We start from the raw sequence: 60,264 nt of genomic DNA on the forward strand, positions 1-60,264 counted from the left end.
TACAAAAAGATTATAACAGTGGCTTAACACATGTTATACATTCCAAAATGTGCAAAACAAATGACCCGTTTCATATTATACCGGTACATGTGTTACCATAAATGGCTCGTTTCATATTACACGTTACATACTAACTTGTACATTTATTACTTGTACAAGTTTTACGCCCAGTATCCACATTATCGGATATTTTAAACATCAACAAAAATAAAATAGATATTACTTGTTTTGTTAATTAACAAAAGGTTAATACATGTTATATATCATTCTAACAGGGGCTTAACACATGTTATACATGAACACATGTCAGGTTTACATCATGGTGTTCTGTTACAGCATGAACCACTAACACATGTTATAAATGAACGAAGACTTCTTTCCCAAAGGATGTGACTTATTCAATGTCCTCGCATTAACGTCGCCTACATCCATCCAGCTTGTCAATTGAATATCTTTTATGGATTTGTTTCTGTAAATCAACACACGTTATATATCATTCTAACAGGTGCTTAACACATGTTACAGGTCTGTCTCTGTAAATCAAGCAACCCAACAAAAAAAATATTGTTAAGATCAAAAGCCCCAAACAAGCAACCAAACCAACAAAAAAAAAAAAAAAACCCGTTCAAAATCTCATCCTAAAGTTTTGGATTTATTTAAAATACATTAACATTAACCATTACTAGAACACACATTAACTTCTCTTACATCCATCCAGCTTCTCAATTGAATATCTTTATGGGTTTGTTTCTGTAAATCAACACACGTTATATAACATTATAACAGGGGGGCTTAACACGTGTTATGGGCCTGAGTCTGTGAATCAAGTAACCAAACAAAAAAAACACTTACTGTTCAGATCAAAAACCCAAACAAGCAACTCAAACCAACAAAAAAAAACAGCTACTGTTAAGATCAAAAGCCCCTAACAAGCAACTAAACCAACAAAAAAACCCGTTCAAAATCTCATCCTAAAGTTTTTGATTTATTTAAAATACATTAACATTAACCATGGATACCCCATTAATCAATACTAAAACACTTTCAGCACACAAAAACATATTAACAACCATTTCAACAAAAAATCAAGTGTGAAATGATATTTCAAGAACACTTACCGGATCTATACCCGTCCGATGAACACGAAGAAGATCTTCAAACCTTCTTCTCTCACACACACTCGTGCGTGTGTCTTTGTGATAAAGATTGTTGTTTCTCTATCTAAAACATCAACTTTCTCTCTCTAAAAACATTCATCTTGTCATCGCTCTTCACACACACACACACTCGTGCGTGTGTCTTTGTGATTTTTTCAGACCACATGATGCTGAAATTATCTTCAAATGAAGATCACCATTGAAGGATCACCATTGAAGACCATGAAGCTTTCTTCTTTTCAATGATGAAGAAAGACGAGAGAGATAATAGTTAATTGAAAGATTTGACTAGAAGAAAGAGGAGAGAGATTATGACACAAGTGGGTTTTGTCATTTTCAATGCCAAAAGGTGGGTTTTGTTCTACCGAAAATGCCCTCCCAGACTTTCAAATGTGCATTATTCTATTTCTTTTAATTATAATTGTTACTAAAATGATGAGAGCCATTGATCAAGTTGGATGAAAGAGAATCAATGGATGAGGTTGGGTTTCCAAGGTTTTTTAAAAAAGATGAGGTTTCTTATAGAGCCCAGCCCTATATATATATATATATATATATATATATATATATATATATATATATATATATATATATATATATATATATATATATATATATATATATATATATATATAGGGTAAGGTTCGGCTACAAAGTCCATTTTTCCTACAAAGTGTAAAAAGTCATAAAACACTACAATTTCAAGCATAAAACACAGTCAAAACCCACAAATAACATAATGAAAATCACTAAAACACAATATCCAAACCCTAACAGTTCTTAAAAACTTCAAACACATCATTGTACAACTATAAATGTAAAACACAACATGATAATCAACATAAAACACACTAATGTTAGTCATTTGATAATCAAAGCCTTATCATCCAAAACACAACACAAAACCCACAAATATGGTGTTTTAGTAATCTTCACTATGTTATTTGTGAGTTTTGAGTGTGTTTTATGGTTGACATTATGGGGTTTTATGATTTTTTACACTTTGTAGGAAAAATAGACCTTGTAGCCAACTCCTACCCATATAATATCTATATAATAAAAGAACCAATGTTAGGGACAAGTGGCGTTCTATGAGACAGTCTTAATTATTTCTCTAAATATTTATTATGGAAAGTCAATTATTGATAATATTAAATTTAAAATTTGTTGAAGAGATTTTAATGATAAATTATTAAATTATATATTAATTATTAAAATCTAAAAAATATATTAGCGTTTTAAATATTTATAAAGATAATGATTTTATTTAATTGGTAGTTTTAATTATTTTTATATTTTGATGATAAGGACAAGGATAACTGATAATCAAATATTAAAATAAAAATATTTATTTTAATCAATTGTTTCGTTAAAAGGATTTATTCAATACATGTAGAACATATATATTTTTTATACATTTCTAGCGGTGGTCGAGTAGTCGGCCTTTGGACATAGCTCCGAAAGGGTGGATTTACATGTGGAAAGCAGTTAGCCGTTCAAAAAAAAAAAAAAGAATCATATTTCTAATAAAGGATCTCATTATCCTGTTTTACACTCCAATGAAATAATAATATTAAATCATAATATCCAGCTTATCTCTTGTATATTTAGTATTTTTACTAAAATATTTCTTTTCTTTTTTTCTACTGATTATCCAACATTAGGTAATACGTAAGTTTCTAATCTAATAATAAATAAAAATAAAAACAAAGTAAAATGTTATAAACCATGTAATATGCAACTCTCTAACCTAATAAAGTGAGATGTTACAATAAGTAAATAGTACCTCAAAGTTCATTTTGTTAGAAAACACATATTGATGACTAAATGTTTTAACGGATTATATTATTCGTGTAAGACATGTGTTTATTCAAATCGTGCAATACACGAGTTTTTAAAAGATGTAACTATTTTATTACTTAGTATATAAAGTTATATTTATTCAACCCGTGTAATACACGAGGTTCTAACCTAGTTAGTATATATATACATATACATATACAAACATGTATACACACATGTATACACAAATATAAGTATACATATATACACACACCTATATACAAACACATACATATATACTTAAGAGTAAACTGCAATTTTACCCCTTGTGGTTTGGGATGATTGGCACCCTTACCCCCCCCCCCCCCCCCCAACGAAATAATTGCAATTTTACTCCCTAATGTTTGCTGTTATGTCGCAAGCTTACCCCCCGACCTCAAATTTGTTGACTAATCTGTTGACTATAACTTGAAATGGCTATAATGCCCTTTCATATTACCCCTTGTGTTTTGTGCACTCTGTGATATTACCCCCTGCCACCACTGCCACGGCCATTCACCACCACTGCCATCTCCAACCACCACCCTCAACCATTTTTCAGTGTTTTGTCACTAATTAAGAAATCTTGCACATGTTTATCGTAATAAATTAAGCAATCTTAACATCCTCCGTAGCAACTTCCATCAACACCGGTCATCTTCTTCGACCACTCATCTCCGGTGTTGATGGCGAATCGGAAGGCGTTGTGGTGAAATCTTTTCTTAGTGTGGTACAATACACACAGTACCTTCCTTTTGACCGGTCAGCTACTGATTCGAATTCACTGTCATCTGAGTTTTCATCGCTGGATACCGTCTCCTTTTCATCGTCTTCTTCTTCGTCTTCTTCAAATAAACGACACGGTGCATAACGGATACCTAGGACCAGACAAATCGTTATGACAATTTTGTTTGTGTAGTCGTTCCAAAGGTATCTCCCTGTCTTAGTCAACGTAATAGGTGCTGTGACAATGGCTGCACCTGACCCTAATCCCACCCCAGTGAATATGAACTGCCAATCGTATTTGTTCTTTGATTCTCGAAATGTTTTTTAATATTCTGTTTTGGGAGTGTTTGAACTAGGGCAGCCCATGTTTAACGGAAGCCCACACAGTTCCTTGTTTCCAAAATATGAATCATTATGAAAGGTCTCAAATTGGTTTCCTGTAGGGATTCTTCCTTTCAACTGATTGTTTGATACGTTAAACGAAGAAAGAAATGTAAGGCGCCTGAGTGCAGATGGGATCTCCCCGGTTAATTTGTTTGAAGACATGTCTAATGATTCCAGCTGACTCAAATCCCCCATAGATGGCGGGATAGAGCCTGTGAAGTCATTATGCGACACATTGAGAACATACAGGGCTTTGAGCTGCCCGATTGTGTGTCGTATTTCCCCTGAAAATTGATTGTTTGAGATATCAATGGATGTGAAAACCTTCAAGATTTTAACTAACTCCAACTCGAGTCCTTTGGCTGTGACTGTGACTGTATCTTGATAGTAGTAATTACTAAGTTGTAATACAGTGAAGCTGAGGTGCTTCTTTCTTGGTGAATCTCCGTTATCATCATTCATCATAGCAGCCATTGTCTGAAACAGTTTTTCGGGATTTCACCGTTTAAATAATTGGAAGATATGTCTACGATCTGAAGCTTTGACCAATTATTATGCTAGATTTGACCACATGCCACTGATCCATGTAACCTGTTGGATCGCAACACAAGAACACGCAAGTTGGTCGGAGATGAGTGGTCGGAGAAGATGACCGGTGTTGATGGAAGTTGCTACGGAGGATGTTAAGATTGCTTAATTTATTATGATAAACATGTACAAGATTGCTTAATTAGTGACAAAACACTGAAAAATGGTTGAGGGTGGTGGCTAGAGGTGGCAGTGGTGGTGAATGGCGGTGGCAGGGGGTAATATCACAGAGTGCACAAAACACAGGAGATAATATGAAAGGGCATTATAGTCATTTCAAGTTATAGTCAACAGATTAGTCAACAAATTTGAGGCCGGGGGGTAAGGTTCCGACATAACAGCAAACGTTGGGGGGTAAAATTACAATTATTTCGTTGGGGGGGGGGGTAAGGGTGCCAATCACCCCAAACCACAGGGGGTAAAATTGCAGTTTACTCTATACTTAAATATAAATTATATTTGTAATTTTATATATACCCTTCTATTAGATTTTGTTCCACTATATACAAATTTACAACTATATCTATACGATTATACGTATTAGCCCAATCGCTCCAATAAAAATAATAATATCAAATCTAAAAGTTAAACCCAAAACCGATAAACGACAGTCTACTCAACGCCTGAATGTTTCATGTCGTTACCCTAAGTCGATCGCCTCCTGCTCTCAACGTTATTGTTTGTGCAAAATGATCATTTTCTCGTCGGCTACAACATTGTTATTCATAAGGAAAAATATTATGCCATGAAGCGTGTTTGTTTTTAAAGACATAAAAATTTGAGACCGAACATTGTCACTATTTCTCTCAGCAAATTTAAATCGGGTGACACGTAGTGGTGAAGCTTGAGATCTCCGACAGGGGGGGGGGAGGTCGAAAACGTATATACCAAAAAATTTCTATAGAACCAGAGGGTCGAAAACGTACATACCCAAAAATTTCTATACGAAAACCACATATATTACACTACTGAGCGAAAAGTTTGGGGGGTTGAGCGCCCCCTCCCCCCCTCCCGGCCCCTTAATAGTTGCGCCCCTGACGACACGGTTGTCCGAATCGCTCGACGCTCGCTCAGAATATTTACTGCTCGGAAAATGTTCGCTTGACTTGGGACTCAGTTTTAAATGAGCTGCTCCGCTCGGCTCGGTTTGTAAACGAACCAAAGCACAAGCAAAGGTCCGCTCGGTTTGGCTCGACTCGTAAACAACCCTACTTATAACCCCCATAACCCCCTTTACCCCAACATAACCTCCCATAACATATGTGTAGTGGATAACCATCTTTAATTATATATATAGGGTGGAGATACAATAGGAAGTTTATTTGGCTAAGAAGGCTAGGAAGTGATCTTGACCATCCATTTAGTTAATCAAGGGCTAAGATTAAACGATGGAAATTGAAGGGAAGAAAAGAGGCGCGTGAGTTTGTTTAGGGGCATTCTAGTCAATCCAAGGCAATAGTTTCTCTCTCCTCCAATTCCCCCCCCATTTTTTAAACGTTAATAACTCTTTCATACGACATTATTTTTTTATAAAAATTGCACCAAAAAAACGAGTGTTTTTTATCTTTAAAACGAGTATACTATTGCTATATTTTTGAATTTTTTTTTGAAAACCCAGTTGCGTAAAACGCAATGGAAAAAACCCAGTTGCGTAAAACGCAATGGAAAAAAAACCTAAAAAATGACATTTTTCTAAAACGCAATGCACCAAAAACACAAAGAAATGTCTTATTTCTAAAACGCAACGGGTGAAAAACACAAAAGAATGATTTTTTTTCTAAAACGCAATGGACTGAAAACACAAAAGAAAGTGTTTTTTCTAAAATGCAATGGTCTAAAAACACATATAAATGTGTTTTACCTAAAACGCAATGGACTAAAATCACTTCAAAATGTATTTTTCTAAAACGCAGTGGACCAAAAAACACATAAAAATGTGTTTTTCTTAAAACGCAATAGATAAAAAAACATAAAAGAAAGTATTTTTTCTAAAACGTAATGGAATAAAACACATAAAAATGTATTTTTTATTGTGTTATAAAACGTAATGGACCAAAACACAATTTTAATATTGTATTTTATAAAACACAATTTATAGTTCAGTTGTGTTTTATAAAAAAAAAATACAATACTGTACAAAAGCTTATAGAAGTTATTGAAAAACATAAAACGCAATTAATTGTTTATCCATTTTCGAATGGAGCCGCAACTTACAAGGAAGTCAACTATGCCTACTTTTCAACTTCTAATTTATTTCATAAAATAAAAATCACACTTTCATTTTAAAACGCAACAAAACAATATTAAACGCAATTGGAATTATCTTTCATGTATTGTTGCAAGTTCATAAAAGACAACAACTCACAAGGAAGTCAACTATGCCTTTTTCAACTTCTTTATTTCATAAAATAAAAATCACAGTTTTCTTTTAAGCGGAGGATAAATTACAATTTTACCCATCATGTGAGAGGCACATGGGTGCATTTAACTGGGTTGTTGGATAGGGTTTGGAGCAAAGGACAAGGAGTGTGCAAATTTGTTATTTAAAGGACATGGCCTGCACAAATTAAAGTGAAAGGGCAGAGACTGCAATTTAGGGTATAATTAAAGGACAATCTGTGTAATTTACTCAAAAATTATTTACCAAATTGGGTACTTTTAAAACTATTTACCAAAATGGGTGTTTTTTTGAAACACTTGTTTCTCTCTCTAAATTTAATTGGATAAATCTAATTCAATAATACCTAAATAAAAGTTCATACTATATTTTGATAATAGTTATTATTACTTCATACTATATTTTAATAATAGTTATTATTAGTTATTATAATTCATTAATACCTAAATAAAAGTTCATACTAGGTTTTATTTTTATTCTTTTGAGTTGATAAAATAATACTGTAAATTAACCTATATGAATTAAAGCTCAACTTACTTTCATACATACAAAATTATTAATAAAATGTTGTATAGAATGTGATACCGAACTACCATTTAATTTACTACCATGTTGGCATTGGTTTAATGCATAAAGGCATCAAACAAAACTGACCTTCTGATAAGAAAAAAAAAACACTCTATTCTAAATACAACTCCGCTTTCAAAAATATAAATACCAAAATGTCGAGAAAATAACACGTTCATAGAGTTAATATTTAGAGTAGAGGGTTAATTAGTTTTTTAATGTTACTAAAATAAAAGGCAAATTAAATAAATCAGATTTTACTTTTTGTATATTCATTACAATAGAAAGAAAAATAAAAAAAAACATATACGAGCATAAAACATCACTGAAAAAACAAAAGGAAAAAAAACTAACAACAATTATTATTTTATAATTAATCAATGAAAAGAAAAAAATTAAGAACAATTTTTATTTTAAGATTAGTTATTGAATTATAATTGGAGAGAGAAACAAGTTTTTCAAAAAATCACTCATTTTAGTAAATAGTTTTAAAAGTACCTATTTTGATAAATAATTTTTCCAACTACACCTATTAAGGAAAAGACTCTTTTTTATCTATTGCTGCAAGTTCATAAAAGACAAAAACCATTATTTTTAAAGCATCAAATAATTGTGCACACCTTGTAAAACACAAATATGGTAAGTATTGCCTAATATCGTAAAACGCAATATATTATTTTGAAGTGCTGCAGATTAGTTTTAAAAGCCAAAAACCTTTTAATCTTAAAACACCAAATAATTTTACACACATCATGTAAAACACCAATATATTAATTATTTCCTAATATTGTAAAACGCAATCCATTGTTTTGAGTAATTAGAAAAAGCAATATATTATTTTGAGTTGGGGATGAACGAGAGAACATAAAAACATCACTTTTAAGACACAAAAAATCATCTTGTATAACGCAAATGTAAAACGTAAAACCTGCACATTCATTTTTAAAACAAAAAATAATGGTTCAGTACATTATCATGTAATACTTTTGAGTAGCGGATGAACAAGAGAATGAGGAGACAGAGGTCTGGATCAGAGATGAATGTGTCGTAGAGCCACTTGCAGAGAGGATCGTCGCTGGAGCCGGAGGTGATGGTTGCTAATCGGATTGTGGAAGTCGGGTTCGAGTAAGAGTGTGGATAAGAGGTAGTTGCGAGATCGGTGGTGGCGGTGGTGGTTGGGTGGCGGCGGATGTCGTCGTGGTTATGATAATGGTGGTTGGGATGGTGGTGACGGTGGGTGATAGTGTGCTGGAGTGGTGGTGGTGGTGGTGGTGTAGGGTTGAGTTAAAGAGAAATGAAATAGGTTTTTTTAGATCTGGGTGAATTTGAGATTGTTTGGACTAAAATGCCCTTCCTTGTGATTTTGTTATTTGCCACATGTCCTTCTATTATTGCTCCATACCCTTCCTAGCCAAAATAAACTTCCTATTTGATCCTTACCTTATATATATATATAGTAGGTATGTATGTATGAGTGAGAAATCAAAACAAAATCCCACTATCACCATCTCGCGCAACCCATAACCCTTTATAACGTCCAGGAGAGAGTGTTTTGGGTGTTATAGGTTGTTTTATAAAGGGTCCTAATAAATCCACATGGTATCATCTTATTCTAACATGGTTGATACGGGCCGTATAAGGTTATACGGCCCGTATAGAATAAAGTGAACTGACAAAGGCTGTGCCGGCGAGTACAAATCAACAGCCACGGTCAGACGCAGCGGGACCAGGAAAACCGGTTGGAAGTTCCAACTGATCAGGGCATACAAAAAGAGGTTAGATTATTGGGATCTAAGGGTTGATGAAGCTAAACATAACCACGAACCATTTCTGTATCCCGAGGGTCATCTGTCCCTAATGAGGTTGACTCCATCAGAAGAGAGGACGGTGGAGCAAATGACGCATCAGAACATAAAACCACGAGACATCAGCTGTGGGGCCTTCGTCGAGTACGCTTTTAAGCGACCCTTTTCCCACATCAGCTGTGGGGCCTTCGTCACCCGTCTGGCGAAGGGTTTCTTTCGCCTCCTGTCCCCGCAGGTGGCAAGTGATATGACCCTGACACGCCAGCTTGACAGGGTTGGGAGGGACACAACCCTATCGATGGGTTTAGCTCGCGAGGTCGAGGGAGGGCAGCTGGTTTGGGCTTATGGTGTGGGTGAGGGACCCCGTGGAGAGGGTGGTGATGAGGAGGGAGACGAGGGAGAGGGAGGCGAGGGCGAGGGAGAGGGAGGCGACGGAGAGGGGGTCGCTCATATTGTCGATCGATCACAGGTAGCTGCGGAGGAGTTACGGGGTGATCGCCCGTACGTTCGACGCAGCGTGAGACAGCGTGTGATGCCTCCACCGGGGGTGGAGGAAAGACTCGTTCAGGTCGAGTCGGATGTAGCTGCAGTCAGAGGGGATTTAACTGCAGTGAGAGAGGATGTACAGTGGATGGTCGAGGCGATTGTGACTATGCATTCTGCCGCGCCCCTACCTCCACGAGTTGGCGCTGCACCACCACCACCACCACCACCGTAGCTGCTTATTGTATTATTATTATTATTTTTTTGCTATTTTACGTTTGAAACTTTTTAAAAGTTTATCTTTTTTTTTTTTTAGATGTAAAACATTATAAATATTAATCTTATGTTTAGATGTTAACTTGTTTGTTTAATAATTGTTGTCGTAGTTTATCATAATCATATCACATATTTATCGTTTTACATAGTGGAAACTTACTAAACATTATAAATACGTTTAACTAGAAACTCGTAATATAATCCGATATATACAATACTATTTTAAAATTTACAAAACTTATTAAACGGTTTCCCGATTGCAACAAAAAATTAACTATTCTATACATATTTATCGTTTTACAAAGTGGAAACCCATGAAACATAATAAATACGTTTAACTACAAACTCGTAACATAATGCGATATATAGAACACTACTTTAAAATTTTCAAAATTTATTAAACGGTTTCCCGATTGCAACAAAAAATTAACTTTTCTATACATATTTATCGTTTTACAAAGAGGAAACTTATTAAACATAATAAATACGTTTAACTACAAACTCGTAATATAATCCGATATATACAACACTATTTTAAAATTTACAAAACTTATTAAACGGTTTTCCGATTTCAACAAAAAATTAACCTTTCTATACGGGCTATACGGGCCGTATAACATTATACAGATTTCAAAACTAAAAACCCTTATCCAACCTTCGAAACAATATGCAAGTATGTATACGACCCGTATATAACATACGTCCCGTATACATATAAAAACAAAAAAAAAAACATTCCACTTATTAAATTCTGTGCATAAACATTCTATACGGCCCGTATAAGTATATACGGTCCGTATACAAATAGGAATATGAAAATAAGATTATAGAAGTGTGAAAATAAGATTATAGGAGTGTGGAAATAGAAGAAGCCTTTATAAATTGATGATGTTGTATATACCTGATAAACTTTTTTAAAATAGATCAATAAAAAAAGGTAAAAAAATTAGGGTGTTAAAATTACTTTCACAAAAATGGAAAGAGAAAACAATCCATGATTTCGTTTTGTTCGTCAGAGAGACCCAACCCAATACCTAAAGCAAGGCGTTTTGATTTCTATCATCAAAGGAGCAAACAGGCAACAGTAAGGGTGTAAGGGGTGCTCACCTAATAGGTGAGTCCCCCATCTTACACCTAACCAATCACATGGTGCCACGTCAACTCACCTAATACACTCCCCTAATTCCCCTTTTTGATGGCGGCACTCACCTATTAGGTGAGTTCAAAATTATTTTTTTTTTTTTTTGTTGATGTTTAAAAATTTATATAAAAGACATTTCATTAAATTTAAAAAAAAAATACAATCAAACTAGAAAAAAAAACACATTCAAACTAGAAAAAAAAAAGACATTCAAACTAGAAAAAAAAAATACATTCAAACTAGAAAAAAAAATTACATTGAAACTAGAAATCGCATGGCCACCCGTACTTGTTAGCGATTTCTCGCTTTCGGGCGAGGATGATCGGCAACATACTTGGCGGAACATCGTCGTGCGGCTTAAGGAAGGTTTTCATATCTCGATCGTAATTGTAGTTTTTCATCGTCTCGATTTGTACCGATATGAGCTCGCGAGCCTCCGACTCTCTTTTTTTCCTCAATTCGATCGCCTCCAATTCTACCGCTTGCTTCGCTTCTTTCATGGCGGTGTACACTTTGAATTGTGCCGCCAACTCGGCCGAGCTTCCCTCGGACGATGTAGCTTGACGCTTGTCTCGCCGTTGTGGTCTTTGTGGCGAGGGATCTTCGTTCATATCCGGGATTGAAAAGTCTACGTCAAAGGGCTTTCTTTTATGTGCCGAACCTTCACATAAAACGGGGGGTGTGGAGGTTGTTGGAAATAAAACGGGGGTTGTGAAGTGTATCCGTAAGGGGGTTGTGGTTGAGCATTTGCACCGCTCGAACCATCTCGAGACGGTTTCGATACCCGCCCCTTATTTTTTTTCTTGGCCTCGCGGGGTCGGTTCTCCATTGCTCGGTGTATAAAAAATAAAAAGTGGATGGGGTTTGGTTGGATAGTATAAAAAATAATGGTTGTGGTTGGAGAGTTTAAAAAAATATAGAGAATGAGATGGGTTGTGTATAAAAAAGGGTGAGAATGAGATGGGTTGTGTATAAAAAAAGGGTGAGAATGAGATGGGTTGTGTATAAAAAAAGGGTGAAAATGAGTTGGGTATTTATATTAGTTTAAAAAAAGTGATTTTTTTTTTTTTTATAAAGAATTCGACCGTTCAACGGTCATATCCCTCGAACGATGTGCACATTCAAGCGGTAACCCCCCACCCAAATTGAACCCCGATTCGGGACCCCGCGGGGATGGCGGCGGTGTTCCCGATCGGGGAAATCGTTCACCGCACCACTCCCCGATTGCGCCCCGTACACCCTAACACCGTCATCATGACAGCAATTTCAGTGGCCATGCCATAGGGTGTTCAACTGACTTTGAGCTTTAACATTTATATATAGATATAATAATAATAATAAAATAACATTTGTAATACTCTTTTATACAAGGGGAATTGACCTCAAATAATCTCACCTAACCTAGATTTTATTAGCCACTAATAAGCACATCTCAGAATATTCCCCCCACCAGTCCCACAAGTCCCACCTTTTATCTATTTTTCCTACAATGGTCCCCCGTTAAAAAACTTAACAGAGTTAAGCTTTTTTTTTCAAATTACAAACAGAATTTTTAAGGCTTTTTGATTAGAAGGACGATACGAGTTCTTCAGTGGCCATGCCATAGGGTGTTCAACTGACTTTGAGCTTCAACATTTATATAATAATAAAATAACATTTGTATATACTCTTTTATATAAAGCTATAGTTTTGTATCTCACTACCGACGTTATAAATTATCGTAGTCTTCACATAGATCCAATCCCACTAACATATCAGCCACCATCACTGTTGTTGCAAACTCGGTTGTCACTACCATATCCACCATTGATTCCGCCACCTTCGCTGACACCTCCACAACATGTATTCCGCCACTAGCGAACCGGGTTCACTAGTGGCGGAATATACCAGTGGAACGCTAGAGAGATTTTGTAATGGGTTTACAACAAAAAAAAAAGAACAAAAACAAATAAAACGCAGGAGGCGAGGATCAAACTTGGGATCTTACGATCGAAAGGCGCAGATTATACTAGTGGAACACTAGAGAGATTTTGCAATGGGTTCCCTATATATTTTACTTATGGGTTCCTTTTCAGTTTGTTATATATATTTGCACTAAAAAAATAAAAACTGAATGGGTTCCTGGGAACCCGATGTTTGTTAATAGGTCCGCCCCTGGCGAATCCTAACTTCTTCCCTTTTTTTTACTAAAACAGGATCCATTTTCAAGGCTAGACCAATGTTTAAGTAGTGGTAGTTCGGGATTTACCAAAGGAATATAGAGTTAAAAACGTTTGATCACCTTAAGTTGTGGCTCCTAATAACTTTCATTATGGTACATTTTTAAGCTCATAAGGATGTTATTGGACTTTCCTTTTGGGCATTAATTATATCAAAAGGAGTTCACCATTTTATCCCTATGGTTTGTTTATTTTTGTTATTTCAGGCCAATTATAAAAAATGCACGAGTTTCCTCCCTGACATACTGGAAACGTGCCACTTCAGTCCAAAAATTAAAACTCAGTTAAGTCAGACAGGTTAAATAAAGGGTATTATTGTCAATTCATATATCTTTTATTTTCACTTTATTTTATTAATTGACAATACCCTTCATTTAACCTGTCTAACTTAACTGAATTTTAATTTTTGGATTGAAGTGACACGTTTCCAGTATCTCAAGGAGGAAACTGGTGCATTTTTGAATATTGGTCTGAAATGGCAAAAATGAACAAACTACATAGACGAAAATGGCAGTTAACTCTATCAAAAGTGAACCGAATCGACTGAGGAGAGACCGGTAGCCAACCGGCTATCAGGCTATTTTTTAGTTTAGTTATAATATAACTTTTATATTAATAATCACTAAATTAATTATGATTTTCAAAATCATCTAGTTTTTGAGCCCTTGATCTACTGGTGAACTGGTAGAGCAATCGATTTGATATACAATTTAAACTTTCAAAACAAAGGTGTTACATGCAAATAACTTTCTATCTATATCAAAATTAACAACCCATTTATACGGAAGAGATTAGCACCTAATTAGGAGAGGTTATGGCCTTTACAAAATATAGGTTACAAATTGGTCACATGTTTTTGAATTTTGAATTGATGTTTTAGCGCCTATTATTAGGCCATGTGTAGTCATAAAGCCCCCAAAGGGGCGTTATGCGCCATGTGGCATGCCACGTCACCCCGGGGCTTTATGGGGCTTGAGGCCGTAGTCATAAAACCCTACCTCATCATAACCAAAGTGTAAAATGCAGGGACCAAAGTGTAAAATGCAGGGACCAAAGTGTTTTAATGCAGGGACCAAATTGTAAAATGCAGGGACCAAAGTGGAAAATGCCCACCTTCTCGCGCCGCGAATTTTTTCACGCCGGTTTTCTTTTTTCTGATCATGGCGCCCCTGGGGGCGGTGTGGGGGGCTCCATACCGGCGCTATGGCCTTCACCGCGCCCCAGTACATGTAGTCTTAGGGTTGTTCATGAACCCTTGAAATGAACTGAAATGTGCAAACCATAACAAGTCGTCTAGTTTGGCCGTTTTGAGATCCAAGCGGTTGGTTTTGAGGTTTTAATAGTTCAATTCGGTTTGGAACTTAAATTGTCCATGTAAGAGCATTCTCATTCAATCCATCAAATTATACATACATTCCACTAAAAAACAACTCCTATATCAATATATTTTCACTAAAAACAAATACTTTTTATCTCTCCTTTTCAATTAAATAATATTATCATTACATTTTTCTCTCTCCTTCACTCACAACCACTTTCAATATATATTAAAAAATTATACTGGGTGAACAGTGTCCCCCCAAATATACAGATGAACAGTAACATTTTCTCTCTCCTCCACTCACAACCATTTTTTATACCCTTTATAATATAAAAACTACCCCTCACATATGTTGATGGTTTAGATGAGAATGCTCTAAACCGAACCGATGGTTTACCATTTTTTATGATACTTATTTTATTTTTCTCAGCATGTGGCTATGCATATATGTTAACAATGAACCATTTTTTACCACAAACTAATGTCTGAGAAAACAAAAGTAACAAATAAGTTCAACTTGTTAAATCGGGTTGTTCAGCTGAACCACCCAACACGCCCAGTTCATAATCGTTAATCAAATTTGCCACAAAACTCATCCACATATGTTAAACTACCATCAAAAACATAACCTCTAGTAAACTCAATCGTATATTAACGCTTCTTACACATAACCGAACCCGTTTAATCCCGCACATACCAAGTGTTATGATCATGAACCCATCAACTACCAAAAAATCATAGCCCAATAATCATGCCATCGGTTATTATATACATACATACATATATTCATGTTATCAATTTACATATCACAACCCACATAACTCACACATACTATAACATTATCATACTAGAATCATGCAGCCCTAAAGAATACATACATCACAACACATGAACATACGAAGCACAAAAGGTTACGTAGCGAGTTTGTTGGTTTCACCTGTCGGAATCGAGCCGAGAGCGAGAGAGAGCCGAGAGCAAGAGGAGTAGCGAGAGAGAGATGGAGGCAGGTGAGGTACTTAGGTTTTTTTTTTTTTTTTTTTTTTTTTTGATTTCTTTGCATGCATATAACATTCGCACACACATGTACGGGTTTGGGAGATTTAGGGGTTAGGCCGAGATTTAAGGGAGAGTGGGCTGGTGGTTTTTGGGCTGAAGGTGTAAGGGACAGGGTTGGGTTTGTTTCATTTGGGCCGAGGATGCATGGGGTCACGCAAGGGTTTGGGTTCGGGGTCGGGTTTGTTTCAAGTGGGCCGCGAGTGAAACCTAGAGTGTGTTGGGCCAAATTAATATAGCACGTGTTTCGGGTTTCGTTTTGTGAGTCGGATGTCGGTATAATGTTCGTACACACATAAATCCCATTTCTAACAACCTAGAGTGAGTTGGGCCAAGTGAAGTCAAGGTTCGAGTGTGCCTAATTAAATTTTAGAGTTAATTGTCATTTTAGTCCCTGTGGTTTGAACTATTTTGACAGTTTAGTCCAAATGTTTCATTTTTCGCCTGTGGGTCCAAAAAGATTTCACCGTTGCTATTTTAATCCATTGGGTTAACTTTATCCATTATTTATGTTAATAAAAAGAGCAATTCGGTCATTTTATATGGTTGAATTGTCCTTCTAGTTAACAGAATTACATATAAAATAATCGAATTCCCCTTCTCTTTAACAGAAATAATGTATGAAATTATCCCAGTGGACTAAAATGGCAACGGTGAAACATTTTTGGACGCACAGACGAAAAATAAACATTTGGACTAAACTGATAAAATGTCCCAAACTACAGGGACTAAAATGGCATTTAATTCTAAATTTTATAAACTATACAAAATACAAAAGAAATCGAGTCAAGGAAGTACCAATTTTTCCGGGATGTCATAGTTTAGACCTAAAAAGCTTGTTGAAACTAGCCGAAACAAACCATGATATCAATAGATCGAAATTGTTACCAATAGGGCGATAGTTCATTGGTAAAGACAAAGATTTAAAGACCTTGGGAGGGAGGTCTTCAAGTCCACGGACGACAAGAAATAAAAAGAAATTTCCCATTTAAAAAAAAGGTTGAAATTGTTAGTCACACACATCAAAAGCCAATAAAAGAGTTGAAAAATCAAGATTCTACACAAATCATTCACAGCAAAAAGAGGAATATTAGTGAATTTGAACCAAATTTTGCAAAAGAAACCAACATTCAGTTAAAAACCAGATCAACAGTTCCAAATCCTAAACAGGATCTTCTTGTAAACACAAAACCTCCATCAACAGATATTATTAAACATATAAAACAGTAAAATCAACATTACGAACCCACCCACCCACCCTAGCATCAGTCAGTTGCGATTTCCAGAGATCAAAACCCTACCGATCTCAAAACTCAAAAACGCATCAACACAAGCATACTGCACCTGATCCGGATTCAACCACGGTTGATCCCACTTACTCATCGTAACCCATTTCGGCTTATTAACTTCTTTCCCAAGCACCTGTTCCGCCAAACTCTTAATCCCAGCATTCTTAAACTCCCTCACACCGTACGCCTCCGCCGCTAACGTACGCACATCCTCCATCCTCTCAACCCCAAGGTTATAATCCTCAACCAGCTTCTCAACATCGCTCTCAATCCCCACCCCTGTGAACGTATAGTTAGGGTTTCGTAAAAAGTTTAAGAGAGATTGTGGGATGTAAGGGGCGTAGAGGAGTTGAAAGATCAGGCAACGGCGTCCCACGCAGAGTTGGAGGGTGGCTACGGGGTTTTGGATGTTGCGGTTGAAGCTAGGGCGCCACTCGATGTCGAGGCCGACGACGAGGGAGTGGAGACGGTGGCGGTGGATGCGTTCGATTTCGGAGATCCACATGTCGACGAAGGAAGGGGTGTGTGTGACTAGGGTTAAGATGGTGTCGTTGGAGAATGTGACGTCGAAGTAGTCGTGTGTGTTGAAGGGGACTTGGTGATCGGAGATGCTTATCGCCATGGTTGTTGTGAAGAAGGGGGTTACTGTGTTTGTGTGTGAGAAACTGAAATAGGGTTTTGATTGTTGAAGATGATGGGATATTTGTAGAGGAAAAAGGAAACTTTGCTTAATCCACTCTTTTTTTTTTTTGCTAAATCCACTCTCTTTTTCAAATTTGAAAATTTTGTTAGTTACTAAAAACGGAGTTTTTTTTTAAATTATATATAATTATATATTTTTTTTTGGTAAACTATAGCATTTATTGATAACATGTACATACCGATAGCAAACTGAACAGGTATCGATCAAACAACATTGAAACCGTATCTGTATGTGTTTTTTGTGATTTCTAATCAATTTAAAATACTGGTGGATATCATTTTTTTAATTACAGTCACTGTTTTAAAATCTGATTTTTATCCGTACTAAATTTGACTCAAAACGGTTTGATCATGCATATCAGGCGGTTTACCTGGTACAACCGACTGATTTGAACTGGTTTTTAAAACATTGATCACAGTAGACTACTTTTGTATGATTTAATATTAGGTGGTAATGCATATATTTTTTTACCGAAACAAATGGAAATACACCTGAACAAAATTAGTATTGGACACCGGTATTCATTTTTATATGTGTTAAAGAACTAATTGTGTTTCAACATTTTGATACAACTTTGTTGAATACGAAATAATATTCAAAATAAAGTATTTCCTTGTGTTGTAAACTATACAGAGTATCGGTATATCCGATCCAGTATCAATAAAACACGTGTTGATAATATTCTAGACATATCACAACTTTTTTTTTGTGTAATTATATCATTTATTATTTCGTAAATCCGAACCGATAATGCCCGAAGAACATCAATATGGTACTGACACTCGATCATCAATACATGTACATGTACTCATTTTTTTTTGTTCAATGCGAGTTCGTTAATTAGTATATTTCAGTATTTTTTCACTCTCAATACCCTAATGCAACGTAATATTGTAACTGTATTCTTTTATATTATGTGCATATACTGAGTTCTCGCCGGATTGTGTGGAACTATATTATTTTATGTAATAGCAATCCTAGATTTTCTATGATATATACAACATAATATATATATTTTTTAAGATTTGAACTCACAAAACATGTTGAAGAGTAGACCGTTAACCAATAGGATATCAACTTGAGGAAGGATTTCATTATTAGGAGTAAATTTAGGGATGTAACAAAAAAAGGAAAAAAAAATAAAGACAAGGTCCATCATCATCGTCTAAATATTAAAACATTTGTGCTACCCATGGCATTATAGCCTAGTGGTATCTTAGTGGTGGGATAAGACTTATGACCGTTAGGTCATGGGTTCGATTCCCACAAAGGGGGTTTTTTCCAGATTTATTGGGTTTCCTCCTGAATTGGTGGTGTATAGGCATTATTGCCTAGTGGAGATGGATATGATCAGGTGGTTCTGCTGGTGGCACGATGATACTCCAGTGGCCCGTCAGTGATCCGAATTTGCTGTTCAAAAAAAATAAAAATAAAAAATTAAAAAAAAACATTTGTGGTTATTTTCACTAAAATGCTAAAACAACAAATTAGAAACAAATGACAGGCAAACGTGTAACAAGTTGCGTTGTCATCTCTTTTTGAATTGCAAAACCGATCCTTCTATTAAAAGTGACTCTAAGGCTAAAGGGTATGGTGATGGTCCTCCAAGGGAGGATGATCCGCCACGTAGGCGCCACGTCATAGTCCTCCCAAGATGGTCCATCCCACAAAACTAGAGGGTATGGGATGATGGTCCTAGTCATAGTCCTCCCCACCACTTTTATGTTTTTTTTAATGAGTAAACTGCCATTTTGATCACTGTGGTTTGGCCAGTTTTGCCATTTTAGTCCAAATCTCAAACTTATTACATCTGGGTCCCTGTGGTTTGCATTTTGTTGCCATTTTAGTCCAAAACTCAAAATGTCTGAATTTTGACTGATTTACTGACCCTTTTTTGTCCTGTTGTGGAGGGGTAGTTTGGGCATTAAATTTTCATTAATGTAATTCAATTATTAAAAAAAACACATAATATAAAAACCCCTTTATTATCTCAAACAATTAGTTCATCATCTTCATCGTTCCTATCGAAACCCTAACCTAACCAGAGATCAAACCCCAGAAAAACCCTAATCCACAGGAGATCGAAGAATGACAATGGTGGTTTGCACTTGTGGAGCCTCAACGTCACTGAGAACCTCATGGACAACACAAAACCCAGGTCGTCGCTTTCACCGGTGCAACAAACCATCAAGCTGTGGATTCGTTGCTTGGGCTGAGCCACCGAAGATTGAGAATCCGGCTGTGATGATTCCTGCACTGTTGGACACCATCAAGCGGCATGAAGAGAATGCAAGACAGATGTTTGCTCGGAACATGAAGCTTGAAGAAGAAGCTAAAAAATTGGCACAGGAGAAGAAGATGCTTAAAGTTATCTTAGGTTTCAGTTTTTTGTTGTTCATGTTTTACTATCTTAAGTCTGGTTAGGGTTTGAGTTGTGTTTGGATTTTGTAAGTTTGGTCTGTAGTATCGACCTGCTAATATGGTTGGGGCTTTTTGTATGATGGATTTTGTAATGCCAATCTTGGGGCTTTTTGTAATGAATTATCTAATGTGCAGTTTTGTGCATCTAATCTGTTATGATGGATTTTGTAATGCCAATCTTGGGGCTTTTTGTAATGAATTACCAAATGTGCAGTTTTCCAAATGTGCCGAAATGTGCCGACATGTGCGTCTAATGTCTTATGACACTATGTGCAGTTTACCAAATGTCCAGTTTACCAAATGTGCACCAAACGTGCAGTTTTCCAAATGTGCAGTTACCAAAATGTGCAGTTTACCAATTTGCACCAAACGTGCAGCAAATCTGCACCAAATGTGCAACAAATCTACAACAAATGTGCAGCAAATCTGCAACAAATGTGCAGCAAATCTGCAACAAATGTGCAGGCAATTTGCACCAAATGTGCAGCAAATCTGCACCAAATGTGCAGCCAAACAGATCTGCAAATATGCAGCATTTAACCTAAGAATTGTGCACCCAAATACCAAATATGCATCATTTAACATACCAAAATAGATCTGTAAAGTGCAGTCTTTAACATTACATAAACAGTTTCATGATCTAACATACCAAACATACATAAACAGTTTCATGAACATAATGTACCAAAATATAAGCACCATACAACCATTAAAACTAAAAGTTAAGCAGTTTGACATGATCTAATGTACTAAAACAGTTTGTTGCAAAATGTAAACATCACAGTTTGAAACAAACTGCAAAAATGTCAACTGTAGGGTTAGGCCCATCTTGTGAGGGCCCAGTTGCATTTTGGGTATTTCCAGATTTGCCCTTAAATGCAGCATTTATTTCACAACTACTCAGTTTTGGAATCCCACCCATACATATCATGTGACAACTGTGCTCTGTAATCTCTGTACGATGAAAAACAATGTTGATTATTAATAAAACAATGTTCTTTGGTGTTATTATATGTGTTTTGGTGTTATTTTGTGTGTATTTGTGTTTGGTGATTTTACAATTCGATTCGATTCCAATTTCAAGCTCTAAATCGCTTTCTGGAAGGTTATACGCGCACTAATGCGTAAATATAACCAGTTTAATGCAACAAACACTCCGGAATAGTGAAATAAGCTTAACATACCTTATATAACCTCTACATAACTTAGAAATAAGTTTTGGATGGTTCGGTGTGTTAAAATCAACCTTGTTCGATCGCAGGGACTGTTTATGTCAAACTGCGAAACTATACCGATTTGTATAGTAACGAACACTCTGGAACTTGATCATAAGTTAAACATACCCTAAATAACCTTTACATAGCTTAGAAATAGGCTTTGAGGGGTTCGGTATGCTAAAATAAACTTTATTGATCAATAGGGACTAAAAGCGTCAAAAAGTGCACAAGTTTGCATTTTCGCGCATATCTTACGTTCTGAATACATCCGGACATCCAAAAATTTATGTAAGCATTAAAATATTATGTTTTAGTGTTTGGCATAATAAAAATCCATTCGTCGCGCAATTTGGATCGTTTTTGCGTTCGTTACGACTCCCGTCGTAATTAACCGAACAACGCAATCATACGACCAAACGAGCCGACATCCGAGATATTTTTGAGCATATTTCAAGTTCCCTACACTTTAACTTCATTTTAGAGCCTTAAAATGGGTTTGACGAGTGTTCGAAGTGCCAAAACTCGACCATGCGCGCACAGGGCCAAAACTGTCAAAATGAAAACATAGCTGGTCTGCAGGTCCCTTACGGACCGTATGGGTTTGCTTACGGTTCGTAAGCCCCTCCCAGATCAGCAGAAATGCTTTCCAGCTATTCCCAGCTGTTACACACTTATGCACATGGTTTCTCCTAAACTATGGGCTGGTTTTGGGTGCCAATGGTTTTGTAAATCAGTGGGTACGAGGTGTAAGGCTCAGATCGAAGCTCGGTTTCCAAGAAACGATCCTAACGGTTCTAGAAATCCTATAAATACCCCCCACCCTTCACTCATTTTCCCTCACATTTGAATCTGATTCTACACTCTCTAAGTGGAAGTTTGTGCTTCCTACCTGAGAGTGAATCGGGTTCGAATCTTGCGGGGACCTTCTGTAAGTATTCTTTCGCGTTTTTCGTTCGTTTCTATCGTTAAAGCCAAACTGTGTTTGACTTTCTGCTTTGACCAGTTTATGGTCAACGCGAAGTTTGTTTGAACTTCATAACGTGAGCGTAATCACGATGGTTATAGTTCCTAGTGACTATACCTACTGATTACCGCGTTATCTAGGCTCAGTGACGAGTCGTAGCTTCGGCCAGAATGCGTATTCTCGCGTATTTTGTAACCAAGCTACTTTTAGGTATCAAAACCGTTTGTTTTGATACCAAACCTGTTTTCTAACTTAACTAAACATGTTTCGACATGTTTAGCTCATCACTTGTTAGTTTAGTGCTTATGTAGAGTCGTAAGTCAAGCGGACTAAAAACCCGCTTAGACTTTCGAACACGACCCGTTTGGTCGATCATTAGGATCCGACCAAACACGTTTAGTGACCATAGTAGCGTAGGGAATAACCTTCCGGGGTTATACCTTATGGTCACTTAGGTTTGATTAGTCGCATGATAAGTAGTTTATGTGCCCTTGGTAAGTTACCAAAATACCCTTTTCATACATAATTGGTAATTAAGCATATGTAACTTAAACTTTTGACACGTAACTGATTGTGTAACATAATTAAACATGTATCGGCATATAATACATGTCATAGGACCAGTTAGACGTCTCGAACGCGCTTTCGCGTGCATGACGCGTTAAAGTAGCGTAAGCTACCTTAATGGGTCACGATGGGTCGAAAGCACTTAGGTTAGGTTCCGATTTAGGATGTAGGCTTTGTTAAACCATATCACATGAGTTCCAACACTCATTTGGTTTACAAGACCTCATCCTGTCCGATCGTCCGATTTAGGCGTCTATGGTTTAACTAGTGGTTCGATTACTAGGAGCTACTTGATTTCTCTGGTTTGCTCGAGTTGTTGAAGTTCTATTTGATCAAGGATACTTTGCACTACATGTGAGTACATAGTTCCCCTATTTTACTGTTTTTAAATGTTTTGGGGTGATTCATATGTACGAAATGTTTTCAAAGTTTAAACGAGGGTTTCAAAAACGATTAAAACGATTTTTACTAAACTAAGAACGATTTCGATAAAGTGAACGAACTTGTTGGTTGTAGTTACATAACGAATGACATTCATTAGCATTGATCAAGCCGACCAGTATTAGGTTATGGTACCATAGGATCTGACAAATCCCGTTACTTTACTACACCCATGGTTATGTGTGGGGGTTGTGGGTAGCGACTGAATCTGATGTTTGTTAACTTACCCTTTGGTGGTTTGTTAATACGAGAACGAGTTGAACGATGGACGAGTCACAAAGGTTTGAATGTTATTAACGAGACGACCATATATAAGTTTTCACAACTAAAACGAGGACGATTTAAACGATCTAAACGAGAAAACGATTTGGGAACGAATAAACGATTTGGGAACGATTTGGAAACGATGTTAAACGATTTCGATAAACAATTGGTTTTTGGTTAAGTGTATAGATAACGAGACGGGGGTAATATGGTGAAAACATGGTAGATACGCCGCTGGTACTTCTTATATATAAGTGTTTTCAACATATTGTATACCGTGGCGTTATTTAGTTCACTTGGGTAAACGATTTTGGAACGATTCACACAAACGAGGTTTTCGAAATAATTTTTAGTTTTAACGAGTTTTTACAAGATGTTTTACAAGTTGGTTTTCTAAAAACAAATGTTTTTGGGTTAAGAATCATGGCTATGAGGTTTTATAAACTATAACCCACTTGATTTGAGTTGGTTAATTATGTTGCAATACACTTTTCAAAACAAGGTTTGTATTTTGACTCTTGTAGTCTAATAAAGTACTGCAACATATAAACGAGCCATAATTCTGATACTCTTATAAAACCTATGTACTCGCCAACATTTCTTTGCTGACTAAGTTTTTACATATGTTTCAGGTGTTGATGCTTGATTGATTACTAGGATGCATGCGTCACATAGGATCTGGACGAGGCCTTAGTGACATAATAATGGTGATAGACAATGTAAAACTTGTTTATTCTGTGTTAAGACAATGCAATGTTTAATATTATCAATAAAACAAAACTATTTTGTATCCATGGTTATGAAACAATAGCTTCTGTTGCAACACTCCCCGACGTTTCCGCCACGGTTTGTTGTCCTACGTGGTCGGGGTGTGACAGAAGAAAGTTGGTATCAGAGCCAATGGTTATAGGGAATTAGGTTATTAGTAATGCTTTGACCTAGACTATAACTTTAGGACCCTAACACAAGTTTACTTGTGTTTAGATTTTAAAACAAAACCGTCACCTATCCTTAGGTGATAACCACAACGAGAACACAAATCCGAATCTGCTTCGAAAATTAATCATCCGTTCTAGGATGATTGATAATAGGTTTTGAACCCTCTGTTATATGGTTTTGAACCCTTCCAGTTGATTCATATTTGGCTTAGTGCCTTTTGAATTTTCAAAATCTCGTCAAAGTTTGGGTTTAAATAATGTGAACACGTGCAAACTGGAAGAGTGAATGCCTGTACTCTAAGTTTTCTGTCTAAGGCTAGAGTGTTCGTACAAATCCACATAATCGGACCGGTCACTCTTACCTGGGAACTCTTGGGGTGAGTGTTCACTTATAGGCGAGCATGTCTTCGCGATGCATTATTTTGATTCATTTACTTTGATTAGTCACTGCGTGTCATTTGTTTGTTCGAGTTAACAAACAAAAGATCGCCTTCCTTGTGTTTTGTCGATACATCTTTTGCTTTTCCTAATTATCAACCTTACTCGTTTCTCATATTTCCTTGTTAGACAATGCCTCCACGACGTGAAGCACAGTCTTTCACCATTGAAGAAATCGCAGCCCTAGTCTCTCAGCAAGTGGCTGTTGTGCTTCCCGGTGTTGTAACTCAAGTTCATGAGATATACAACAATAACAATAATAACAACAACAATGCGCAGTGTAATTTCAAGAACTTCAATTCTGCTAAACCTCTAAAGTTTTCTAGGTCGCAAGGAGCAACTGCGCTCCTACAGTGGTTCGAGAGTATTGAGAACACATTCAGGCATGTGCAGTGTCCGAATGCACGTAAGGTTGAATTTGCTTCAAGCGTGTTTGAGAAGCGAGCGCTTACCTGGTGGAATGGTATTATGCGCGATAGGGGTGCCGAAGTGGCGTTGGCACAAACATGGGATGAGCTTCGGGCTCTCATGATGAGAGAGTTCTGTCCCCGTCACGAGATTCGAACTTTGGAGCGAGAGTTTGACGATTTAAAACAAGATGGGGCCGAGCACCGTGCGTACACGGATCGCTTTGAGGAACTCAGTCTATTGTGTCCCACCATGGTTACCCCGCCAGACAAAGCAGTCGAAAGATATATCGATGGTCTACCCGATTCTATGCTGGATATTGTGACCGCTGTTAAACCCACTACTCTTCGTCAAGCGATCGAGTTATCTGCTACCCTGACTGAATCCCAAGTCAGGAAGGGTAAACTCACCCGCAAGGGTGACAAGAAGAAATCGTCTGATTCTGCGAAAGACAAGAAGAAGGGTAAAGGTAAAGAAGGTGAGTCGTCAAAGAAATCAAGGAAGCGAAAGGGTGCACAGAACTTTGCTGTTATGACACAGACTGAACAGAACACACCGGCTCAACCTCCTGCGAAAAAGGCGTATGCCGGTACCGCACCACATTGTTGTCACGGCCCCCGACCCGGTTTGACCCGTTTCAGGAGCCGTGGGACAGGAATCCCGTGGTATTTAATTTAGGCGACAGCGGAAGTCTTTTTAAAACAGGATCTTTTAATAATTTAAACTGCTCGTTTCATAACTTTAGGGATAAATTCCCGAAATTTACAATAATGTGATTTCTCAGGGAAATCTTTATTTTCAAAACATGTTCATTTATTTATTTACATTGAGCCACTTTTCTAAGCTGGGAGTGCTCCACGGCACTTTTCTTTGCTCATACCAGATCACCTGAAACATGTTTGAAAAAGGTTTTGTCAGCAGGGAAATACTGAGTGAATCATTCAGTTTACTGAAAACGACACATTTGTTATAATCTACAGTATTAAGGGGAATTACAATGTTTCTGATATCAAACCAACTACCCACAGTATTTGTCACTCGACCATCCATTGGCTAGCCCATTTGTCCAATGGTGTCTGTGACTGTGGTCAGATCACCCCTTGGCCACCCGTTTGTCCAAGTGTGACGGGAAATAAGTAAGGTATACTAAACCCCACATACCTGCTGTAACTTGGTGATTACATAGACTTAATCACTGTAACTATAACTTTGAAAATAATTTGGAGTTTTGTAAAACAGTTGATAAAAAGAGAATGACTCACAAACTGTGAGAAAAGAGTTGTAAAAGTGGAATGACTCACATTGCAGATTTACGAGCAGAGTATAAGCTTTACTGATTAGCCTTCTAACCTAATTTAAATAACAATGCACACACAAACGGGATTAGTAACTAATTCAGCAGTTACGTCAATTCACGAGATTAAACCCTCACAACTATTATCAAGTGCGATACTTAACAATTCAATGGATTCACAACGAATGACAGAGCATAGTCCGAATTCGAACAGCACTCAAACATTCAAGTCGAAATCACAATGAATAACAAAATACAAGCTCAATTTGAGCAGCACTCGGACAATCGTTGGATAGTTATAATCGATCGGACGTTGAATCGTAATAGCGATCGAGTTATTACCCTGATTGCGGCAGCACCTCGTGATCGTGTGTGTGTTTATTGTGATATAACAGCTATAACTCGACGTAAAGCTTTTTACGTCGTTTTAACTTCTACAGTTAAGTGCCAAGGTCGGCTATTTATAGCAAGTTTTGGGACTCCCTTACGGACCGTATGCCTGACCCCTTACGGTCCGTAAGCTAAGCAGTCTAATTCATAGGCTGCCTAGCTCGGGACTAGCCTTGGTGAATCAAAACAATTGGCCAATCAACTTTCAACAACGATTTTAATAGATAATTATTCAAATAGGGTTTGCCCCCCTTGAGTTTTAGGCGCCCTGATCCTGATTCCGATCATTCTGAAAATTTTAGGGTTAGTGTAGAATTACTTGAGTGTCTCAATTAGGGTTTTCTTATTGACTAATTATCGTCCTAATTATTGATTTTAGTGGCAGTTGTTACATCCTCCCCACCTTGAGAAAAATCTCGTCCTCGAGATTTACTGAAATAGATGAGGGTACTTTCGCTTCATTTCTGATTCCAGTTCCCAAGTATATTCTGGTCCTCTCCTGGATTCCCATTTGACTTTTACTAGCACTAGTCGTTTGTGTTTGAGAAACTTGATTTTCCTATCTTCGATCTGTAGTGGTTTCTCTACGAATTTCAGCTTTTCATTTACCTCTATATCTTGAAGAGGTACTACCAGGGATTCGTCTGATAGACATTTCTTGAGATTGGATACATGAAACACATCATGTACTCCAGCTAATTCTTCTGGTAGTTGTAATCGATAAGCTACTGGTCCTATTCGTTGGATCACTGGGAATGGTCCAACATATCTGGGACTCAGTTTTCCTTTCTTACCAAATCGTACTACTCCTTTCCAAGGAGATACTTTTAATAGTACTTTGTCTCCGACTTGGAATTCTAACGGCTTGCGGCGATTGTCCGCATAGCTTTTCTGGCGATCTCTAGCAGTCTTCAGTCTTTCCTTGATTTGCGATATCTTGTCAGTAGTTTCTTGCACAATCTCTGGGCCTGATAATTGACTTTCTCCTATCTCTGCCTAACAAACGGGAGTTCTGCACTTGCGTCCATACAGTGCTTCGAATGGAGCAGCTTCGATGCTTGAATGATAACTATTGTTATAGGAGAATTCAATTAATGGTAAATGGCTATCCCAATTACCACCAAAGTCAATTACACATGCTCGGAGCATGTCTTCCAGGGTTTGTATCGTCCTTTCACTTTGTCCGTCCATTTGAGGATAATATGCAGTACTTAAATTAAGTCGAGTTCCCATTGCTTCTTGGAAACTTGTCCAGAAACGGGAAGTAAAATGACTATCTCTATCCGATACAATGGAGAGTGGGACTCCATGTAAGGATACTACTTCATCTACATACAACTTGGCTAACCTTTCCATGCTAAAGGTTTCCTTCATTGGTAGAAAATGAGCTGATTTGGTTAATCGATCCACAATTACCCAAATAGCATCATTACCTTTTCTGGTTTTGGGTAACTTAGTAACAAAATCCATTGTTATGAGTTCCCATTTCCATACAGGCATTTCTAACTGTTGTAGCAGTCCTGAAGGTTTCTGATGTTCGGCTTTAACTTGTGAAATGGTTAGACACTTAGATACGTATTCGGCTATATCCTTTTTCATTCCTATCCACCAAAAATTATTTCTTAAATCTTGGTACATCTTATTATTTCCTGGATGTACAGTATACCTAGATTTATGAGATTCTTCAAAAATCTTATTTCTTAATTCTCCTTGCTTAGGTACCCAAATTCGTTTCTTGTGGAATCTCCAAATTCCATCTTTTCCTTGTTCTAATTCCTTTAGGTAACCTTTCATTCCTTCGGCATCGTCCTTGATTGCCGTTCCTTGAACTTCCTTTATTTGTTCCATTAAATCTAATTGTAGATTTAACCTAAGAGCACGGACTCGCTTTTGTTTTTCATGATACTTACGACTTAAGGCGTCTGCGACTACGTTTGCCTTTCCTTCGTGATATTGAATATTACAGTCGTAATCACTTGGATTTCCATCCACCTTCTTTGCCTCATATTTAACTCTTTTTGCCCAAATATATACCTTAAACTTTTATGGTCCGTATAGATAGTAAACTTACTTCCATACAGATAATGTCTCCAAATCTTAAGGGCAAAAATTATGGCTCCTAACTCTAGGTCATGAGTTGTATAATTTTCTTCGTGCTTTTTCAATTGCCTAAAGGCATACGCAATTACCTTTTTGCGTTGCATCAGCACACATCCATATCCTAATTTTGAAGCATCACAGTATACTTCAAAATCCTCAGTTCCTTCGAGTAAAGCTAAAATTGGAGCATTTGTCAATTTGTGCTTTAGAATCCTAAAAGCTTCCTCTTGTCTAGATCCCCATTCAAACTTAACGGCTTTACAGGTTAGCCTAGTTAAAGGTATAGCTATCCTAGAGAAATCTTTAATAAATCGTCTATAATATCCAGCTAAGCCTAGAAAACTTCTAACCTCCATAGCCGTTCGTGGAGCTTTCCAATTCGTGATTGCTTCTATTTTAGCAGTATCTACGTGAATTCCTTCGTGATTCACCATATGACCTAAAAATTGCACTTCTTGTAGCCAGAATTCACACTTCGAGAATTTGGCATAAAACTTTTCCTTTCTTAACAAGGTTAAGAGTGTATGCAAGTGCTCACAATGTTCCTCCTGACTTTTGGAATAAATGAGTATATCGTCAATGAACACGATTACAAATTTATCTAAGTATGGTTTACAGATTCTATTCATCGTGTCCATAAATGCAGCTGGAGCATTTGTTAATCCAAAGGGCATGACTGTAAACTCATAATGACCATACCTAGTTCTGAAAGCAGTTTTAGGTATGTCCTCCTCTTGTACTTTCAGCTGGTGATATCCAGATCTTAAGTCTATCTTAGAGAAATACCTAGCTCCTTGCAATTGATCAAAAAGATCATCAATCCTAGGTAATGGGTATCGGTTCTTAATTGTGACTTTATTCAATTCCCTATAATCGATACACATCCTCATTGATCCATCTTTCTTTTTCACAAACAACACTGGTGCACCCCAAGGGGATGAACTAGGTTGTATAAATCCTTTGCTTAGTAATTCATCTAACTGCTTTTTCAATTCTAGCATTTCAGTAGGTGCTAATCGATAAGGTGTCTTAGCTATTGGTGTAGTACCTGGAATTAAATGAATTCTAAACTCTACTTCCCTATCAGGTGGTAAACCAGGTAATTCTTCAGGAAAAACATCTGGGTATTCTAAAACTATAGGGATGTCCTGGAGTTCCTTACTTTTAGTGTTAATGATTACAGAAATCATATACACCATTTCTTGTTTCCTTGAATAACTAGCCAATTTCATTACTGAAATGAATTTCAGTGGCTTCCGAGGTCTATCTCCTGTAATTAGAATTACTTCTCCTGTGGGGGTACGGATTTCTACGGAATTCTTATCACACAGGATTCGAGCATGGTTGGCTATCAACCAATCCATTCCTAATACCACATCGAATCTGGCTAAATTCATAGGTAATAGGTTTGCAGAAAACTTATGACCTAACAATTCTATCTTTCCTTCTTGCAAAACCTTGTTTATGTTAACAGAATTCCCTTCTGCTGTTTCGACTGTATAAATCTGCCTAAGGGTAGTTAGAGGTAAGTTAAGAGCTTGGCAGAATGCAGTATTAATGAAACTTTGGTTTGCACTAGAATCAAATAATACTTTTGCATAAATGTTATGCACTAAGAACGTACCCGCTATCACGTCTGGAATGAGTTCGGCTTCTTGAGTGGTCAGCTGGAATGCTCGTGCATTTTTCTTAGTAGTTCCTTCGGTTGTTTTAGCTCTACTGTCTGCTGGTTTAGCTAACTTAGGACATTCAGACTGGAAATGTCCTGTTTCTCTGCAGTTATAACAGATTCTTGTTTTCCTTCTACAGTCTTCTTCCCGATGTCCTTTCGCCTTGCGGAAGTTGCAAAATATATTGCACTGTCCATAGTGTTTCTTTTTGCAATTCTGTAGAAAGGAGGTGATGAGGATTACCCTGTTCCCCTCGTTTTGAACTTATTGTTACTATTACCCACGCGAAATCCTTGGGTAATCTTCTGAGCCAATTCCTTCTTGCGATCTTCTTTTCTGGTGCGGACTAGTTCATCGGTTAAGGTATTAGCTAATTCCACAGCATCGTCAATCGTGCGTGGTCTCGCAGCTTTAACGATGTTACGGATTTCTCCAATTAATCCCCAAATATAACGGGAAATAAGTACCGGTTCTGGCGAAGCCAGGGAAGGTACCACTCTCGCATATTCGAAGAATGTCGAAGTATATCCTCGACAGTCTACACCTATCATACGATGACTCAGGAACTTGTTTGCCATTTGTTCCTTCTCGTATTCGGGACAGAATTTTCTTTCGACAAGACTCTTAAATTCTTCCCAATTCATTGCATAGGCCACCCTTTCTTCCTTTTGCTTGTAGCACCGTGTTCCACCATTCTAGCGCCCCTTCTTTGAACAAGTTTGATGCATACATCCCTTGATCTTCTTCAGCACATTTACTTATTGCAATTACTGCCTCGGTTTTCTCTAACCAACGCAGTGTTGCAGTTGCCCCTTCATTACCTGCAAATTCTGCGGGTTTACAGGCAAGAAATTCTTTGTAAGTGCAACCAGGCGTTGCAGCTTTCATTCTCTTAGGGAGTGGGGCCTGTCGCGGATCATGATCGTTATGATTGCCGCCTCCATTTATGCTGTTACTGCCGTTATCTTCCGGAGTACGTTTACTAGGAATTAATTGTGGTTCAGCAGGTTTCTGAACAGCAGCCACAATTTCTGGAATAGCATTGGCTATCCCTTGAGCAATAAAGTGCTCAATATCTTGTCTAGTTATATATTGATCTTCCTGATTTTGCTCAGACTGATTTACTTCATTAATTGGTTCACTATTAGCGTTTTCCATCTGCTAATTAGTATTAATAGAAATTATTAGTGTCTAATTATTAATACCAAAATCACAGATAAACACATAGATTAGTATAACATACAAGCATAGTCAAAATTGTCGATACCTCGACTTCTGTTTTGTTTTATATATTATACCTGCTTCAATACACATTTTTTATCTTACAGTGTTTTATTGCCCATTTTAAAGAATCAGTTTTACTATATTAGTTATAATACAAACAAACTTCTCCAAACCCCTCCTATCTTTTGGTTCACTGGCAGTTTCAGTAACGACGCTCCCTCTCGTCGTACTTCCAAGAGATCTGCTCCCCCATTTCCCGGATCCTATTCCCGGTGCCTATCAGTTCTTCACCAAACTGACGTAGTTCAGCTAAATTTTCATAGGTCATTGGCGGATTAGGGATAGGTTCTGGATCAAACTGTGGGAGAAAACTATAGGGACTATTAACTATATTTGGGAATTGCCAGTCATTGGTCCACCATTCCTCCATTTGGCCTAATAGTCGGGTGTGAACTAGTGGGTCTGGAATAGCTGGTCCTAGGTTTATTGGGAATTGGGCTGTAGCAGGATAAGAGAAGAGATTATCGATGATAGGCTCTAGAACATCACAATTATCCAGTAAGCGGTCTATTTCGTCCTGGAATGTGATTTCCTCAGACTGTTTAGAGCTTTCTCCGATCTCTATTCCCTTTTGCTTTAGGTCTATCCCTATTTCTGCTGGCTTGGAACTTTCTCCGGTTTCTATTTCTTTTCCCTTGCTCACACTCACAGGGTTTTCTATTTTAGGGATTCTCCTAGGTTTCCTTCTGCGCACTTTTCGCCACCCTACGTATCTTCTCTTCTTTTTAGGTTTTGCTTTTTCCAGCGGTGGAGCTTGGAATTCCAGAGGTTCCTCTATGTCAGCAACGTAACCAGTGAAGTTGTGGGAGACTTCAATTGGCAGAGGATAGAGGTTGAGGTTCTGAAATGCTTCCGACATCTCATTCATGCTGTACGGCATATATGCAAAATGCACAAAATGCTAAGTTAAAACTTTGGAACAAAGCTTAACAAATAAACATTTTTATTGCACATCAATTTGTACAACATAACAGCAAACAGAACACACTCAGATTTATTTATTTATTTACTGGGAAGTAAATATTTCTAAATTTAAAGCTTAAAGATTTGCATTTTCTGCTACAATAGCAAGCAGATACAGATTTGCCCATTTTTCATCTAAGTTATTTTCCCCTGGTGGATTACTGTTAATTTCCTAAATTTCCGGGTTAAACCTCACTCTCTTGGTTTGGGGTTTCTTTTTCTCTTGACCCTTCCTAATAATCAAATTCCTTTTCTTTGGTGTAAGTGGGTTTTCATAATTTTCCTTACGGACAAAGATTCTTTCTTCTAAATTGGTGGGAGATTTGGAGGAAGAGGTTCCCTGTTCTTTAGGTGTACTATCTAATTTGCGGTAGATAGCAGAAATCTTTTGTTTACCCATACTGTAATTTTAACAATTAATCAGTTAATAAGCATATATTCATAGAATGACAATTAAAATTTTCCTAATTGTAATAGGCTTAAATCAATTAGAACAGTGAGCTTTAATCAGTAAGCTTAAAACAGTGGCTCTGATACCACCTTTTCCTGTCACGGCCCCCGACCTGGTTTGACCCGTTTCAGGAGCCGTGGGACAGGAATCCCGTGGTATTTAATTTAGGCGACAGCGGAAGTCTTTTTAAAACAGGATCTTTTAATAATTTAAACTGCTCGTTTCATAACTTTAGGGATAAATTCCCGAAATTTACAATAATGTGATTTCTCAGGGAAATCTTTATTTTCAAAACATGTTCATTTATTTATTTACATTGAGCCACTTTTCTAAGCTGGGAGTGCTCCACGGCACTTTTCTTTGCTCATACCAGATCACCTGAAACATGTTTGAAAAAGGTTTTGTCAGCGGGGAAATACTGAGTGAATCATTCAGTTTACTGAAAACGACACATTTGTTATAATCTACAGTATTAAGGGGAATTACAATGTTTCTGATATCAAACCAACTACCCACAGTATTTGTCACTCGACCATCCATTGGCTAGCCCATTTGTCCAATGGTGTCTGTGACTGTGGTCAGATCACCCCTTGGCCACCCGTTTGTCCAAGTGTGACGGGAAATAAGTAAGGTATACAAAACCCCACATACCGGCTGTAACTTGGTGATTACATAGACTTAATCACTGTAACTATAACTTTGAAAATAATTTGGAGTTTTGTAAAACAGTTGATAAAAAGAGAATGACTCACAAACTGTGAGAAAAGAGTTGTAAAAGTGGAATGACTCATTGCAGATTTACGAGCAGAGTATAAGCTTTACTGATTAGCCTTCTAACCTAATTTAAATAACAATGCACACACAAACGGGATTAGTAACTAATTCAGCAGTTACGTCAATTCACGAGATTAAACCCTCACAACTATTATCAAGTGCGATACTTAGCAATTCAATGGATTCACACCGAATGACAGAGCATAGTCCGAATTCGAACAGCACTCAAACATTCAAGTCGAAATCACAATGAATAACAAAGTACAAGCTCAATTTGAGCAGCACTCGGACAATCGTTGGATAGTTATAATCGATCGGACGTTGAATCGTAATAGCGATCGAGTTATTACCCTGATTGCGGCAGCACCTCGTGATCGTGTGTGTGTTTATTGTGATATAACAGCTATAACTCGACGTATACAGAAGCTTTTTACGTCGTTTTAACTTCGACAGTTAAGTGCCAAGGTCGGCTATTTATAGCAAGTTTTGGGACTCCCTTACGGACCGTATGCCTGACCCCTTACGGTCCGTAAGCTAAGCAGTCTAATTCATAGGCTGCCTAGCTCGGGACTAGCCTTGGTGAATCAAAACAATTGGCCAATCAGCTTTCAACAACGATTTTAATAGATAATTATTCAAATAGGGTTTGCCCCCCTTGAGTTTTAGGGGCCCTGATCATGATTCCGATCATTCTGAAAATTTTAGGGTTAGTGTAGAATTACTTGAGTGTCTCAATTAGGGTTTTCTTATTGACTAATTATCGTCCTAATTATTGATTTTAGTGGCAGTTGTTACAATTGTGCTCGCTGCAACGGTCATCATGTTGCACAACAAGCTTGTAAGCAATGCACGACGTGTGGTAGACTTGGGCATTTAGCCAATGTTTGTCGTTCAGGACAAAATCAGGTTGCTCAGGTTCAAGCTCCGGTTCAGGGGAAATGCTGCAAGATTCCCACCGGGTTCATGTTTTAATTGTGGAGAGTTTGGCCACTTCCGCAACAACTGTCCGAGGCTGGCAAATGTCAACGTGAATCCTGGTCGAGGGCGAGCATACAATTTGAACGCAAACGAAGCGAGGGCTGACAACGAGGTTGTCAATGGTACGTTCCTTGTTAACAATCGACCCGCATCTATTCTTTTTGATTCTGGTGCCGATCGAAGTTTTGTTTCGTTATCTTTTGAGCCTTTGCTTGCGATACCTATAACTAAATTGAGGAAACCCTTGTCTGTCGAAGTTGCTACTGGTAAACCTCTTGTTCTCGATTCTGTTATTCGTGATTGTCAGTTGAACCTTGATAACCATCTTTTTCCTATTGACCTCACGCCAATGCAACTTGGGAGCTTCGACATTAGCGTTGGAATGGATTGGTTAACCAAACACCACGCTGAGGTGGTTTGTTTCGATAAGATTGTTCGTATTCCTCTTCCGTCTGGCGATGTTTTGGAAGTTCGTGGCGAGAAGCCATCTGGAGGTTTGAAGCTTATGTCATGTACAAAGGCCCAGAGTTATTTGAGAAAAGGATATGTTGCTTTTCTAGCACATGTCACCGAGGAGAAAGACAAGAGTAAGAGTATTCAGGATATTCCGATTGTTCGGGATTATCCAGAGGTGTTTCCTGATGAACTGCCTGGTTTGCTTCCAGTTCGTCAAGTTGAGTTTCATATCGACCTTGTACCCAATGCCAACCCGATTGCGAAAGCACCATATCGTCTTGCACCTTCAGAGATGCAAGAGTTATCGAAACAGCTTCAAGAGTTATCTGATAAAGGATTCATTCGTCCGAGCTTTTCACCTTGGGGAGCTCCAGTCCTCTTCGTGAAAAAGAAAGATGGGTCTTTCCGAATGTGTATCGATTATCGTGAGCTCAACAAGCTTACCATCAAGAATCGATATCCCCTACCTCGAATTGATGATCTCTTTGACCAGCTGCAAGGTGCTTCATGTTTTTCTAAGATCGATTTGCATTCTGGGTATCATCAACTTCGTGTTTTCGAAGAAGATATTCCCAAAACTGCTTTCCGCACGAGATATGGGCATTACGAGTTCACAGTCATGCCTTTTGGCTTGACAAATGCTCCAGCTATCTTTATGGACTTAATGAATAGGGTCTGTAAACCTTATTTAGACAAGTTCATTATTGTGTTCATCGACGATATTCTCATCTATTCAAAGACTCGAGCCGATCACGAGCAACACCTTCGCTTAACGTTGGAACTCCTTAAGATGGAACAACTTTTCGCTAAATTCTCCAAGTGTGAATTCTGGCTTAAAGAAGTTCAGTTTCTGGGTCATATAGTCAACAAGCAGGGTATTCATGTGGATCCGTCCAAAATTGTTGCTATTAAGGATTGGAGTACGCCAACGACACCTACAGAGATTCGATCTTTTCTTGGTCTTGCTGGTTATTATCGTCGATTCATTTCTAACTTCTCAAAGATTGCGGTACCACTCACTGCTTTGACTCAAAAGAATAAGCCTTTTGAGTGGGGACCCAAACAAGAAGAAGCGTTCCAAACGCTAAAGCAAAAGTTATGTAATGCTCCTGTTCTATCTCTGCCCGAGGGAAGCGATGATTTCGTTGTCTGTTGCGATGCGTCTAACTTAGGCCTTGGTTGCGTCCTCATGCAACGAGGTAAGGTTATAGCATATGCATCTAGACAGCTGAAAATCCACGAGAAGAACTACACGAATCATGATCTTGAGTTAGGAGCTGTGGTGTTCGCGCTTAAAATCTGGAGACACTACCTCTATGGAACGAAGTGTGTGGTTTTCACAGACCACAAAAGTCTCCAGCATATTCTTAATCAGAAAGAGCTGAACATGAGGCAACGACGTTGGGTTGAACTTTTGAACGATTACGATTGCGAGATTCGCTACCATCCTGGTAAGGCGAATGTCGTAGCGGATGCGCTTAGTCGAAAAGAGCGAGTCAAGCTTCACTCTGTCCAAGTTCTATCTGATATCCAATCTCGTGTCCTTCAAGCTCAACGATCCTGTGTGATCAAGGGTTTATTGAAAGATGAGCTACCGCTTCAACTTGAGCTTAAGCTCGAAAGGAAAGGCGATTGTTTGCTTTATTTAAAAGATCGTTTGTGGGTCCCGAAACAAGACGATCTTCGCGCCCTAGTGATGGACGAATCTCACAAGTCTCGATATTCTATCCATCCTGGTGCTGATAAAATGTACAAGGATCTTCGTACTAAGTTCTGGTGGCCTGGTATGAAGAAAGATGTTGCCTTGTATGTAGCGAAATGCCTAACTTGTCTTAAAGTCAAGGCTGAACATCAACGACCTTCTGGTTTGCTTGTACAACCAGAGATACCGGTTTGGAAGTGGGAGAGCCTTGCGATGGATCTCATCACTAAGTTACCGCGTACATCTAAAGGTCACGATGCTATTTGGGTTGTTATCGATCGATTAACGAAGTCAGCTCATTTTCTCCCGATTCGCGAGGACCTATCTGCTGATAAACTTGCAAAGATTTATGTTGATGAGATTGTTTCACGACATGGTGTTCCTTTGGATATCATTTCTGATCGTGATGCTCGATTTTCATCTCATTTTTGGAAGACCATGCAATCTGCTATGGGAACCCAACTAAATCTAAGCACTGCTTATCATCCCCAAACAGATGGTCAATCTGAAAGGACGATTCAAACTTTGGAGGATATGCTTAGAGCATGCGTGATAGACTTTGGTGGTAATTGGGATTCTCATCTGCCAATGATCGAGTTCTCTTACAACAATAGTTATCATGCTAGCATCAATATAGCACCATTCGAAGCTCTCTACGGTCGAAAATGTCGTTCACCTGTCTATTGGAACGAGACCGGTGAAGCTCAGCTTACTGGACCTGAGCTCGTTCTAGAAACAACAGATAAAATCAAGAAAATTCGCGATAATCTTGTGACAGCTAGAAGCCGTCAAAAGAGTTATGCGGATATGCGACGCAAGCCCTTAGAATTTCAAGTCGGAGATCGTGTCCTGCTCAAGGTTTCACCTTGGAAAGGAGTCGTAAGATTTGGAAAGAAAGGAAAACTTGCACCTCGATATGTGGGGCCATTCAAGATCGTGGAAAGAATTGGGAAGGTTGCCTATCGACTAGAGCTGCCTCCAGAGCTTGGAAATATTCATCCGACTTTTCACGTGTCCAATCTGCGAAAGTGTTTAGCTGACGCTGATCTTCACATTCCTCTCGACGATATCCGAATCGATGATACGATGCACTTTGTCGAGAAACCCGTAGAGATAGTGGACCGTACATTCAAGCAGTTGAAGGACAAACGGATTCATTTGGTTAAAGTTCGTTGGGAGTCCAAACTGTAACATCCGTCCAAAAATGAATATCTGAATCCGACCCGTTTTGGAAGTCGGATTCCAACCGTTTGTAACCAAACTTTAAATAAATGAGTGCGTCTGAAATTGTTGTTATTTAGTTCATTATTTCGGTTTTTAAACAAAAATTAACACGCTATAAAATCGTTTAGATGAATGGCGATTTTACCCAAACGTTTTACTCACTAAATATTATTTGACAATTTTGTATTTTTTTTTTTCAATATATAATAGTTTAGAGTTTATTAAAATAGACTAAACTAGAAGGTTAGTTTGTGAATTTGCTTTAATCTTAGAGTGCTATATTGGAAATTTACAATTTATTAAATGAAATAACATCAGTTAGGATTAATGAATTAGTTATTGCTCAAATTGATAACAAATAATCATTTTCATATTCTTAATGATAATAATCAATATGGGTCTCGCAAGTTACACACTCTACCATTTCGGTTACGCTAATTTCTAGTGAATGAAACTTCCATTTTTCCGAATCAATCATGAAACCAATCGTCAAACCTACGAGACTTTGAAACGCTATATAAACGTCATCCTTTCTTTTCCTTCAACACATATCTAGACACCCTCATACCTCACACACACTCGCAATACGCCGGAGAAATCGGAATCTCATCGGAACCATAAACACCTTCACGTTTCAAGCATCGCCGGAGCGAACCACAGCTTTGCCGGAGATCGGGGATGCACTTCGGAGACGCCGGAGTAAACCGAACGCGCCGAACAACATCACGAGTTCATCGTTTTGTTCGGTATACATTTCTGTCATATGAACCTTTTTATTTTCCTTTCGTTTAAATCTTTATATTATAACATTCACAAATGAATAAAAATGAAAGTTTTCATGTTTGAAATTATGATTGATAATTCTGTCAAGACCATAAATATGGCAATTCACTATTTAGTTGTTATTTTTTTCTATAGTTATAATAAACTACTGTATGGCTTGTAGCAAAAAAAAGAAAAAAAAAAAAAAAGAAAAACAAGTGGGGATGAGTTCTGGTTCGGCTGGGTTAAAAACAAGAAAGAAGATGAACAGTTTGAATATTCAAATGAATTAAAAACACGAAACAAACACCAAACCGACTTCTTTTAGTTGCTGCATTTTATTTGGTTCCTATTTAAATAGCATATGAAACAGTCTAGTAACAGTATTAATGAATTGAAAGCATTATAATCTCGAATCAGAAGACGCAAACCAGTGGTTGAGTGCGTTGCCGTTAACCCGGAGGTTACGGGTTTGAATCCGGTCCAACCCGTTTTTGCTGTTTTAACTTTAATTCATTTTTTTTCTCATGTAATTTAATACTTTTAAATTAAATGTAATGTTAATTTACTGCTTTCAAATCATTTTTTTTTTCTATTACTTACATTCAATACCATTAATAGAAACCAAATGAGTAATAACTTATAATTATCTTTTTATTTATAATACAAACATGAGTAACTAAAGACTAGTTTAAAATTTTAATAACGTTGAATGATTTATTTGTAAACTATGAATATTTGGAATTATTATTTATAAAATCCAGATTTTTAGTAATAATATTTATAATATTTTGGTAAAATCAGAAATATTATTTTAATAGTATATAAAAATCAGTATTATTATATTCACTTATTTATAAAATAAATTTGACATTATTAAATACAAACTATAAAAAAAAGAGACATATGATTATTATTTTAGAAATGTTAATATTATTCTATAAATGCCTTGTTATTTAAATAATCTCTAAATTCCCAATAATTAACAAATCCTCAAAATTAATAGGGTAAATCTCTTGTGCACATCCTCTTGGGCAATCCCTTGATTCTTAATCTTTTCCAAGAAATCGCAACGCAATCTAAGGTGAGTATACATGACCCATTTTCTATTTTATCACATTTTGGGTGCTGTAAGCATTTCTATATCAAACACACTATGTTAAACATTTTTGCACCCTCAATCCACATTTCATGTGAATCTATTTGACTCATGTTAATCACGTTATGCTACTGTTAAACATTTATGACTGTGTGTTCATTAATTTTGTAAGCCTCCCCTAACAATGGCAGCACTGTAGGTTGAGAAACGCCCCTCCCATAATATTATGGGTATTGTTAGGTTTATTCAATGTTACTCATTTACCACCCTTCTAGGGTTAGGCTATGTTAATTGCGTTAAACTTTGGTTTGAACACATAGATATCATCGTTACGAGTATAACTGTTAATATGAAATCATGTAGTCACGTGGATTTGAGCATGTTAATCTATTTCAAACATATTATACTATTATCAAACTTGTATACTCGCTAACATGTTTTGTTGACTTTATTTTAAATGCATACTGCAGGATGAGGAAGTCAAGATTTGAAGAAATGAATAGGATGGTCTAGAAACCCACTTTTGAAATAAACTATGTTTAATGTTTGTTATTTCCTTTTATGACAATGTATGAAACTTTGCAATTTTAATAAATGAAATTTAATTATATTGTCACATGTAGTGTTATGATGTTTTGAGCAATTTGTTCGTCTCATCCCGATGTTTCCGCCATCGGTTGGGGTGTGACACAAACATGGCCCAGAATTTACTTGGGAACGTAAGGACCAGATGATGACCAAATATCCACATTTGTTTTCACAAGCTTCCTCTAGTTAAAATTTCGGGACGAAATTTCCTGAGGTAGGGGAGACTGTGACAACTGTGCTCTGTAATCTCTGTACGATGAAAAACAATGTTGATTATTAATAAAACAATGTGTTTTGGTGTTATTATATGTGTTTTGGTTTTATTTTGTGTGTATTTGTGTTTGGTGATTTTACAATCCGATTCGATTCCAATTTCAAGCTCTAAATCGCTTTCTGGAAGGTTATACGCGCACTAATGCGTAAATATAACCAGTTTAATGCAACAAACACTCCGGAATAGTGAAATAAGCTTAACATACCTTATATAACCTCCACATAACTTAGAAATAAGTTTTGGATGGTTCGGTGTGTTAAAATCAACCTTGTTCGATCGCAGGGACTGTTTATGTCAAACTGCGAAACTATACCGATTTGTATAGTAACGAACACTCCGGAACTTGATCATAAGTTAAACATACCCTAAATAACCTTTAATAGCTTAGAAATAGGCTTTGAGGGGTTCGGTATGCTAAAATAAACTTTATTGATCAATAGGGACTAAAAGCGTCAAAAAGTGCACAAGTTTGCATTTTCGCGCATATCTTACGTTCTGAATACATCCGGACATCCAAAAATTTATGTAAGCATTAAAATATTATGTTTTAGTGTTTGGCATAATAAAAATCCATTCGCGCAATTTGAATCGTTTTTGCGTTCGTTACGACTCCCGTCGTAATTAACCGAACAACGCAATCATACGACCAAACGAGCCGACATCCGAGATATTTTTGAGCATATTTCAAGTTCCCTACACTTTAACTTCATTTTAGAGCCTTAAAATGGGTTTGACGAGTGTTCGAAGTGCCGAAACTTGACCATGCGCGCATAGGGGCCAAAACTGTCAAAATGAAAACATAGCTGGTCTGCAGGTCCCTTACGGACCGTATGGGTTTGCTTACGGTTCGTAAGCCCCTCCCAGATCAGCAGAAATGCTTTCCAGCTATTCCCAGCTGTTACACACTTATGCACATGGTTTCTCCTAAACTATGGGCTGGTTTTGGGTGCCAATAGTTTTGTAAATCAGTGGGTACGAGGTGTAAGGCTCAGATCGAAGCTCGGTTTCCAAGAAACGATCCTAACGGTTCTAGAAATCCTATAAATACCCCCCCACCCTTCACTCATTTTCCCTCACATTTGAATCTGATTCTACACTCTCTAAGTGAAAGTTTGTGCTTCCTACCTGAGAGTGAATCGGGTTCGAATATTGCGGGGACCTTCTGTAAGTATTCTTTCTGGTTTTTCGTTCGTTTCTATCGTTAAAGTCAAACTGTGTTTGACTTTCTGCTTTGACCAGTTTATGGTCAACGCGAAGTTCATTTGAACTTCATAACGTGAGCGTAATCACGATGGTTATAGTCCCTAGTGACTATACCTACTGATTACCACGTTATCTAGTCTCAGTAACGAGTCGTAGCTTCGGCCAGAATGCGTATTCTCGCGTATTTTGTAACCAAGCTACTTTTAGGTATCAAAACCGTTTGTTTTGATACCAAACCTGTTTTCTAACTTAACTAAACATGTTTCGACATGATTAGCTCATCACTTGTTAGTTTATTGCTTATGTAGAGTCGTAAGTCAAGCGGACTAAACACCCGCTTAGACTTTCGAACACGACCCGTTTGGTCGATCATTAGGATCCGACCAAACACGTTTAGTGACCATAGTAGCGTAGGGAATAACCTTCCGGGGTTATACCTTATGGTCACTTAGGTTTGATTAGTCGCATGATAAGTAGTTTATGTGCCCTTGGTAAGTTACCAAAATACCCTTTTCATACATAATTGGTAATTAAGCATATGTAACTTAAACTTTTGACACGTAACTGATTATGTAACATAATTAAACATGTATGGGCATATAATACATGTCATAGGACCAGTTAGACGTCTCGAACGCGCTTTCGCGTGCATGACGCGTTAAAGTAGCGTAAGCTACCTTAATGGGTCACGATGGGTCGAAAGCACTTAGGTTAGGTTCCGATTTAGGATGTAGGCTTTGTTAAACCATATCACATGAGTTCCAACACTCATTTGGTTTACAAGACCTCATCCTGTCCGATCGTCCGATTTAGGCGTCTATGGTTTAACTAGTGGTTCGATTACTAGGAGCTACTTGATTTCTCTGGTTTGCTCGAGTTGTTGAAGTTCTATTTGATCAAGGATACTTTGCACTACATGAGAGTACATAGTTCCCCTATTTTACTGTTTTTAAATGTTTTGGGGTGATTCATATGTACGAAATGTTTTCAAAGTTTAAACGAGGGTTTCAAAAACGATTAAAACGATTTTTACTAAACTAAGAACGATTTCGATAAAGTGAACGAACTTGTTGGTTGTAGTTACATAACGAATGACATTCATTGGCATTGATCAAGCCGACCAGTATTAGGTTATGGTACCATAGGATCTGACAAATCCCGTTACTTTACTACACCCATGGTTATGTGTGGGGGTTGTGGGTAGCGACTGAATCTGATGTTTGTTAACTTACCCTTTGGTGGTTTGTTAATACGAGAACGAGTTGAACGATGGACGAGTCACAAAGGTTTGAATGTTATTAACGAGACGACCATATATAAGTTTTCACAATTAAAACGAGGACGATTTAAACGATCTAAACGAGAAAACGATTTGGGAACGAATAAACGATTTGGGAACGATTTGGAAACGATGTTAAATGATTTCGATAAACAATTGGTTTTTGGTTAAGTGTATAGATAACAAGACGGGGGTAATATGGTGAAAACATGGTAGATACGCCGCTGGTACTTCTTATATATAAGTGTTTTCAACATATTGTATATCGTGGCGTTATTTAGTTCACTTGGGTAAACGGTTTTGGAACGATATCACATAAACGAGGTTTTCGAAATAATGTACGAGTTTTAACGAGTTTTTACAAGATGTTTTACAAGTTGGTTTTCTAAAAACAAATGTTTTTGGGTTAAGAATCATGGCTATGAGGTTTTATAAACTATAACCCACTTGATTTGAGTTGGTTAATTATGTTGCAATACACTTTTCAAAACAAGGTTTGTATTTTGACTCTTGTAGTCTAATAAAGTACTGCAACATATAAACGAGCCATAATTCTGATACTCTTATAAAACCTATGTACTCGCCAGCATTTCTTTGCTGACTAAGTTTTTACATATGTTTCAGGTGTTGATGCTTGATTGATTACTAGGATGCATGCGTCACATAGGATCTGGACGAGGCCTTAGTGACATAATAATGGTGATAGACAATGTAAAACTTGTTTATTCTGTGTTAAGACAATGCAATGTTTAATATTATCAATAAAACAAAACTATTTTGTATCCATGGTTATGAAACAATAGCTTCTGTTGCAACACTCCCCGACGTTTCCGCCACGGTTTGTTGTCCTACGTGGTCGGGGTGTGACAGAAGAAAGTTGGTATCAGAGCCAACGGTTATAGGGAATTAGGTTATTAGTAATGCTTTGACCTAGACTATAACTTTAGGACCCTAACACAAGTTTACTTGTGTTTAGATTTCAAAACAAAACCGTCACTTATCCTTAGGTGATAACCATAACGAGAACACAAATCCGAATCTGCTTCGAAAATTAATTATCCATTCTAGGATGATTGATTACTAGGTTTTGAACCCTCTGTTATATGGTTTTGAACCCTTCCAGTTGATTCATATTTGGCTTAGTGCCTTTTGAATTTTCAAAATCTCGTCAAAGTTTGGGTTTAAATAATGTGAACAGGTGCAAACTGGAAGAGTGAATGCCTGTACTCTGAGTTTTCTGTCTAAGGCTAGAGTGTTCGTACAAATCCACATAATCGGACCGGTCACTCTTACCTGGGAACTCTTGGGGTGAGTGTTCACTTATAGGCGAGCATGTCTTCGCGATGCATTATTTTGATTCATTTACTTTGATTAGTCACTACGTGTCATTTGTTTGTTCGAGTTAACAAACAAAAGATCGCCTTCCTTGTGTTTTGTCGATACATCTTTTGCTTTTCCTAATTATCAACCTTACTCGTTTCTCATATTTCCTTGTTAGACAATGCCTCCACGACGTGAAGCACAGTCTTTCACCATTGAAGAAATCGCAGCCCTAGTCTCTCAGCAAGTGACTGCTGTGCTTCCCGGTGTTGTAACTCAAGTTCATGAGATATACAACAATAACAATAATAACAACAACAATGCGCAGTGTAATTTCAAGAACTTCAATTCTGCTAAACCTCTAAAGTTTTCTGGGTCGCAAGGAGCAACTGCGCTCCTACAGTGGTTCGAGAGTATTGAGAACACATTCAGGCATGTGCAGTGTCCGAATGCACGTAAGGTTGAATTTGCTTCAAGTGTGTTTGAGAAGCGAGCGCTTACCTGGTGGAATGGTATTATGCGCGATAGGGGTGCCGAAGTGGCGTTGGCACAAACATGGGATGAGCTTCGGGCTCTCATGATGAGAGAGTTCTGTCCCCGTCACGAGATTCGAACTTTTGAGCGAGAGTTTGACGATTTAAAACAAGATGGGGCCGAGCACCGTGCGTTCACGGATCGCTTTGAGGAACTCAGTCTATTGTGTCCCACCATGGTTACCCCGCCAGACAAAGCAGTCGAAAGATATATTGATGGTCTACCCGATTCTATGCTGGATATTGTGACTGCTGTTAAACCCACTACTCTTCGTCAAGCGATCGAGTTATCTGCTACCCTGACTGAATCCCAAGTCAGGAAGGGTGAACTCACCCGCAAGGGTGACAAGAAGAAACCGTCTGATTCTGCGAAAGACAAGAAGAAGGGTAAAGGTAAAGAAGGCGAGTCGTCAAAGAAATCAAGGAAGCGAAAGGGTGCACAGAACTTTGCTGTTATGACACAGATTAAACAGAACACACCGGCTCAACCTCCTGCGAAAAAGGCGTATGCCGGTACCGCACCACATTGTGCTCGCTGCAACGGTCATCATGTTGCACAACAAGCTTGTAAGCAATGCACGACGTGTGGTAGACTTGGGCATTTAGCCAATGTTTGTCGTTCAGGACAAAATCAGGTTGCTCAGGTTCAAGCTCCAGTTCAGGGGAAATGCTGCAAGATTCCCACCGGGTTCATGTTTTAATTCTGGAGAGTTTGGCCACTTCCCCAACAACTGTCCGAGGCTGGCAAATGCTAATGCGAATCCGAATGCGAACGTCAACGTGAATCCTGCTCGAGGGCGAGCATACAATTTGAATGCAAACGAAGCGAGGGCTGACAACGAGGTTGTCAATGGTACGTTCCTTGTTAACAATCGACCCGCATCTATTCTTTTTGATTCTGGTGCCGATCGAAGTTTTGTTTCGTTATCTTTTGAGCCTTTGCTTGTGATACCTAGAACTAAATTGAGGAAACCCTTGTCTGTCGAAGTTGCTACTGGTAAACCTCTTGTTCTCGATTCTGTTATTCGTGATTGTCAGTTGAACCTTGATAACCATCTTTTTCCTATTGACCTCACGCCAATGCAACTTGGGAGCTACGACATTATCGTTGGAATGGATTGGTTAACCAAACACCACGCTGAGGTGGTTTGTTTCGATAAGATTGTTCGTACTTGTCACACCCCAACCAATGGCGGAAACATCGGGATGAGACGAAGTGTGAAGATTGCTCGAGACATCATAACGCTATTTGTGACAATAATTTAATAATCCAAATTTCATTTCCAAAATAAATTGTCAAAACATTACAAGAAAAGCAAATAACAACATTGTTCAACATAACATAAACAAAATTGATACAACACTTTAAACCTAAACGTCTAAGTGAGTATCTAGGCATCTTTGCTATCCGTTTTCATTTCATCATCATCAACCTGTAACATGTTTAAAAATACAATTCAATGCAAAAGCAAAGGCGAGTATACAAGTTTGGTACGTACATAGCATAAGATAAAAAGTGTGAACAATTCCTCATGGCAAGCATATGATTCAAGATAACATTAAATATGGCATGTGTCTAACATATCAAACCAAGAAAACGCAATATGCTCAAGACATAACCTCAAGTTTACGGGCGGGTCGTTAATCCTATAGCGCTACATATGTCAAGGTTTGGCTCGTACGAAGTTAATGATAAGTTCAACACATAAGAATAACCCAAGTTTAAAGTATCAAGCCATCACGTATACAAGCATGTTATAGGAACGTTCATGTGTTTAACAAAGTGTTCATGTGTAAGTTTTCAATAGGTAAACATGTTACACCCCAAAAGTGGTAAAAGTAAAAAGGGGAAATACGAGTATACTCACAAAGTTTGCATACGTTTTCCGATTATCCAATTGTTGACGAGTAGAGATTTAGAGTCCGAATGTATAAGGGTTAAAGTTCAAGTATGTTTAGAGTCGAGATTCGGTGTTTAAAACAACATAAAAATAAGATATGAGAATAACATGGAAAATAATCATTTAGTACATATGATGCTTGTTCTTGACACTAGGAAACTCGAAGGAGTTTAGATGTTTTCATGGAACAAGGTTCCATTAGAATCGTGACAAGTTATCATAGTCTAGGATGATGTAATCTAGTACCCCGACATATGAACACTAGTTCATCATCAAAGATTCGATTATTCGAATAATATATTTAGGTTATATAATATATGTCCAATAGTTCAAGCATGAGGTAGAAGATTAAAATCTTCATTTTGGTACCTCTAAATGTCATAGAAGTCATGTAGGAGGTAGGAAGATCAAGTCTTCCATTTAGGCACCTCTATGTGTTCACCACTACACTTGATGTAAAAAAAACAACCAAGGAGGGTCATGAACATACAATAAAGAATAAGAAATATACACACTAACTAAGAGAAATCATCAAATCATGTGAGGATTGTATGTTTGGACAACCCAAGTTGTTCCATAATCACTCATGTATCAAAGACAAAGTTTGACATGACTTGTGGGTTAAAAACCCTAAACAAAACACCAAGTTTATGAGGTTTAATCCTCTGATTTTAAATGTCTCAACCTTGTTTTTAAGCTTAACCAACCATGGGATAAGTTGTAAGCATTAGGACATAGGTATGAGATGTGTTGGACACAAGTTGCATAGGTTTAAACAAGTTTTTGATGAACATAAAAACAAACAGAAAGTTTATGGACTATTTCGGGGCATTTCCAGGTCTGATTTCTCCAAGGAGAAGTCTAGGAATCGAACCCCATGATTATACAAGCAAGTAGGAAAAAGAATCGAGTGAATCGGATAAGAATTGAGTGAGTTATGCTCATTTTCGTGAAGGGGTGTCAATCTACTCGAACCCTTGCTTTCAGCTACGGTTTGGTGGATGTTTTGTGAGTTTTTAGGGTTGCAAAAGTGGTAGGGAGGCTGGTTATAAGTGGTATTTATAGGGGGAAGGATTAGGGTTTCAATGGGTTGGGCTTTAGAAGTGTTTAGAAGGGGTTACACCTTGAAACTAGCCCACAAAACCCAACTATATGGGCTGAATTTTGCTGAATTGGGGCTGCCATATTTCTTTATTTTTTTATTTTTTTTAAAACATTATAATGAGTAATTTTGTTAGTTAAGTTGTGTAATAATGTGCAACAATGTTTCCCCTAACTTGTAACAAGGTGAAATATGAAATAAAACATGATTTAACTAGGTAAAAAGTGTAATGTACAAGTTTTATTTACGAAGCAAGTTCCGTATTTTACAACGATTACAATGAAAGAATGGTTATAAGAACACAAGATTTCCAAATTTAGAATTTCACGTAAGGTTTCTAAATGTAGGAAGTTTGAAAACGCAGTGCGTTACAGTCTCCCCTCCTTTAGGAAATTTCGTCCCGAAATTTATTTAAGAGGAAGGCTTGAAAGAGTTTTTGGCATAAAGGTGATCATTAAGAATTGAAACTTGGGAAGTTTGAAAGTTTTGAAAAGTACCAAATTTTGGAGAACATCAAGGTAGATTTGCAAGGGGAAGTTTTTAAGGATAGTATAAAAAATCATACTTTCGTAAAACCTGTTTATTGAGAGGAACGAAAAGGTTTGTTACTTTAAATAAAGCAATAGAGAGATACTAAGTATAGTTACACAAGAATCAAGAATAGGGAGGCTATTTTATAGGTAATGAGGTAAGTTAGGACTCAAATGTTTAAACAAGCTGGATTGCGAACGAGTTTTGTATAAAATAATACGAGTATAGAATGAACGAATGGCTTTTAAAGAGTACAAGTATGTGAATAGCATAAGTGTTGGATAGATGAACGTAGTGTGTTAAGGATGAAGTCTCGTCATGAATAATCGGATATAATGCGTTTGTGAGTTGCGTGAAGTTGTATTAGGTCCAAAAGGTCTGCAACACACTGAATTTCTCATGGCACGTTTTACGAAAGTTTGGTAACATGGTGAAAACCCTTATATATAGGAAGTACCAGCGGCGTATCCACCATGTTTTGACCACGTTACGTCCGTTTTGTCTTCGGTGTCATGTTACGTTTCGTGTATTACCATACGCAGTAGCACACTCTATGGTTCTCATACGCCTATCACTATAATCCCGTGTGCACCCGTGATTATTTTGATCGTCGCATGGTCCGCATAGCTTGTACTAGTTGTGTATGAATCAGGGTATACATAAAAAGTTTAGAATGTGTACGTACAAGAATATAGTATATAAGCAAGTCCATGTTTAAGTATGTGTGGGACCCACGCAAGCGAATCCCTCAGGTTACGCTCGCGTATAGGTACGAATGTATGAACCATGAGTAAGGATGAAAGTATGAGCATAAGTTTAAGTATGAATACGCATGTATGTATGAGCATAAACATAAAACGTGTAAGTAGTATGTGTATAAGCAGAAGCGTAAAACGTATAAGTAGTATGCGTATAAGTACAAGCATAAAACGTATGAACATAGGTGTAGTTATAAAAAAATAAATATTGCGTATATAGTGTACGTTGAGGCATTGCGGATTAGAAAGGCTAAGTATGTAGATACGAACGATATAAATGGTGTTATCGCGAGATATCGACTAAAACGTGTATGACGATGTGCATGTATAGTTGTTCCAACAAAACGTTGAGTTTATCGAATCAAAATTAGATTGAGCCTGGTTTGAAAGGTAGAATATAGTTTGTATATGTAAAGGAACATAAAGTACTCATTGGTTATGCAAAACGTATTTTGTAACAAATAGAAATGCTAATTTTGTTTAAAAGGGTTTACGTAATCCGAAAAAAAATGGTCGGTCCCTATGAAGTCTTCTTGCGCACGTGTTTTGTAAATTGGTGTAGGAAAAAGGTTTTCGTTAAAAAGTAAGTTCGTTTCATCAAAGAAGAAATTATGAATTTAGGAGGTTCTTGTGAAAACTAGGATCCTTAGAAGAGAAATTTAGCAAAAGGACTTAGTGATTAAAAAAATTAACAAATGATTTGTTGATGTTGAAAAGGGTATTTGGTAAAACAATCATATAACTTCTATAAGATCTTATAAGTATTTGAGAAAGGTTGGTTGGATTTTGATTAAAAGTAGAAGGTGAGCATGTTTTAGTGATTAAGTCGAATATGAAGTTCATGGGCAAGAGTTTCATTGAGCCGATTAAATTGATAGGTAGCATTTCGTAAGGTTTTGAAGTTCGAGCAATAAAACGTTTTAAGACATGATTATGAATTTCGCGTATATGAGTTGAGTGAAAATAGATTGTAGAATAAGAAGTACGTTTGATAAAACAATGCATTTTGAAATCGGTATGAGTGGGTATTTTGAATAATCATAAACAATTTGGGTATAAAATATGATCGAGTTTGCATAATAAGATATTTTTGAAGAGATGTTTTGGTAACGATCACCTAGGTAAGGGAATCACCCCTAACTCGTTGGTGAGGTCGTTTTAAGGGAAGAGGGGTGGAGTCAATCGTCAAGGTAAGGAAGTCACTCCAATCTCGATGATACCTCTCCACTAGTTGTTACAAGGAATATGAATTTAAATTATATGAAAATCATGCATATATAAATGTATCGAAAAGGTTCGATATGTTGTGCGTGTGAAAAGAGAAATCAAAGGTAAACTCGAGGTTGAAAGATTGCATCGTATAAAATGAACAATAGAAACACATGTTTGACCAAAGTTTGGAGTGTTCCAAATGGAACTTTGACTAACCAAAGTGGTCGAAAAGTCTTTTGAATTTGAGAAGCATGCTTTGGCCTAATAGGTAAAATACTCTCGCCGACAAGTCGGTTAACGGTATTTACCCTTCCGGTTACTACATGTCCCAAATCAATCGAAGTTTCGAGTCTTGGCGGGATTTATAAAAAAAAAAACCAAGGAGTGGAACTAGTCGACAAGGTGCGGGTTTCACCCCTAACTTGACGATTTCGTATCCTAAGTGTGGTTGGTACTCGTCGGGTCAAAATTTAATTTCGACATGTTGACGAGGGTCCACTAGAATTTGAAATTTGAGTTTTACCATTAAGATGTGGATTTCACTCCTAGCTTAATGGCGATATCTCGTGTAAAAAAAGAATATGTAGATTGAGAGTCGTTCACCAAATTGTGGGTTTCACGCCTATTTTGGTGAATTCGTCTCGAGTGTTTACGGATTTAGAATAGTCGAGTAAAATGCATGAGGGAAAGAGTATGTTAAAGGAATAAACAACAAATATAAACTCACAATGAAGCATATTAAGAATAGCACATAATGAGTGGGACAATAAAACATGTATTAGCACATAATAAAGCAAGTATAGCATGTCAAGTGTTAACACATAAGCGACATATATGCTTAAAAGATCAAAAGAGAATAAATAAGAGCAAATAAGGTAGCATGCAAGTAGTTTCAAGTAAAACATAAGAATAAGGCTCTAAAACTATAGACTAGGCTAAAGCATTCCTACTTTTCCTAATTCCCTATAGTTATGGCTCTGATACCAATCTGTCACACCCCAACCAATGGCGGAAACATCGGGATGAGACGAAGTGTGAAGATTGCTCGAGACATCATAACGCTATTTGTGACAATAATTTAATAATCCAAATTTCATTTCCAAAATAAATTGTCAAAACATTACAAGAAAAGCAAATAACAACATTGTTCAACATAACATAAACAAAATTGATACAACACTTTAAACCTAAACGTCTAAGTGAGTATCTAGGCATCTTTGCTATCCGTTTTCATTTCATCATCATCAACCTGTAACATGTTTAAAAATACAATTCAATGCAAAAGCAAAGGCGAGTATACAAGTTTGGTACGTACATAGCATAAGATAAAAAGTGTGAACAATTCCTCATGGCAAGCATATGATTCAAGATAACATTAAATATGGCATGTGTCTAACATATCAAACCAAGAAAACGCAATATGCTCAAGACATAACCTCAAGTTTACGGGCGGGTCGTTAATCCTATAGCGCTACATATGTCAAGGTTTGGCTCGTACGAAGTTAATGATAAGTTCAACACATAAGAATAACCCAAGTTTAAAGTATCAAGCCATCACGTATACAAGCATGTTATAGGAACGTTCATGTGTTTAACAAAGTGTTCATGTGTAAGTTTTCAATAGGTAAACATGTTACACCCCAAAAGTGGTAAAAGTAAAAAGGGGAAATACGAGTATACTCACAAAGTTTGCATACGTTTTCCGATTATCCAATTGTTGACGAGTAGAGATTTAGAGTCCGAATGTATAAGGGTTAAAGTTCAAGTATGTTTAGAGTCGAGATTCGGTGTTTAAAACAACATAAAAATAAGATATGAGAATAACATGGAAAATAATCATTTAGTACATATGATGCTTGTTCTTGACACTAGGAAACTCGAAGGAGTTTAGATGTTTTCATGGAACAAGGTTCCATTAGAATCGTGACAAGTTATCATAGTCTAGGATGATGTAATCTAGTACCCCGACATATGAACACTAGTTCATCATCAAAGATTCGATTATTCGAATAATATATTTAGGTTATATAATATATGTCCAATAGTTCAAGCATGAGGTAGAAGATTAAAATCTTCATTTTGGTACCTCTAAATGTCATAGAAGTCATGTAGGAGGTAGGAATATCAAGTCTTCCATTTAGGCACCTCTATGTGTTCACCACTACACTTGATGTAAAAAAAACAACCAAGGAGGGTCATGAACATACAATAAAGAATAAGAAATATACACACTAACTAAGAGAAATCATCAAATCATGTGAGGATTGTATGTTTGGACAACCCAAGTTGTTCCATAATCACTCATGTATCAAAGACAAAGTTTGACATGACTTGTGGGTTAAAAACCCTAAACAAAACACCAAGTTTATGAGGTTTAATCCTCTGATTTTAAATGTCTCAACCTTGTTTTTAAGCTTAACCAACCATGGGATAAGTTGTAAGCATTAGGACATAGGTATGAGATGTGTTGGACACAAGTTGCATAGGTTTAAACAAGTTTTTGATGAACATAAAAACAAACAGAAAGTTTATGGACTATTTCGGGGCATTTCCAGGTCTGATTTCTCCAAGGAGAAGTCTAGGAATCGAACCCCATGATTATACAAGCAAGTAGGAAAAAGAATCGAGTGAATCGGATAAGAATTGAGTGAGTTATGCTCATTTTCGTGAAGGGGTGTCAATCTACTCGAACCCTTGCTTTCAGCTACGGTTTGGTGGATGTTTTGTGAGTTTTTAGGGTTGCAAAAGTGGTAGGGAGGCTGGTTATAAGTGGTATTTATAGGGGGAAGGATTAGGGTTTCAATGGGTTGGGCTTTAGAAGTGTTTAGAAGGGGTTACACCTTGAAACTAGCCCACAAAACCCAACTATATGGGCTGAATTTTGCTGAATTGGGGCTGCCATATTTCTTTATTTTTTTATTTTTTTTAAAACATTATAATGAGTAATTTTGTTAGTTAAGTTGTGTAATAATGTGCAACAATGTTTCCCCTAACTTGTAACAAGGTGAAATATGAAATAAAACATGATTTAACTAGGTAAAAAGTGTAATGTACAAGTTTTATTTACGAAGCAAGTTCCGTATTTTACAACGATTACAATGAAAGAATGGTTATAAGAACACAAGATTTCCAAATTTAGAATTTCACGTAAGGTTTCTAAATGTAGGAAGTTTGAAAACGCAGTGCGTTACAGTACTCCTCTTCCGTCTGGCGATGTTTTGGAAGTTCGTGGCGAGAAGCCATCTGGCGGTTTGAAGCTTATGTCGTGTACAAAGGCCCAGAGTTATTTGAGAAAAGGATATGTTGCTTTTCTAGCACATGTCACCGAGGAGAAAGACAAGAGTAAGAGTATTCAGGATATTCCGATTGTTCGGGATTATCCAGAGGTGTTTCCTGATGAACTGCCTGGTTTGCCTCCAGTTCGTCAAGTTGAGTTTCATATCGACCTTGTACCCAATGCCAACCCGATTGCGAAAGCACCATATCGTCTTGCACCTTCAGAGATGCAAGAGTTATCGAAACAGCTTCAAGAGTTATCTGATAAAGGATTCATTCGTCCGAGCTTTTCACCTTGGGGAGCTCCAGTCCTCTTCGTGAAAAAGAAAGATGGGTCTTTCCGAATGTGTATCGATTATCGTGAGCTCAACAAGCTTACCATCAAGAATCGATATCCCCTACCTCGAATTGATGATCTCTTTGACCAGCTGCAAGGTGCTTCATGTTTTTCTAAGATCGATTTGCATTCTGGGTATCATCAACTTCGTGTTTTCGAAGAAGATATTCCCAAAACTGCTTTTCGCACGAGATATGGGCATTACGAGTTCACAGTCATGCCTTTTGGCTTGACAAATGCTCCAGCTATCTTTATGGACTTAATGAATAGGGTCAGTAAACCTTATTTAGACAAGTTCATTATTGTGTTCATCGACGATATTCTCATCTATTCAAAGACTCGAGCCGATCACGAGCAACACCTTCGCTTAACGTTGGAACTCCTTAAGAAGGAACAACTTTTCGCTAAATTCTCCAAGTGTGAATTATGGCTTAAAGAAGTTCAGTTTCTGGGTCATATAGTCAACAAGCAGGGTATTCATGTGGATCCGTCCAAAATTGTTGCTATTAAGGATTGGAGTACGCCAACGACACCTACAGAGATTCGATCTTTTCTTGGTCTTGCTGGTTATTATCGTCGATTCATTTCTAACTTCTCAAAGATTGCGGTACCACTCACTGCTTTGACTCAAAAGAATAAGCCTTTTGAGTGGGGACCCAAACAAGAAGAAGCGTTCCAAACGCTAAAGCAAAAGTTATGTAATGCTCCTGTTCTATCTCTGCCCGAGGGAAGCGATGATTTCGTTGTCTGTTGCGATGCGTCTAACTTAGGCCTTGGTTGCGTCCTCATGCATCTAGACAGCTGAAAATCCACGAGAAGAACTACACGAATCATGATCTTGAGTTAGGAGCTGTGGTGTTCGCGCTTAAAATCTGGAGACACTACCTCTATGGAACGAAGTGTGTGGTTTTCACAGACCACAAAAGTCTCCAGCATATTCTTAATCAGAAAGAGCTGAACATGAGGCAACGACGTTGGGTTGAACTTTTGAACGATTACGATTGCGAGATTCGCTACCATCCTGGTAAGGCGAATGTCGTAGCGGATGCGCTTAGTCGAAAAGAGCGAGTCAAGCTTCACTCTGTCCAAGTTCTATCTGATATCCAATCTCGTGTCCTTCAAGCTCAACGATCCTGTGTGATCAAGGGTTTATTGAAAGATGAGCTACCGCTTCAACTTGAGCTTAAGCTCGAAAGGAAAGGCGATGGTTTGCTTTATTTCAAGGATCGTTTGTGGGTCCCGAAACAAGACGATCTTCGCGCCCTAGTGATGGACGAATCTCACAAGTCTCGATATTCTATCCATCCTGGTGCTGATAAAATGTACAAGGATCTTCGTACTAAGTTCTGGTGGCCTGGTATGAAGAAAGATGTTGCCTTGTATGTAGCGAAATGCCTAACTTGTCTTAAAGTCAAGGCTGAACATCAACGACCTTCTGGTTTGCTTGTACAACCAGAGATACCGGTTTGGAAGTGGGAGAGCCTTGCGATGGATCTCATCACTAAGTTACCGCGTACATCTAAAGGTCACGATGCTATTTGGGTTGTTATCGATCGATTAACGAAGTCAGCTCATTTTCTCCCGATTCGCGAGGACCTATCTGCTGATAAACTTGCAAAGATTTATGTTGATGAGATTGTTTCACGACATGGTGTTCCTTTGGATATCATTTCTGATCGTGATGCTCGATTTTCATCTCATTTTCGGAAGACCATGCAATCTGCTATGGGAACCCAACTAAATCTAAGCACTGCTTATCATCCCCAAACAGATGGTCAATCTGAAAGGACGATTCAAACTTTGGAGGATATGCTTAGAGCATGCGTGATAGACTTTGGTGGTAATTGGGATTCTCATCTGCCAATGATCGAGTTCTCTTACAACAATAGTTATCATGCTAGCATCAATATGGCACCATTCGAAGCTCTCTACGGTCGAAAATGTCGTTCACCTGTCTGTTGGAACGAGACCGGTGAAGCTCAGCTTACTGGACCTGAGCTCGTTCTAGAAACAACAGATAAAATCAAGAAAATTCGTGATAATCTTGTGACAGCTAGAAGCCGTCAAAAGAATTATGCGGATATGCGACGCAAGCCCTTAGAATTTCAAGTCGGAGATCGTGTCCTGCTCAAGGTTTTACCTTGGAAAGGAGTCGTAAGATTTGGAAAGAAAGGAAAACTTGCACCTCGATATGTGGGACCATTCAAGATCGTGGAAAGAATTGGGAAGGTTGCCTATCGACAAGAGCTGCCTCCAGAGCTTGGAAATATTCATCCGACTTTTCACGTGTCCAATCTGCGAAAGTGTTTAGCTGACGCTGATCTTCACATTCCTCTCGATGAGATCCGAATCGATGATACGATGCACTTTGTCGAGAAACCCGTGGAGATAGTGGACCGTACATTCAAGCAGTTGAAGGACAAACGGATTCATTTGGTTAAAGTTCGTTGGGAGTCCAAACGTGGCCCAGAATTTACTTGGGAACGTAAGGACCAGATGATGACCAAATATCCACATTTGTTTTCACAAGCTTCCTTTAGTTAAAATTTCGGGACGAAATTTCCTGAGGTAGGGGAGACTGTGACAACTGTGCTCTCTAATCTCTGTACGATGAAAAACAATGTTGATTATTAATAAAACAATGTGTTTTGGTGTTATTATATGTGTTTTGGTGTTATTTTGTGTGTATTTGTGTTTGGTGATTTTACAATCCGATTCGATTCCAATTTCAAGCTCTAAATCGCTTTCTGGAAGGTTATACGCGCACTAATGCGTAAATATAACCAGTTTAATGCAACAAACACTCCGGAATAGTGAAATAAGCTTAACATACCTTATATAACCTCCACATAACTTAGAAATAAGTTTTGGATGGTTCGGTGTGTTAAAATCAACCTTGTTCGATCGCAGGGACTGTTTATGTCAAACTGCAAAACTATACCGATTTGTATAGTAACGAACACTCCGGAACTTGATCATAAGTTAAACATACCCTAAATAACCTTTACATAGCTTAGAAATAGGCTTTGAGGGGTTCGGTATGCTAAAATAAACTTTATTGATCAATAGGGACTAAAAGCGTCAAAAAGTGCACAAGTTTGCATTTTCGCGCATATCTTACGTTCTGAATACATCCGGACATCCAAAAATTTATGTAAGCATTAAAATATTATGTTTTAGTGTTTGGCATAATAAAAATCCATTCGTCGCGCAATTTGGATCGTTTTTGCGTTCGTTACGACTCCCGTCGTAATTAACCGAACAACGCAATCATACGACCAAACGAGCCGACATTCGAGATATTTTTGAGCATATTTCAAGTTCCCTACACTATAACTTCATTTTAGAGCCTTAAAATGGGTTTGACGAGTGTTCGAAGTGCCAAAACTCGACCACGCGCGCACAGGGGTTAAAACTGTCAAAATGAAAACATATCTGGTCTGCAGGTCCCTTACGGACCGTATGGGTTTGCTTACGGTCCGTAAGCCCCTCCCAGATCAGCAGAAATGCTTTCCAGCTATTCCCAGCTGTTACACACTTATGCACATGGTTTCTCCTAAACTATGGGCTGGTTTTGGGTGCCAATAGTTTTGTAAATCAGTGGGTACGAGGTGTAAGGCTCAGATCGAAGCTCGGTTTCCAAGAAACGATCCTAACGGTTCTAGAAATCCTATAAATACCCCCCACCCTTCACTCATTTTCCCTCACATTTGAATCTGATTCTACACTCTCTAAGTGGAAGTTTGTGCTTCCTACCTGAGAGTGAATCGGGTTCGAATCTTGCGGGGACCTTCTGTAAGAATTCTTTCGCGTTTTTCGTTCGTTTCTATCGTTAAAGTCAAACTGTGTTTGACTTTCTGCTTTGACCAGTTTATGGTCAACGCGAAGTTCATTTGAACTTCATAACGTGAGCGTAATCACGATGGTTATAGTCCCTAGTGACTATACCTACTGATTACCACGTTATCTAGGCTCAGTGACGAGTCGTAGCTTCGGCCAGAATGCGTATTCTCGCGTATTTTGTAACCAAGCTACTTTTAGGTATCAAAACCGTTTGTTTTGATACCAAACCTGTTTTCTAACTTAACTAAACATGTTTCGACATGTTTAGCTCTTCACTTGTTAGTTTAGTGCTTATGTAGAGTCGTAAGTCAAGCGGACTAAACACCCGCTTAGACTTTCGAACATGACCCGTTTGGTCGATCATTAGGATCCGACCAAACACGTTTAGTGACCATAGTAGCGTAGGGAATAACCTTCCGGGGTTATACCTTATGGTCACTTAGGTTTGATTAGTCGCATGATAAGTAGTTTATGTGCCCTTGGTAAGTTACCAAAATACCCTTTTCATACATAATTGGTAATTAAGCATATGTAACTTAAACTTTTGACACGTAACTGATTGTGTAACATAATTAAACATGTATGGGCATATAATACATGTCATAGGACCAGTTAGACGTCTCGAACGCGCTTTCGCGTGCACGACGCGTTAAAGTAGCGTAAGCTACCTTAATGGGTCGCGATGAGTCGAAAGCACTTAGGTTAGGTTCCGATTTAGGATGTAGGCTTTGTTAAACCATATCACATGAGTTCCAACACTCATTTGGTTTACAAGACCTCATCCTGTCCGATCGTCCGATTTAGGCGTCTATGGTTTAACTAGTGGTTCGATTACTAGGAGCTACTTGATTTCTCTGGTTTGCTCGAGTTGTTGAAGTTCTATTTGATCAAGGATACTACTACATGTGAGTACATAGTTCCCCTATTTTACTGTTTTTAAATGTTTTGGGGTGATTCATATGTATGAAATGTTTTCAAAGTTTAAACGAGGGTTTCAAAAACGATTAAAACGATTTTTACTAAACTAAGAACGATTTCGATAAAGTGAACGAACTTGTTGGTTGTAGTTACATAACGAATGACATTCATTAGCATTGATCAAGCCGACCAGTATTAGGTTATGGTACCATAGGATCTGACAAATCCCGTTACTTTACTACACCCATGGGTATGTGTGGGGGTTGTGGGTAGCGACTGAATCTGATGTTTGTTAACTTACCCTTTGGTGGTTTGTTAATACGAGAACGAGTTGAACGATGGACGAGTCACAAAGGTTTAAATGTTATTAACGAGACGACCATATATAAGTTTTCACAATTAAAACGAGGACGATTTAAACAATCTAAACGAGAAAACGATTTGGGAACGAAT

The 60,264-nt window shown here is 37.6% G+C and overlaps 3 protein-coding genes across 3 annotated transcripts; 1 reads left to right on the plus strand and 2 right to left on the minus strand.

The window, feature by feature from the left end:
• Positions 1 to 3,708: 3,708 nt before the first annotated feature.
• LOC110910850 (putative receptor like protein 25) lies at positions 3,709 to 4,680 on the minus strand. Its single transcript, XM_022155431.2, has one exon. It carries the CDS (start codon positions 4,560 to 4,562, stop codon positions 4,029 to 4,031), a length of 534 nt encoding a protein of 177 aa, XP_022011123.1. The 5' UTR covers positions 4,563 to 4,680; the 3' UTR covers positions 3,709 to 4,028.
• A 12,353-nt stretch (positions 4,681 to 17,033) lies between these two features.
• LOC110910849 (Werner Syndrome-like exonuclease) lies at positions 17,034 to 17,937 on the minus strand. Its single transcript, XM_022155430.2, has one exon. It carries the CDS (start codon positions 17,848 to 17,850, stop codon positions 17,209 to 17,211), a length of 642 nt encoding a protein of 213 aa, XP_022011122.1. The 5' UTR covers positions 17,851 to 17,937; the 3' UTR covers positions 17,034 to 17,208.
• A 2,088-nt stretch (positions 17,938 to 20,025) lies between these two features.
• Positions 20,026 to 20,355, plus strand: LOC118487566. The gene has a single exon (XM_035984510.1). It carries the CDS (start codon positions 20,026 to 20,028, stop codon positions 20,353 to 20,355), a length of 330 nt encoding a protein of 109 aa, XP_035840403.1.
• Positions 20,356 to 60,264: the final 39,909 nt, after the last annotated feature.

Source organism: Helianthus annuus, chromosome 15, assembly GCF_002127325.2.
Source record: "Helianthus annuus cultivar XRQ/B chromosome 15, HanXRQr2.0-SUNRISE, whole genome shotgun sequence".
Taxonomy (NCBI): Eukaryota; Viridiplantae; Streptophyta; class Magnoliopsida; order Asterales; family Asteraceae; genus Helianthus; species Helianthus annuus.

What these genes read in the sequence shown, in the direction of transcription:
- LOC110910850 (XM_022155431.2), bottom strand. Translation starts at nt 4,562, where the DNA reads ATGGCTGCTATGATGAATGATGATAACGGAGATTCACCAAGAAAGAAG.
- LOC110910849 (XM_022155430.2), bottom strand. Translation starts at nt 17,850, where the DNA reads ATGGCGATAAGCATCTCCGATCACCAAGTCCCCTTCAACACACACGAC.
- LOC118487566 (XM_035984510.1), top strand. Translation starts at nt 20,026, where the DNA reads ATGGTGGTTTGCACTTGTGGAGCCTCAACGTCACTGAGAACCTCATGG.